Source organism: Myripristis murdjan, chromosome 14 (assembly GCF_902150065.1).
Source record: "Myripristis murdjan chromosome 14, fMyrMur1.1, whole genome shotgun sequence".
Taxonomy (NCBI): domain Eukaryota; kingdom Metazoa; phylum Chordata; class Actinopteri; order Holocentriformes; family Holocentridae; genus Myripristis; species Myripristis murdjan.
Window position 1 is genome coordinate 5,022,373 of NC_043993.1, and position 70,993 is coordinate 5,093,365.

Genomic DNA, 70,993 nt, shown 5'->3' on the forward strand with positions numbered 1-70,993 from the left:
TATATGATGATGACGATAAGAACGATGATGTATTTCTTACTGGCTTCATGTTATTCGTCATGAATTAGCTTAAGTGAGGTAGAGGCTTTAGATGAAACAAACTCCACAGTGAGTTCTGCCCCAAAATGCTTAAAAAAATTTCATTTTACTGCACACCCCCTTATATTGTACAGCAGCACAGCAAGCATGCAAACACTGTACCATGGTGTGTGTTTGTGTGTGTGTGTTACAATTTGTGTAATTAATGAGAAAACCTGAAGTTTTCTTTTAACTGGAAAGAAAATGGCTTCTGTCCCTGCAAAAACAGCAGCAGGGGGCAGCTGCTGTTTGGTCAGCAAGGAACCAAGAGACAGTCAGCTGTACACACACACACACACACACACACACACACACAACTGTTGATTTCTCCCAGCAAGAATGGTGAGCACATTCTTCAGTCCTGCACCTTAAAATTTGCCAATAATCAGTTCAGAATGAAACACAATCACAAATGAAAACCAGTTCTGTTCTGTGTTGAACAGAGGGTACATAGCTGAGGCCCTTGGCTGACAGAACAGCACTTGGACAGACTGATGTGATCTGTCAGTAATAGTGAAGAGTTATGACACCATGGTAACACATTAGAACTGGAGCAGCGATTCCCAACTGGTGGCTGGAAGTCCAGAAGTGGACTGCGGGTCGCTTTTGAATGGACCAAAGGCGTGAATGTCTGCTTTGTCAAAAGAAAAAAAATAATTAAAAAATTTAAAAAATTAGAAAAAGTATAAGTAATAAAATATTTTGAAAAAAAAAAACTATATTGAAAATATTTAATAGGTTTTAAAAAAAAAAAACGAAAAAGATAAATTGTAAAAATCTTTTTTTTAAATTAAACATCATCTACTTCAGTCTGTTTTGTTTTTTTTGTTTTTTTTGAGCAAGAGTCTGTGGTGGTTAAATAAATGGGGGAAAAATTTCATTTTCACCGGCCAAAGTAGCAATTTTTGAATTTTTTTTCAAAGGAACAAGTGGGATTTCATCCAGCCTGACGTTTAGCAGTGTGTGACAGCACTGTGTGTGACAGCACTTTGAAAACTGAGCTGTGTGCCCCCTGATGACAGAGCAGGACAGAGCCACTGCTCCACACACCTGACTCACTGAGTCCACAGGGAGGAGGCTGGACTCTGCTGCTGCTGTTCAGAAAAGACGATGCACACCAACTCATCGCCCTTCATCCCATCTCAAATACTGGGGACTATTCCAACAGGATCTGAGTTTTTGATTCAGTTTTATATGTCCAGCTCTTTTAATGTCACTTGTGATGATAGCTGAAATTCAACAGACAAAACCAAAGCAAGACTCTTCCACCAGCTATAGTCTGTAACGTGCAGTAGACATCAAAGTTACATTTTCACTGAAAAACAACTAAGACCAGGTAAAAATAAATACAGCATAACACGGTAAAAGTACCGGACATAATGGTGCAGGAAATGAGCAACAACTCAAATCATGCTGGAATTGTGCTATAAATCTTGAATCGAGTCTTGAAGTCCTGTTTTCCTTATAAAAATACTCACCTCCAATTACTCGTAGAGTTTTAAGCCCTAAAATCTTCACTTTTATCAAAATGTATGTCACCAAAAGCTTGTAATATAATTTCCTTGGTGTTAAATGTGGGTTCTCCTTCAAACTCTCTTCAGTCAGGTGTTGCTATCTTGACATGAAGCAGATTTCTCCTCTGAGTCACTTAATTGAAGAAATTCATGAATGAAATACACTAATTTGCAGGGAGATTATGTGAATATGCTGGCACTTTTGTCTCTTTTATTTGTAAGAAAAAAAATCTTTTAACGTAACTTTGCACCAAGGAGTAGACATGAACCCACCAGATATTGGCCCCATAGCCTGTTAATCAAAGAGGAAGCACCAGTGTTGAAAGAACAGCATCAAAAACCACAGCGCAACTTGAATTTCTGCACCTTCAACATGTAACATTGAATCTCTCCAACTAAAAAACAATATTTCATAATAATTTCACGTCTCTTACAAAAGTTCAAAGCAAGCCTGTCATTCGGAATAACGCGCCATTTGGAACTGGAGCTGCTTCAAGTTCTCATTTTCTCACTTTTAGCATGAGGCTAGTGGCACAACCCCCACCCTGCAAGCGGTGCAGAGGTTCAACTGAGTAATGTTGAAGTTGGTCTGAAGAGTGCAAACCAAAATCCTAGGCAGCATTTATCAACTCAACCTCAGTGCCGTTGCTTTTCCATGCTTATTCACCGGCACTGCTGTCAGAAAATTGAGTAAAAACGCAAAATGAAGTTCTTGAGGATCTTTCTCATTGGTCCAAGGTCCCACCACAAACATGAGCATCAAAGTGTTCACATCTACTCTGAAAAAAACAAAAAAAACCCCATAAATTTGCAGGTATGTGGTTTTGTTGCAGCAGCGATACTCTCAGTCTACTTTTTGTTTCCAAGCCACACATTATGATCGCTGTGTCCGCTGGAGTCCGGCAGCACGACTCTGCCCCCCCCCCCCCCCCCCCCCCCGCTGAAGGTAGCTGCCCAGATCTTCTGTCCTGTACATTTGTACATAAGAATATATGAACTGAAAATGTAAAATTGTTTATACGTGAGTCTTGAGTTATAAGATATAATACATCCTCTGCAGAGGCCTTTTTCTAATGGTCGCATCTCAGATGATCTGTTGTCAGGTTTCTGTTGCTGGTCACATCCATCATGTTTTTATCAGAGTCCTGCAAAACACCTCCATCTCCAGTTTTTCAAACTCTCCCACACTGCACTTTACCTGCCGCTGAAACATTTACAGGGCTGCCACAGGCCTCGATCATAACAAGTATAGTGGCGGAAAAAAATAGGCCTTGGCATTTTTTTGAAAAAGAATTGACAACATTGAAAGTACTTTATTATAATAATAATAAAAAAAAAAAAAAAAACTCAAATTCATCAGTATGCCTCAGCTGTCATATATGTACTGAAAGAAGAACATATATGAATTCTTAAAAGTGGGTGGCATGCCCCTTTAAACTCAGTGGTTACAGCAAGACATTCACTCTGCTCGGGATTTGACTCCACGAAATAAAACAGGTGAACTGCTGTTTCTCTTCCTGAAAAGCTGGCTAGTTGGTGGCGGGGAGTCTTTGCAGGACGCTGGTAAGACGTCTCATATCTGTAATATTTTTAGATGATAAAAAAATAGAAGTATATGAACTGGTTGAAGATCACTCTCATGCTAAGACTCATCAAAATGGATGTACATCACCGCAGTGACTGAGGCACTTTGATCAGATGTAAATTCTCTTCCCTTTCCCTTCAGTGTTGCCCATTATTATTTCCTTTGGTTCTTTTTTCAATTAAAAAAAAAAAAAAAAAAAAAAAACAGGTGCTGAATGAAAATAAACTTGAAAACATATATATCCACAACTGAAATTCAATGCCAATTGTGGCGTCCTGAATATTTATGATACTGGTAATAATTTCTCCCATTATTTACAGACTACATGGATTTACATGCACACTGGTATCTCATTAATGTTTTGGATAATGAAGTATTCCAGGTTTAATTTTGCCCTTATTGACTTGTATCCTGGCACACTGAGGCTGTTGGCTCATATTGTGTAACAGTGAGCCAGACAGGGTTCTATTCTCACAGTTAAGGGAAAGCCCACTGAGATACGAAAATGACATTGCGTGTCCTGTTGAAGTGTCGCCGAGCAAGACACTGAACACCTACCAGCCTCGCTGTCAGGTTCTCATCTTCACCCCGTTTTGCTTCCGTTGTGTGTCGCAAAGTGAATAAGGCCGAGTCTGTAGCGCTGTTTTTGCACTGTCTTGTGTATTTTCTGTTATGGAAGTTTCTCATCATTTCCTTACAGCCCCTTTTCTTCTGCCGTTTTCTTTGTAGCCAGGTGTCCCTCATCTGTCTAAATGTGTCTGTTGGAAGAAATCAAAGATCTTGTTGCCTTGTAAGGACATTGAAACGTGTTGTAGTCCTTTCTAGATAATAAAGGAAGCTGTAAGCTGTTTCACTAACTGGGCGTGTTGGAAGTGTGTGTGTTTGTGCTCTCGGAGTCGTTCCTTGGACGTTTCTGTGGGCTGAAATTACGTCACATCTCTTAAGAAGGGCTTGATACAGCAGCCAAAAGGCCATCTTTGTCTGTACTACTAAACAGTCAAGGCACCAAATCGACAGTCCTCTAGCAGCTGATCATCACCTGGTCCTTTTCTAAAGATTAGCAGCATCTTTATCTCTGAGCTGCTGCTGCACTTCACAGATCACCTGTCAATCAAACATTGTGGGCGGTACGTTGACATTTTTCTCCCTGGATTTTCTGTTGATGGAGTTTGAGTTTCCGTCGGTGGCGATTTTCTTTCCATTTTTCATCCTCTGTTTACTCCTACAAAAAAAGGAACCTTAAACACACCACTTCCTGTAGTCCAAAAAAAGCTGCCAGACACCAGTTTACAACAGCGAATGGTAAAGCCTCATGAAATGAATACAAGCTGATTTACTGTTGCTCATCTTTGTTTCAAAAATCTATTTTTTTTTTTTTTTTTGGTCTATTACAGGCCACCGTAGCTGAAGAGAAACTTGTATAGGAGACGTGTTGTTACAATTACTACTGCTTACCAGTAGAGGTCTGTAAAGGTCACAGCCTCTTTAAGCCCCTGAACCCCCCAACTTTCCCTTAAATCTCCCCTTAAGTAGCTTTATAGTACAACGAACCTTGTTTCAGCATCTACAGTACAGGCCAAAAGTTTGGACACACCTTCTCGTTCAATGCATTTTCTTTATTTTCATGACTATTTACATTGTAGATTCTCACTGAAGGCATCAAAACTATGAATGAACACGTGGAGTTATGTACTTAACAAAAAAAGGTGAAATAACTGAAAACATGTTTTATATTCTAAAATTACAAAATTATTTATTTAACATTTATTTATTATTTTAACAAGATCACAGGCCACTTTTCTATAACAAGGCCTAGCGCCACATGAACACATACCCAGAACAAAATAAAACTTCCAAAATGAGCACCTGCAAATCATCTTCACCTGAATCTGAATAGTTTTAGTGATCAAAGGTAAGAAAATAATGTACAATAACAATAAAATACAATAAAGTAATATATAGTATATAATCACAAGTTGTGCCACTGGCACAACTTACCCCAAGGCCCTTTGGCACAAATTACCCCAAGCCCACCATTTAGAAAAAAATGCATCCCCCAGCTGTTTTGAGCTAACATCATGCTAACTGTATAGACTCATGGTGTAGCTTACTAAAGTACTGAAACCTGTGTGAACTGTTTTTAACGTTTTCTATAATTGTTCAAACACAGCAATCAAAAAACCTTCATCATAGAAATTTTACTTTGGAGGGCAAAAAAAGGTTTTTTGAACTGAAATGTGCTTACCTCTCAAGCCATGTGTCTCCCTTCTTTGCAGGATGAGTGAAATGGATGCCTCTTCAAAAATATGTGATCACATGACCAACTTCTTCTATGGTTTTCTAGATAACAGAGGTGGCACTACTTGCCCCTTGGCACAAATTACCCCACTCTCCCCTACTGTACATGTCCTGTGCATCATTTTAGACACATTGCCCTGGAATTCCCCTGGAACATGTTTGGGATCTTTGGAAACCTCAGGATCTCTATTAGAATTTCAAATAAAGTTCCGCGGTTTTGAGCCAAACGCCGTCACACAGCACACACCTGTAATGAGGGCTGAAAAGGTTCAAACACCACTGTACATACCATAAACTTCAGTGTGAAATTCAGCTGGTGGGGCTCCAGTGCTGAAAGTTAGTTTCAAGTCCCCAGAGAAAAACAACAGCACAAAAACTTCACAGAAATCTAATCTTTATTATCACTCTTCTTAATCATTTACAGCATGCTACAAAACAGTCACTGGTGTCGCCACCATGAGAGTCTCTTTTTGTTTTATCAGCCAGCACTGTGGACCCACTGGTGTTATGTAGGAATTATGTAAGTTAATGTGCAGGACAGAGCAGAACAGTCTCTCTCTGTGCTCCTGCCCTTTGTCCCGTCAAACAAGCAACGTCCTGTAAACCAGTCCTGACAAGCAACCAGAGGAAGTCTTGGCTCTGTCAGGCAGGCAGGCGGCGCCTCACACGGTGCTTCATGTGAGTCTGTACATCTGTGCCTATGTGTGTTGACGAGCATATGTCCCATACACTTGAAAGAAGCAGTTTATCAACAGCGAATGATGAACATGATTGACATTCGGGCTCCCCCCTCTCTGTCATCTAGAGTCTCCAAGATGCAGGGAGGTGCTGACACAGGAGTACATCCTCACCATGAAAATCAGACACCGAGCCATGTGTTTAGTTGTTAAGTCTTGCATTCATCTCACACACACACACAGATTTCAAATAGCTTTAAGGAGGAAAAAAGCAGACTGCATCTCAATCGTTTTTGTTCAAAAAGCTGAAACTAGTGGTTCAAGTCCATGTTCAGAAAAGACTTAGAGTGAGTCAAGGTTGTCCGGTGGAGCGTCCAATATTTTGTGTGAATGTGAAACAGGGCACCACTAAAAAAAAAAAATCTTTCCCTGATATGAGTAAAAAAAAAAAAAAAAAAAAAAAAACAGCAGTGTAAAAGGAGCATGGGTACACCCCCGCTCTCAAAAACTCTGGTGACGTTTCAGTATTCCCTCCTGCGTCACTGTAGTCAAATATTGTCAAAGTTCTGCTTAAGCTAACACACACACACACACACAAAATAGGTCAAATCAAACAGAAAAAATAAAAAACATTCACAAGTTAACAAGTCAAAATGAGTGTAAACATGACAAGGTAATTGACATTCACAGACTAAGAGTTGGAGCTTCCTGCTGTACGTGGGAGAAGAGGCTGTCAGGATCAACACCGCACATAAAGCTTCAGTTTTCTCAGCGGGTCATTTCACCCAAAGCAACCAAACACTGAACATTCACCTTTCTTTTTTTTTTTTTTTTTTTTTTTATAAAACAATACTCCAATGTTTTGGGATAAATCTGCTTTTCCTGACTTCCCCAGACTGCGACCAGATGTTGGATACCATTTTCACCTCTGGACGTCCACTGGTTCAGTTCCTATGGGGAGCATTTTGTGTTTCTGTAAGGTTTGTTTTTTTCACCTTGATGTAGCCAGGCTAACGACTCCCATAGACTTCAGGTCTTTATGCTAAGCTAACAGGAGATGCTATCAAGCTGGTAACAGGAGATGGTATTTAACATCTGGTCTAAGTAACATGTAGTCTGGGTAATCTTGCATGCAGACCTACATAGTACTTTCCTGTTTAAAAAAAAAAAAAAAAAAAAAAAAAAAGGCTAATGTAAATAAGAGATGGATATCAACCTCCAGTGAAGGGCAGTGATCTAAATTATTCACAGTAAATTTACTTGATTGAAGAAAAAAAAAAAAAATCTTGAAACACTGAACCCAAGTCAGATTTCTTCAGGCCACTGGCAGATTTTTCCCTTGTGTTGTGACACCATTGAGATGAAAGACAGATTTTTGCAAATGTACATGAATGTGTTGGCAAATGTGGGCGGGGCTTGTATTCAGATGTTTGGAGCTGGCTTCAGGAGATCTGAGGTGAACTGACCTTGCTGCAGTTGGAGAAATTTCTTTTGGTTTACAATAACATAAGCAGTGCTCATGCACAAGATATCAAGAATTTCTTTTTCCTCACTTTTTTTTTGCATTTGGAAAAACAGGCTGAGACCAGCGACATTATCTGCATTATTATTAGCTGTCGGAATACAAACTCAACTCACTGAAGCTCATATTTTACAGTTTGCCATGTGAAATGATCATGTTCTGTGCACCACATTACATTGCTGTCAGGGTTTGCAATACTTTTACATATTTAACTTAATTACCCCGGTTTCCAATCAAATGCATTAAGTCTATGCCATTACAAGGGCAATAAAGAGGAATACATTATCAATCAATTCAAGGGCCTTCTGATTTCAGGTAAACATTAATCCAAGAAGCTTTTTAATTTTACAGAACACACTGTATTTTACACCAGTCTTCCACAAAAACTAAAAAAAAAAAAAAAAAAAAAAAAAAAACCATTGTGCATGGATATATGGACACATGGCACATTGACACTAACGCACTGAGGCAGCTTCATGGAGAGAATTCCTGCAATGTTGGATCAGTTTGTTTTTTTTTTTTCTCCTGGCAGCGCAACTCAAAAGGCAATAAATTAGTAGGTTGCACCTTGTTAGGTTGTACAGACAGGAAGCTTAAACGTAGCTGTGGACGCAGCTGTAAGAACATCGAAGGTCTTGTGCAGTTTGAGCGGTGACAACATCTTGTGCCAAGTTGCAAAACCCACCGCCAGTCTTTTCCTGTGTTGGTGAAATCTCGGATTTCACACCGCTTCCTTCTGCAAGAGTAGACGTTTTCCCAAATCTCCTCAGATTTTCTTGTCTGATGACACCGAGGACTTGCTTTGCTTGAAATGGGTCAGGGAAATTGTTAATCCCATACCTGTATTATGCTTCTAGAAATACAAAAAAACTGTTATAGGTGTAATACAGATATGTAGGTACCTTAAACATCCTGTCAGTCATCCAGGCCGTGCAGTTCAGTTAACAGAAATCCAGAAATTTAAGGAACTGTCCACTCCTGCAGTTTAACCACCGAGAAGTTGAATTTCTCCTGCAGACAGACTCATAGCTTATGGTCCAAAAAAAAAAAAAAAAAAACATACACACATACATCACAAGAGTGTGTTGTGCAGTAGCATGGCGACCGTGTCACTGTGCACGCTTAGGAGCAGAGGCTCAAGCAAGTAGAGTTCAGACACACAGCTCTGGGTGTAAGGCCTTTGAAATATCATTGGTATTATTTCTTTAACATATTACACCAAACTGATGGTATAATATGCAAAATAGTGTTGGACTTTTTTGGGGGGGAGGTGACAAAATAAAACCCACTTCCACTGCAGGGCAAAAGGGGACCGGCCAGGAGTTTTTCATCTAGTAACATGTTAAATTCACATTCATAATGTGAAAAAAGACAATCAAAGTAAACCAAAGATCCACATCATCACTGCAGGCAAACCATAGTTTTATTGAGGCGCAAAAAAAAAAAAAAAAAAAAAAGAATAAATAGCCTTAATAAATGTATGTTTTCTCTGCAGGTTGGTGTAACGCTGAGTCCCTCTTTTGAAAATCATTTGTTTTCTTTTATTTAATCTTCTCAGCAGCGGAGAGGATCTACCAGCTGCTTTGACGAGACTAAGACGACAGTTTTAGATGTTTGTTTAAATCTGTGATGATGAATGGAGTGAGGTGGTCCAAGCCCTGCAGTGGAAAAGTGGATAAATGAAAGATGTAGTGACAACAGCAGGACGAAAAGCGGGGGAAATGAGGGGGAAATGTGACACGTCACTATGAACGAATTAGCGGTCAAGGAGTTTTGTTAAGAAAAGGTGAAAAAGCACACTTGGTGGTGGCAAGATGCACCTCTCCACCCGGTGGTGAGAACTCTCATGTTACCCTTCAGTGACGTCTGCAGGTCTTTATGGCACAAAATCAAATCAACCCATCCAAAGAGGAAAACAAGAAAAAAAAAAAAACAGTTCAAGTTGATTTGGTTCTTCCCTCCGTCTGTGCTCCTGTGTGGTTTGGGTGTCGGATCAACACCTGTCCAGTGCATCCAGGCTTTACTCCGGCGGAGGCGAAGGGACCTCCGGTGCTTCCCTTCCCGTCCGTCAGCTTCAGTTGTTATGGCAACAGGAGTAGAAACACGAGTCCTTCTTCTGGCCCAAGTCGACGCCCGTCTCCTCTGCTCAGAGAGACGAGCCAAAGTCAAAACGTTCAAGGATTCAATCTGGCAGAACTGAGTACTACTGTCATATTGGTTTTCACTGTTACTGTTGTTGTAAAGACTTATGACGGCATATTAGGGCCATTGTAGGGAAAAAAAACTACAGAGCTGGTGAGGGGGGTCATGTTCTGAGGAAAAAAAAACTCACAATTTTTAAGATTAAACTCACTAATTTATGAGAAAAACGTCTGAGATTACAAAGTCACAAATTTGTCAGAAAAAAAATGAGATTGAGATTGAGGTCATAAATTTATGAGAAAAAAAAATCGCAGAAATTCTGAGATCACAAATTTCCCCCCAAAAAAATCAGGCTTTCTCAGTTTTTTAGTTTTTTCTAAGTTTGTGACTTGTAAGTTTTTTCCTCATAAATTTGTGTTTTTTTTCCTCGTAAAACTCTCACCTGTCATGTACTGGAAGGCAGTGTTGTTGTAATCCTCAGCAACTTTGTGGAACAGCTCATCTGGGCAAGCAGAGACACATTTGTAAAGACACAGTGTGATTTGTCAGTAACGGTTATATGACGGCTTGTTTCCACCGAGCAAACTGATTGGTCGAAGATGCTCGTCCCATCGGTTCTTCATTTTCTGATGTCAGTAATGTAGGAAGAAGTCATGCTCACAAGATACCCACAATTTATTATGACACTGTCTTGTCAAAGTACTGTGATATTTCACTTAACACATACCCCTTTTTTCAAATTTTATTCTAAATCTTTCTTCTGAAACCTCCTACTTTAAATGTTTTATGTGTGTGATTTGCATACTAATCAAAATGACCTTTGCACAGTATCCTTAGTGGTGACACCTGAACATTGCTAGGGACGGGGTCAGGCACGCCCAGCCCTTGTTGTTCTAGTTAAAACAAGACTATAACACAAGTTCGATAACAGCAGCCGTTTTTGTTTTTTTTTTTTAAATGCCGGGTTTGGTTTTCGTGCAGGAGTCGCTCTCATGTGTCATCGCTCCCCGTCCAATCAGTGGCCTGCACGGCGTTTACGTCACATTTCGGCTCGACTCAGCTCGCTTGGAACCCCGGCCAAGTAGGTCCCAAAATAGTACCTGCTACCAGGTACTACCACCTAATGGAAAAGCTCTCAAACCGAGTAGAGTCAAGCCGAGTAGGTACTAGTGGAAAAGCGCCAATACAGTGTGTTGTGGTGTTATGCACTTCAGGCAGAGACAATAAATGCAAACATCTCTAAATCCTTCACTTCCTCTAAATGCAATCCTGTATGGCTATGTGCCTCAAAACATAACTTAAATGTGTCAAACTTTTTCACTGTCAGTGCAATGTTGAAAAATGAGAGCTGACATCCTGAACTGATCGACCATGAACGGATGAATGAATGCATGAATGAACCGAGCCGCGATTTGGTGTGAGCTGAGAAAATGTTCACTCATGTAGGTGAGGGGCTGAACAGCAGAAGGTGTGACTCACCGACATTGTTTCCTGTTTTACTGGAGGTCTCAAAGTGCAGTGCTCCAATCTCTGCAGATGAAAAATAAAAAGCGTGAGAGGTTACACGATGGGTCGGTTGGGAGGAAGATCTGTCAGTGTTTGCTTGTTTCCCAAGCTGCTCAAACTCCTGTTCACACTGGCAGCTCAGTCTGTTGACTGAGACGTTACTAAATAAATGCAAAGACGCAAGAATACCAGCGTGTTCAGCATTTGGCTTTTAAGTTCTCACATCACCGGTAAGAAGTAGGGAAACACAATATCGAATTTTTTGCCAATATCCGATATACTGATATTTTCCAATTCTTTCGCCTGATTGCTGACTCTGATTCTGAGATGTTGTTTCCACTTAATTGCAGAGAACATCAAGTCCCTCCTGCAGCTGAATTAACATTTTATGCCTGCTCTTATTGTGAAGGCCTGGCAGATGCAGAAATAACATGATGTGTTTCAAACTGTACAAATTCACCGGGCAAAATAAGAAAACGACTTCAGCTTAGGTTATGTAAAACATAATCTAAGTTATGTTTTATTTTTTATATAATATTTTCTTTCTAACAAAACTGTCAGATTCCTGCCACTGAAACGGGCTTGGATGATGCTCTCTGAGATGATCCTGACATCAGCCACAACCAGGGCAAATCTGACCTCTTTCACATATTGACAGAAATTTTCATTTGGGGCCAGCACAGATATTTCATTTTAAAGCCCATATTGTCCAATACTGATGACATGCTGATATTATTGTGCATCCCTAAAGCAAAGGTGTGCCACCCAGTAGTGAAATTACCGTCTGCAAAGTCCTGAGCATCGTGATAGTCAATCTGGCGAAGACTCCGGTCTCCTTCAATCAGGTCGCTCTTAGTGCCACACAGGTAGATCTTACAGTGCTTTAACATGCAACACAGACAAAAAAAAATAAATAAATACCTGATGATTCATTCCCTGCAGTCAACAGATAACTTTGAATCAAGCATTTGTTTTTTTAAGACAGTCAGTGTTCATTGCAATGCCCACAATAAACAGGATTAAATATAATCCCATATCTACCGAGACATACCTTCATGAGCACATTGGCAAACTGCAACATGTGGTCACTGACAGTGAGAAATGTATTTCATTACGGCTCATTATAATTGCTTGGCGTATTATTAATATGGTCTATTAACACTCGAACTTGTGTCTATGCATTTTCTGACTGCCAACAAAAAAAATAAATAAAACAAATAAACAATGGTTGTATTGAACAGCTGACTCTGATTTGCCTGAGGAAAGTGAGTTGGGTGCAGCCCTGGTTTACAGCATGTTCCTGATGTTTGTATTTAAACAGTGTGTCATTTTCTTCCAAAAAACAAAAAGCAAACAAAGGTATATTATATGAGGTTTTCAGTCTGTGCTGCTACAAGTGAGCAAGACACTTTGTTTCCAAGCCAGGAGCAAAGGAACATGACAAAGCAAAGCATTATCATTATTGCTATTACTGGTATCACAGTAGTCTGCTTGCTTGTCTGCAACATTTATATGTAGTTATTATTTTTCTGCTAATAGATGTTTTCAATCTCAGTGGCATTTCATGGGTTAATATAGGCTAGATGCTGAATGAATAAATAAAAATATTACCTTTTTAACTAGACAATAAGTGACCTAATTTATGTCTGCAGGCCACCGTAAGCAAAAAATTAAACTTCGTGTTAAAACTTAACTTGTTAAAGGGGTACTATGTAACCTAAGTCTTATCTACCCATAAAAGGGTCACATGTCTAGTTTCTGTCAGTTGTGTCAACCTTCACATACTAATACTGACTGGACTGCCTGGTAAGCTCAATAATAATTTGTATGTTCATTAGCTCCTATGACTTCATAAATTCGGTGGCATTCCCCTTTAATTTCAGCAGGACAGGCCGTCTTACCTCCTCACAGTTCTGCAGCTCCTTCACCCAGAAGCGGGCTCGCTGGAAGCTGCTGCTGTCTGTCAGATCTGCACAGGACAAAAAGCACAAGCCAAGTCACACTCACTGACATGCTGGAAATTGGACACAGTGTATGGACACTTTAATATTACAAAGACTTTGCAATTTCTTGCGCTAAAACACATGCTGGAATGCAGGCGAGCAGAGAGCACAGTAGAGACTTGTGATCAGCTGAAGCACAGAGATAAATCAGACACAGAGGAGCATGAATAAACTGCCAGCAGAGACACAGCTGAAAATACACAAGCCTATTACGATGAAAACTCGCAGTTCTCACACTTTTCAGTTTATTTTTCACAGCGGTAAATCATAGTTACATTGGAAAAGGGTTCAGCTGCAAAGCAGAAAGGGGAAAAAGTGTTTTTAAGAAATGACTAATGTCATAATGTGTCAAACCAAACAAAAAAAAAATGGCAAGATAATATACAATCAATTGATGAGATTGAAATGACAACAAAAAAGATGGAAAACTGCAGAACAAAAACATCCATAGAAAGAGAAGATGTGTAAAACATGCAGCAGGACAGTGTGAGTAATGCACTGTGGGAAATGCCATCAGCTATTTTCTAAACAGATAAAATTCCCCCGAGTGGAACTAACAAGCAGACGACACATGAACACCAGTCAAGACACATGCGAGCAGGCCTCAACAGGCCTGATTTCCTAAAGCAGAAAATCAGGAAATATGATCAGGATATCAGGACCATCAAAAAATGCAAAATAAAATGGGAGCGAAGATGAAAAAAGAAAGGCCATAAAATAAACTTGAGTGTTGACTGTAAGCAAAATGTGTTATTACCAGTTTTTTGGTGAAATATAGAAGTTTTTAGATTTGTTGACTGCAGCCGTCAATGTGAATATTTTACTACACACGTTGGCATCATCATCAATCCTCTGTCTTTAATTTTATTATCTTATTTTCATGTCTTTCTTTTTACTTGTTATGTTCTGCTCTAATGACCCAATCTGCCCTAAGGAATCAATTCCAATTCAAGTTTGTTTCCTTGAATGAAAGTTCATCTTATCAGTCCTTGTAACAGACATGAAACACAGTGTTTCCATATTTAGTGTGTAAGAATGAAATTAAATCAAACCAAAAAAACCCAAAAATTGCAGTATGCACCGGTACCTAAAAACTGGAGCATAAGCAGACCCTTCCTGTGCAATACATGTAAACAATTGTATCAAATTTTATTGTCTTGTCAAAATAAGGGCGGGAAACAGCTCAGTTTGTGATGGATTGTCATGCGGCCTTTGTACTACAGAGGCTTTGCAGCGGTGAGCAGCATCTTGTTCTGACATCAAGGATCTCACAAATGCTGGCAAATTAAAATATTACCATATTAGCCTGAGCTTGTGTCAGATTGGAGAAACTGGATCCAACACCGCTGTCTGTAGCTTACTGAGACTGTAAAGCCTCAAAAATCAACAGTTTAGACTCAACTGGCAAATATGGGAAATATGGGAAATGTCGGTGAAAAATGATGTGCACAGTCCACATTTGGTCTGAATGGTCCTCCTTTTTGTGATTTCAATGAATGCAGTTGCAAACACTGAAGCTGTTTGGCTCATGTCTCTGACAGAAAAAAAAATTGTATTAGAGTGAATATGAGACTCACTGCCTCCCAGCCAAACCTGAAGCACTCTATTCTGCCTGACTGTGTTTTAAGCAAGACACAAGCAACTGGAAGTGAGAGCTGCCAGTAAGGTAACTGGCAGCTCTCACTCTCAGGTCTAGACTGCATTTTAGCTGTAACAGCAGTAACAATCTCACTCTGACAAATGTAGTGTAGATGTTGAAATGTGATAAAACATATTGGAGAAAATTGGGAGAAATGAGCCTCCAGGAGAACGGTGGGAGAGAGACAGGAAAATCAGGAGGATCCTGGGGAAAACTGGGAGGTTTGGCAAGTAGGAAAGCAACAGATATTTACCTTCTAGCAACTAATGCTACCTTCTGCTCACTATGTTAGCAGGTGTGCTAATCAGATGTATTAACATGCAAGACCATGACCATTAACTGAACGGACATTATAGTTAGCTTGCAGAAAAGCTGAGATCTTAAAAACAAGATCAATCATATTGATCAGTGGTGAAATGATCAAGTTCCCAGTCAAAAACACCACAGAAACTAACCACGTCTGCTCTGCTGTCTAGAGGGTAACCCTACATTTGTGAAACTTTTAGGATTAGGTTGAGGTTAGGGTTAGGCATACGGTGGTTATGGCTAACATCAGGGAAAACCTGTAGAGAATGAATGTGAGTCAATTAGAAATTCTGTCACCATGCTAGGAAAAAAAAACTCAACAGGCAAAAGATTTTTCACATTTTGGGTGGTTATTTTGGCTTACCAGGTAAGGTTATGGTTAAAACCATACAAAGTGAAAAACTAGGTGCACAACAAAGATAGAGCACGTTAAAAAAAAAAAAAAAAAAAAAAGAACAAACTGCAAGAGTTTCACAAATGTAGGGTTACCATCTGGATGTAACCATACCATCTACCTTCCACCAAAGAGCTGAATAGCTCCAACATGGCTGCCAGAGAGTGTGAGACATCACCTGGAAACAGTGGCACAATGAGGAAGAGGAGTGACATACCGTAGCAGACGATGGCTGCTCTGGCTCCTCTGTAGTAGATTCTGCTCATCGCCTCGTAGCGCTCAGATCCAGCCGTGTCCTGAGAGAGAGACAACAGGGAGAGAGAGAGAGAGAGAGAGAGAGAGAGAGAGAGAGAGAGAGAGAGAGAGAGAGAGAGAGATAACAGAAAGAGAGTGAGAACAGAAAGAGATAACAGAAAAAGAGAGTGAGAACAGAAAGAGAGGGAGGAAGAGAGAGGAGTTGAGACAGAGATGAAGAGATAACTCAAAACAAGCAGAGAAGAAACCGTTCTTGACATTAGCATGGTTCAACTCAGTAGTCAACATTCCTACAACACCCATGTAAATCTTTCAGTCTGGCACCGTCCCCAGCGTGAAAAGTTGTGCAATCAAATTGGGCAATTAAATCAAATTGGGAAGATGAACAGAAATGGAAAACGGAAAACTCTGTCATCTGGTGCTGCACTGCTTCTGATGGTAATCCACTCAGTACAGTATGCACTGGGGGTGGGGGGAAAAACCAACCGATTCACTTAAGTGTTGTGATTCTTTTTAATGATTTTTTTAGCGATTTTCTTAAATTACTGAATGGTGACGGTAATGGTAAAGATACTGGCATCATATGAAACTAAACGACATAAGGATAGGTCAGCAAGGGACCTAAATATCGCTCCAAATTAGGCTGAATTTTGGCAAGGGAAACACTGGCCTGGCTATTTTCTGCAGGGTCCCTTGACCTCTGACCTCCAGGTGTGTGAATGAAAATGGGTTCTCTGGGCAGCCACGGCTCTCCCCTTTGCAGACATGCCCACCTTCTGCTAATCCCATGCAGTTTGGGCCACAAACCATGCAGTCCACATGTGTTCTTGTGGCCTGTTGTAAAATGGTGTGTTTGTGCAGACTGGGGCCTAAACAGTCTTGGAGCTGCATCAGTTGACTTTGACTGGAAAGCTGAGACTCTTGTGGATTCAATGAGCCACATTTGATTCATGTGTGATGATGTTGGACCCCATAGCAGCCATTTCACTGTAGTGAGAGCATTTTTTGGGGACTTGACGTCACTGTGTAAAATGACCTAAAGTGACCTCTGGGATAATCACAGCCTCATGAAATTTTACAACCACAAACTAGAGGAGAATTTAAAAAAAAAAAAAAAAAAAAAAAAAAAAAAAAAAAAAACAGAAATCATAATAAATCATAATATTGAATCTGCACCCAAGTATTGTGATAGTATTTAATCTGGAGTGAAGCATATTGTCCCAGTCTTAGCACACACAGTTACACACACTGAAATAATGTTTTCTGAGCTCAGGACAGGCCAACTCACCCATATTCCCAAGGTGACCACTTTTTCTCCCACCTGGATTGGTTTGGCTACAAAAGCAGCTCCGATAGTCTGCAAGAGAGGAACACAGGCATCAGCCACTCATGGATGGAAATTTACATTCCAACGAGAGAGCAAGTAGTATCAGTCAGGCTTTTACTAGCCACGATCTAAATGTGTGCTAATGGAGATGGTATGAAGCAGCGCTAGACTGACGTAATGCTTTGCCATTTTGGTCTATTGATGTGCTGATGTGATGGATGTTCTTTCTAGATCACAACAACAAACAGCCAGCCTGTAATATCTGCAGCGACATTTTGGTTTCTTGTCATTGTTTTAAATTGTGCAGCTGTTTTTTTTTGTTTGTTTGTTTGTTTGTTTTTGGTTTTTGTGGTAAATTTTCCATGGCAGTGAGGCATTCCAGCGCTTTCCCAACCACTGAACACATGAGGATCACCCTGCCTTACAGGAAGGCAACACCACAAAACATATATCTCATTGCTTCTGACTAGAAATACCAGGTCCATTCTAATATTTCTAAAATCTGTTGTTTTTTTTAGGATTTGCTAACTCAAATTGCATCATGAATGAATCCTCAGCTCATGCTGACATAGTGTTGGTCTAAAGAGTATCATAATGGTCAGCGTGGAGCCAGCCAGGCATAATGGAAACCTGAGTATCTCAACTACTCTGCTTCTCCCAACACCATTCTTTGCAAACTTGGCAAAAAATACAGGTGGATAGGGAATGCATATGCAAAAACCACCTAAAAGAGTTTCATTAGTGTGTGAATTAATGGAGATTTTTGGTGTCAGAGGCTGCTGTCAGACACTTTTCCACTCAAGAGAGAACAAAACACTGGAGAAAACACTAACTACCCACATGTTTTTGTCATGAAGGTGGTCAAATTTAAGTTCAGTGAATAACAGAATAAAATATCAGCCTTCCAAAATCTGTACTGACTGAATCCTGGGAAAAGATGGATACAAAGCAGACAAAACTCACTCTATTAGATTCACTAAAATTGCTTGAAGATGCAAACCAGTGACTGTTGCCAGGCTGAAAGTTGAACCCCTCGGGTGTCCTGATTCACCAGCCAGCTCTCAGGTGTAAAACTAAACTCCTCTTTCCGTCATTACAGTTTAAACATGACTGGAATAAACTTTACCAGACAACCATGAGCATTCAAAAATGTCTTTGAAGTCATCGGCTGCAAGGTGTGCATGCTTACCAGTGCAGGGTGGTTAAATACAGCAACACCACATTTACCCACCTTTTTAAGATCATATAAACCCTTATCGGTGTACATCATGGTAACTTGTACCAAACTGATCAATTTCAGTAGGATGGTGCCTTTAAAAGGTGACAGGGTACATTAATGCTTTCCTGATGCATATGATGGTGGCCTGGCTCTGTTCACAACTGCCTCCCTGAGGCTCTAAATAAGAGCAATGTATTTCATTAAAATCCAAAGAGCAGGCAGGGAGAGGAGGAAAAACAAACACAAGCTGGCATGGAACCACAGTAAGTGATGTGGAACAGCTGACACTCACGTTCTGGTAAGGTCCCACCAGGAAGCGGTGGTGGACATATCTCTCCACCAGGCTGGTCTTGCCCACACTCTCCTTCCCCAACATCACCACCTTGGCATCCACACGTATGGCGCTCATGGCGGCTCAGTGAAAAAGGCCCGGGCCGGTGAGCAGGAGGAGGGGGGTGCAGGGACCGGGACCGGGACAGGGAGGGGCCACCAGGCAGCCTGCCAGCCAGCCGCCGGGTTGCTCAATGTGCTGTGTGGAGAACAGCATGTACGAGTTAACGTACTGATGACAGTCTGTTGACATCCTTAAGAACGCGATTTGCTGGAGGAAAATCACAATGCAGGCAGCTGATGTAGTCAAGACAGCAAACTCAGCTAGCCAAGTTCACCTCAAAATACCCTGGAAACTTACCTGGTAGCTAGCTTGACTCAGTTAAAATCTCCCAGCATCTGAGCCGAATCGAAGCAGCAGCAACAACAACAGCAGCAGCACCGGGTTGGGTGGTATCCGCACCTACCAAACCTGTTTTAAAGTGAAAGCGATAACAAATCCGCTTGTCATGTCCGCACCGCCTCGCTCGCCCCCCCGGCTGCTGGTGTGACAGGAGGCCGGCGGCAGCAGCTATGCTAGCAGGGGGCTGACGGGGTTGCGCAACGGATGAAATTTACAACCACGCCAGCGGAGGAGCTTCCTACACGACGACTGGCATCGCTTCAGGCGGATAGCTAGTAAAGAGAGTCCGTCTGTCTCTGTAAACCGAGGCCAGCTGACTGTCGGCGGGGATCAGCTGGTTGGCGTTACCGACGACTGTGCTTTTGTTTGGGTGGGAACCAACGGAGCGCTGCAGGCGGTTTCCAACGGCAGGGAGTACCCAATTGTATGAAACACCCACCGGATGTGATGATATGTTCGATGACGTAATTTTAAAGCAGCAATAAATTTTTGTAGTTAATTGTGGCTGATTCGAAAAACACTTGTATTAATATTATTGTAGGACTAATGCACATGTTTTACAGAATGCACACACACAAACACACACACACAGGAATTTATATTTCAATAAACGCACTGTTCGTTTTTTATTGCTGGTTTTGGGTCACGATTTTGATTTCGGTTCGGTGTGTTTTGTACATCAGATGGAGAAAAGAAAACACATACATTGCCAGGGTTCATTGTATTTTGTCTAATTATTTTGTCTAACCTCTCTCTCTCTCTCTCTCTCTCTCTCTCTCTCTCTCTCTCTATCTATATCTATATATAATATATATTATATCTATCTATATCTATCTATATCTATCTATCTATCTATCTATCTAGATAGATAGATATAGATAGATATAGATATATATTCATAGATATGGGATAACAATATGAAATCAAAAATGTTTTTCAAAGGCAAAAGTCTACTCAGACTATTCAAAACAAACACATATATATTCATTAATTAGTTCAGCAGCTAAGTGTGTGGTATGACTCTCATACACTGCACTTTGCAGGATGTATTGGGATGTATTGTGTAAGGAACGGTTTGATTTTTTTATGGTTTGGTTTTACACCGGTCTGATCATGGAGGGACAAGCCCCTGCATGGTGTGTACCTCCACCAGACAGCAGTAGTGTCTGATATGGAGAAAACAGCAGTGGCTGGAAAAGGCTGGACTGACAGACAGCACAGAGGCTCTGATCATGGCAGCACAGGAACAGGCCCTAAGGACCAGATCCATACCAGGTCCACCAGACCAGGCAGGAGCCCAGGTGCAGGCTGTGCAGAGGGGCCCCTGAGACAGTGCAGCACATCACAGCGGGGTGCACGGTGCTGGCAGGTACGGCAAACATGGAGCGCCATCACCAAGTGGCTGGCAGAGTGTACAGGAACATCTGCACCGAACTGGGGCTGGAAGTCCCTCCAATGGAAGACGCCTCCAAAAGTGGTTGAGAACAACAGAGCCAAGATCCTGTGGGACTTCCAGATCCAGACGGATCAGCTGGTGGTGGCTGAACCAGACATCATGCTGGTCGACAAACAGCAGAAGAAAAAAAAAAGTGTTATGTGTGAGTGTATGTGTGGGTATACACACACACACACACACACACACACACACGCACGCACGCAACAATATGCAAACAAATATACAACTTTCTAATGCACCAATTTTTACATTTCTTATTTTCATCTTACTATGCGTTATAAATCATTTCACTAATGCTGACATACTTTTTCTCTCAAGAATTTGAGCAACTTTAACTAATCATGAATAACAAAAACATTGTTTGTTTCTTCACTGTTGTTGCACCCTGTTTTTTTTCCTTTTCCATATTTACAATAATCCATGCCGTCTATGAATTATGTATATATGTATCTATCTATCTATCTATCTATCTGTCTGTCTAACTGTCTGTCTGTCTGTCTCTCTGAAGTGAATTGTACTTTATTGGTCCAAATACATGGAAATTTGTCTTGCGGCCAGTTCTCCAGTCATTTATGACAGGGCTACAAAGCTGATATATATCTATTTATCCCCCTCCTTAGATCTATCTCAATATTTACAACCACATTCACACAATTTATTTAACTAATTACTATAAAAATGTCATGTATTTCTAGATAAGCTGTAGTCTGCAAATTTATGGGCCATTATTGATTTCTGCTGTATTTCTTTCAGCATGTTTTGGTTCAGGACTCTCATGGAAAACACTATTACTATTGGACATTGCCCTTATGGTAATTTATTCTGATCTCCTATTGAATCCCTGTAACATTCATATAGTTTTCAAATGTATTCCCCCCCCCCCCCCCCCCCCCCCTGAAATAATGCTATGGGGCTTAACCTTAAAGTTCTGCTGCTGTATTTTCTCGCTAAGGACAGCTCATCGAAATTTCATAGAAGGAACACGATTGGTCGAAACCAGTAACCGGATGTCTCGCTGGCTGCGCTGATTGGTCCGTGGCTCACGGGCTGTAGTTTTTAGGGCCAACAGTCCCGCTCGCACGAAGGCTACCACAGAGAAACCAACATGGCGGAAGCAGAAGGAAGCGAGCAGACTCCATCTAGTGGGATTTTACAGGAGATTTTTACGTCTCCGTTGAATTTAAGCTTGCTCGGCCTGTGCATTTTCCTGCTGTACAAAATCCTCCGCGGAGACAAGCCCATGGAGTTCGGGGAGGTAGAGAAACCGTTGCCCAAGATGAAAAAGAGAGATTTGACGTTATCGGATCTCAAGCCATACGACGGGCTACAAAACCCAAGGATTCTCATGGCTGTGAACGGAAAGGTGTTTGATGTGACAAGGGGGAAGAAGTTTTACGGGCCAGGTAAGCCTTTCAATGTGGAAAAAGGGCTTCTTCAACGTGTTTTACCATGTTTTATCGCTCCTTGAATGTAATAAGCCAGGCCAAGTCTCTTGGCGTTTTCCACAGACCTTCACTGTTAAAACAACAGCAGCTGAGAAGCAATGGTTTCATCGTCTGATAGTAATTCATTAACATCTGCGTAACATTACATGAAACATTTTTGCGTGGGTTTGTTTTTGGCATAACTTTAACTGCAGTCGGTTACCCCCGACGCCACACCCCCTCTCCTTTTGTCAATCTGCCGTCCGAGATCCCGTTTCACAACATGGGTGAGCTAGCTTCGCAGCCACAGATCGTCTACGTTTCGAGGAGAGGAGTTACTCCACGTCTGACAGAGCATAAACGGCCCCACGGCGTTGCTATGGTAACAAGTCTAGCAGAAATCCGAATTAAAGCTTTTTTAAACAGCTAATCGTTTCCTAGGATAAATGTAACGTCGCAGTCCTTGGGGAAAAAATTGTTTGGGAGATACACGCGCACTGACATCCAGAACAATACCAAACTCAAGAAAACAAGAAAATCCAGGGAGAGAGAGAGAGAGCAAGGTCTCTGCAGATACACACACCAGCACACATTTACAGTGGGTCATAAATGATGATTGACAGGCATTATTTTTGTTTGTACCATAGAAATTGAATGGGTAGAACCAGCGTGGGCTTTGGTTCATGGCAAATCAGAGCAGCGCTAGGTGGTTCATCTTACTATGTCCCAAACTGTTCATGTTCAGCTGGTGTCACAGCGTCGGCAAAAGTTTGTTTATGACAGGAGCAGAGTGGCAGCTATACCATGTGTAATATTTCTGTAATATTCCTTTAGTTACTCGATTTTTTCTTTTTTATTATTATTTTTTTTTATTTATTGCAGAATGCCTATTAATTAAAATAATAATGTTAAGAATACTAACATTAATCAGTCCGGCCATGTCTCCATCAGTTTATCCTGTGCCTGTGCAGCTTCACATTCAACTATTAAAACAAACATTGGTTTTGGGAAGAGTTGAGCCTTACAGGAGCTTGTTTTCTCACCATGGAAGTGTCAATAAAGTTATTCAAACAAGCTCTTCAGCCAACATGGTGACATCAGTGAATGTTTACATCTGTTGCCACGGCCAGGTGAACCACTCGGAAAGTACTCTGGTTTGCTGTGGCCCAAAGGCCCACAAATATCCACGCTGGTTTTATCCATTCGATCTCTATGGTCTATAGGCTACATCATTTTTGTAGGAAAATTCTACTCATCGCTGCACCACCCTGTAAGTATATAAAGAATTATTACATCTACAAAAAAACTACAAGACTAAGGGTATGATTAGAGGCAAGGAAGATATATATTTGTATTACATTGTATTCTACCATTTTTGACTGGGGAGTGGAGTACCTTTAAACTTACAACACAATCAAACCTGCCATAATGTTTGTGCCTTCTGAAAAACAGGCTGAGTGAGACCTCTTTCCTTTTTCCTGATCTCAGACTGCAGCCTCTACTGCGTGTAACCTCTGACCAACTTGATATCTCACTGTCATGCAACCTTTCCGAGCACAGCCCAGCCCCAAAGCCACTGAAATTCATTTTCAACTCTTTGCTCTAGCAGATTCCAATGAGAGAACAGCAAGATATAGAACCTGTAACTGCTGTTATAAATGGCCACTCTAATCACTAGACTGTATGAACAGTAGCCTAACTGCCACCAAGCTGACTGCCACATAATTGCGTTCCATCTCTAGGCATAAAGGTCAGCCACAGCCTTGTTTTGGTAAAACACTGGATGTTGCAGTGAGAGAGTAAGAAGCAGGTTCAGTGTCTTGTTCAAGGATATGTTGACTTGTGAAAACTCAAGGTATTTCTGGCTTATCTATACAGAGTAACAGCGAGTGAACAGACTGTTAGTGCAGTGTCTCGCCCAAGGACACTTTGATCAGGACACACCGCTTTCAAGGGACACAAATTAAAGACACACACACTCTGTAGTCGTCCGCTCAAGCCTTGCACGAAACAGAACTGATATAAAAGATTTAGAGGCGTGAAATATGCAACTTGGATAAGAAGAAGAGTGTTCTTTCACAGTGGATTTCTTCATTTGCTGAAAATGTCAGAGAGAAAAGATAGCATAAGATGTAACTAAGACAAAAGTGTAACACCAATGGGATTAAAAAAAAAAAAAAGCAGTCATGTATACATGAACTGTATCAATAATTAAGAGAAGTGCAAGCAAATCAGCCACTATCTACTTAGAGAAGTTGGGGTTGCTACAAAACTAATGAAACCAATGCCTGGTTTATGCTTTCTGTGAATAACCTACCAGACACAATCGGTTACAAAGAATCCGAATCAGAAAAGCTTTATTGATCCCACAGGGGAAATTGGGTCAGTTGCTGTTGCTCATATTCTCAAGAGAACAGTTTAAGTAGGCATAAGTGAAATTAGAAGAAGAAATATAGAAATACATGCATTAGAAAAAAAGTGTACATGTATGAATAAGTGCATTAATCCTACAAAAATACAACAATAAATGCAGAAATAGACACTGAGCATAAGCAATATTTCCTCATGAGCTGAATGTAAAAACATGCAGTTACAGACTTGTTCTCTCCAAATGTTGCAATGAAGCTGCTTTTAACTTGGATTTTCCTTTTGTTTTTTTATTTTGATGTTGTCCCTCTCTTCTCCTTACTAACAATATTTACTCTTCTTTAACTGCTTTTCTTCTGCTCTTAGCCATTCAAAGCTTCCCAAGGCAAGTTTTTTATGTTAAATAAACACACACACAGCAAAGTTTACTGACGTCACATGACCAGGGGGTATTCCATGAAGCAGGACCGGCAGGTTAGCCAGATAACCGTAAAAAGTGTCAGTATCTTCTGAAATTTTGTCCATTATTAGCAGCCATCACCAGGGATGGCTGGGTCATTATCTAAAAATTAACATTCAACCTTCGGTTTTTGCAGATTCAAATCAGTATCACCAATATATAGCGTCATCTTTTACAGTTATCTGACTCACTTTCAAATCTTCCTTATGGAATACCCTCCAGCTTTCAAAGTTTAGATTAGTTATGTTGCTTAGTGCAGTTTCAGTATGCATTCATCACGTTGTAACCTTATTCTTTAAAAAAAAAAAAAGAAGCTGCTTAGAAAACACTGCTGTGGCTGCTCTTATGGCATTTTGGAGCCACCTGCTGACTGTTACTGGTCTGCTTCTTGTTGGTTTGCAGATGGGCCGTACGGGGTGTTTGCAGGCAGAGATGCATCCAGGGGCCTTGCCACGTTCTGCCTGGAGAAGGAGGCTCTGAAAGATGAACACGATGACCTGTCGGACCTTAACAGCATGCAGCAGGAGAGCCTCATTGAGTGGGAGACGCAGTTCACCCGTGAGTTCAGGCAACCATGCACACACCCCCAGCTGTTTTCTGTCCATTTACCCACAGCTCAATAGGGCTGCAACGGATGTGCTTACCTCCCAATTTGATATGATCATGATATTTGGGTGCCAATTCATATGTATTACAATTCTTAAGTATTGTGATTTGATATTTCGATTTTTGTTTTTTGAATCATCATCTAGTTTGTGGTTGTAAAGGGCTGAGAGGCTGTGATTATCCCAGAGGTCACAATTAGTCATTTTATACAGTGACGTCAAGTTTGAAAATATGGTCTCACTACAGTTAAATGGCTCCTGTGGAGGCTAACATCACACATGAATCAAATCAAAGAGTCTCAGCTTTCCAGTCAAAGCCGAATGATGCAACTCCAAGACTGTTTAGGCCCCAGTCTGCACAAACACACCATTTTACAACAGGCCACAAGAACACATGTGGACTGCAGGGTTTGTGGCCCAAACTGCATGGGATTAGCATGAAGTGGGCACGTCTGCAAAGGGGAGACCCGTGGGTGCCCAGAGAGCAAGCATTCAGATAGCTTGAACTCAGAGGTCAAGGGACCCCTTTGAAACAGGCCATGTCAGTTTTTCCCCATAACCCAGCGTGACATGTTTGACACAAACAGATTCCTTAGGTCATCTAGTTTCATGTGATACTAATATAATACCGCCCCCACTATAATTGACAGAGAGCTTTCTGATTGGCTGCTCAGCTTTAGAGAATCAGGGAATGAGAGGAGAAACAGAAACGAGTTGTGGTAAATAAAACTTCTTCCATAACAAAAGACCTTAAGGCTGACAACACCAGAGCAACTGTAGCGTCTGATCAAACATGTTTTTGGTTCATATAACCAAACCATCAGACTAGTGTGACAATGACTTGCTTTTTTGAGGCTATGCACTTAGGTTCAGTCGACATCAACTGGACTAATTGTAGATGGTAAATGGACTGCATTTCTATAGGGCTTTTCTAGTCTACTGACCACTCAAAGTGCTTCACAATGTTTTGCCTCATATTCACCCATTCACACACACATTCACACACTGATGGCAGAGGCTGCCATGCAAGGCGCCTAGCTTCAGTATCTAGATTCTTGAAGATGTTTCACTTCTCGTCCAAAAAGCTTCTTCAGTTTCAGAATGTCAGTTCTCAGATTCAGCCCTATGTGGATAAAAGTGACGTGGATGACTGAGAACTTACACAGACGTTTTTGAGGCTACTGCCCCCTCCTGGTATTGAGGGTTATCTCCTCTTAGTAGATACTGAACTTGCTGCATGTCGGCCGTCAGTTGTAGTCTGTGCAGCTCATTCATGGGCAAGTTTCAGAAGGAAACATGAGGGGGCATATAGTGATCTGACTGTCTTTGACATCAGTTCAGTGCATCCCAGATTTAAGATGTTGTAATTTCTCATTGTCCTTAAAGGATTAATAGCCAAAGGCGTGAGGGGTGAGAGGGGTAGGAGAGCCAGGCGGAAGGAGCAAGCAAGGCGACAGCAGCTACCAAGGTGTTTGGTTTAAAAATAAATTTAATGAAATGAAACCGAGGAAGGAAACTTCACAACATGTTTCATAGAGACTGCTGTTTCTCAGTTGCATCAAGGGCGTCTGGAATTGTCAGGATTTGAAGGAGGTTATATAGGGAACTATATGAAGATAATCATCTAAGATAGGGCCGTCAGACTCATAGTAGGTTGTGTTCACAATCTTTCAAATGAGACCTTACAGAGGCTGGATTATTATTTTTTTTTAAATATCAATATGACCTAAGTCAACTGGGGGCATAATCAGCAGCTGAAAAAAGGTAATAAACCACAATATGTTGCAAACTATGCTATCACAGTGCACTTGAACTCGCAGTACTATCGTATTGGGATTTGAGTATTGTGATATCGTATCGTGGGGCCTCTGGTGATTCCCACCCCTAGTTAGAGCCAATAAAGTTCCCACACAAGCTCAAAAATGAATGTAACAGAAAGCACACTGTAGCCATCAAAGCTTTTTGTTTGTTTGTTTGTTTTGCTCATAAACCAGCTGTTTTGCTTGTTTAATTTAGATTCTAACATGATGCCACCTTTCACAAGACTCGCATCACAACTGTCAAACCAAGCAACTGTAGTCAAAACGCAGTGTGTATTTCAAAGAGAACTTTTCAGAGAACTTTTTTTTACTTTCCCTCTGAATGAAGAGAGAGCTACAAAGCCTCATCAAGGCCAGCTGGGTCTCCACTGAGTGGAGGCACTCTGGAGTCCTTGACCTTCTCTGTGTGACATCCCTCTTGTTTGTCTGAGGTTTCAGCATCACTGTGGCTGTAATTTCTCTCTTTTTTTTTCTTGTCCTTGTAGAAAAGTACGACTACATTGGCAAGCTTCTGAAGCCTGGAGAGGAACCCACCGAGTACACGGACGATGAGGAAGTAAAGGACAAAAAGGCAGACTAGAAAATCCAACCAGTGCACAGAGGGGGGAAGATAATCCAGATGCCTTAATTCTCCTTGAATAATTTGTTCTCCCACTGCCTTGTGTTCAGGGCGTTCAGAGAAAACCCTTGTGTCTTTTATATGTATGTATGTATGTATTGTTTCAGTTTGGACCAGCAGATACCTGGGTTTATATGCTGCCCGGATTCTATCATTAACTAAAATCCATCAGGTTTTAGGTTCAGACTGCAGTAATGAGTTGATTATACTGTATTTTCATGTAAAGCTGTGGAGATGTACCTGGATTCAGGCCAGTGTTTGATGCCCCAAGTTGGCTTGGTAACTGAATATGGACCCTCAGATTGTTCTGGAGAAATCAGGAGCTTTGTCAGCTTTTTCTCAGACCAACTGTATTTTTTAACAAAACATGTCATGTAGGCTGGGACTTGTGGGTTGATGACCAAACAAGTTTAAAATTTGTTCAATTGAAAGATAAAAACCTGCCAAAACAATTTGACTGTAAAATGCTGAATTTCAGAGCTGGAAAACATCTGCCTTGCTGTGTTAATACCACTGATCTATAGTAAAAACACATTATATGTATATTAAATATTAAGTATATTACACACAGGTATATGATAGATCAGTGGCTAATTCTGCTGATGTACGCATTCCTCTCTTCCAAGGTTGGAGTCGACTGGAATCGAATTCAGTCATCTCAGGAAGTAGATTCATTCCAAATTCAGCTAAAAGCGAAAAGTTTTTTTTTTTTTTTTTTTTTTTTTTTTTGATCCAGTTTATAACAATATTAATGGTGAATTGGGGGATTTATCAAAGCAGGGGGGTGTAAGTTGGTTGTGGTAAACTTTTACAGAGAAGGCGACAGAATGGTGGACCTAACTTTGATCAGCTGTTGTAAATATCTTTTTGATAATGATAATGGCACAATAGTAATCACCTGAATATGCAAGTAGATATTTACACTACTAAATGGATCCTCGCCCGGAGGGTTTACTTGATAAATACTGTACATCTCATTGTCTCCTGCAATGTTTGTGAAGAAGTTCAACTCTACGCTTCCAGCTCTTTTTAAAGTCTTTGTAAACCTCAACAGTTGACTATAACCCATCAGAGTATATGGCTGTTTTTCTGAATTGTCCCTCATTTTCCTCGTAACATGAGTCTCTGTGTTGATTATGTTCAGTTTGTAATCCTATGCCGATGCTGGAATTTTCCTGAGGACTTCCCTCGACTTTGTCAGACATGCTAATACTCACATTGATGGTGGAGCGTGTGTTACATCCAGCTGTGGGTCTGCGTTGATTCATTCGTCAGAAGGCTTGTGGAGGCTTCAGCTCAGATGGACCTTGTCGTTTGATGCAGATGAACGGCTTCCTTAAAAAGACTTAAAAATGCAAAAATGAAAACAACATGAAGCGCTCGTTCACATGCATCAGGTTCGCAATGTTCATGACTTCTGGTTTTGAGGCTTGTCGCTGCAGAAGTTATTTAACTATTCATGCGTTTCCTTCCCACTGTGTCCACCAGTCAAGAAAAGGCGACTAAGATAGAAAGTCAATTTGCACTTTTGAAAAGGAGAAGCAGCAGCCGTCTCTTGATTTCTGCTTTGAATTTCACAAGTGACTTTTCCCAGATGCCTTCTGTGCAAGTTAGTTCTGATATTTTCAACACCACCCAAGGAAGTCAGTTATATTTTATTTCCATTTAGTGCATGTTTGCCTTCTCATGGATTCAAAATCCACTGTCATATTAAAGAAGAATACATTTAGTGTAAATTATTTGTCCCTGCCCACACTATGAATTATATTTTTCTCAAGCTTGGTGAAAGCCGAGGAGTGGTGATAATTTCTTCACGATAAATTGAGAACAAAGCCCTTTTTTTCAGTAGTGCTTTTAGTGTGAAGTGTGGCCCCAACATGAATGGGTTGAGAGATGCAGTCAGGTCCAAACAAGAGAGGGTCTGAATGAAAAGTCCAGATGTCAGCGAATGAATGGACTGGATGACAAGGAAGGGGGGTCAGGTGGGTTGTGGGAACCTTGCAGTGGCTCCACAAAGTTTTCTGCTCAAATCATCAAGTGAGTGGCGGTGTTGTCTTAAGGAAAGAACGATTTTAACGAAGAAAGAAAGATTTATAATATTTGACTTTCCAGATTTGACTTTGAAAAAAGAGAGATCTGTGAGGGGACTTGGTGTGTGTGTTGGTACAATTTATGACACACACCTTGAGGTTAAAACACTGATCATGCCACCATCCCCTTTTTTAAAACAGGACAAATCAGCCACTGGCCATGTGCACGAGAGCAGAGTCACTGAGGAGACATTCCACTTTGACACACTTACATAATATTGACTAGAAACGTCATGATGCTGTGAGTTATAATCCTGAGAATATTTTGATTTAATAAATAAACCTACCAAATAAAGACTTGAGTTCAGTCTGCCTCTGGTGTTTTTATTTTTTATTCTAATCTGCACATACATGGTGTGAAAGGGAGAGGAGATTAAAGTGGAAGGAAGCCTGTCTTTATGTTGCATGGAAAGTTAAAGAAATGAAAGGATCCTTGTGACTTCTTGTTTCTCAGGTTGAGAGAGGGCTACAAATCCAAATGTTCCTATACAATGTGTTTTTGGGTCAGACATGCTGACATCACAACGTATTTGTTCCTTTGCAAAAAATTTTATTCTGGTGACTGGGATGCTGAAAAAACAGGCCGCCAGCCAGTCAGATTTAAATATACTTGTCAAAAATGAGAATTATACATGCCCTGTTTTTTTCTTTTCTTTTTTTTTTTCCTCATGACAGCATGTGCATGTTGGTTAATCTTGATTTAACTTTGTTATGAGCTGCGAAAATTATAATATATTCCTTTTCATCACAGCCACCTGGCAACCTCATTGCCACATATCAGCTACCTAGCTTCCTCATCAGGAATCATCTTGCTAGCATTTTGATGTAATCTCTGATGTAATCTGCTCTGTTCCCTTTAGATTAATTGTTCAAACTTCCATCCACTCCACCTGTACAGGTGTTCAGTTTTAGCCAGATCCCATTTCCAGTGTTCAGGTGTCAGAGGGGCTCCCACAGTCTGAGCTGTAAGCCTGCATCCTGCTGCAGTGTGGGAACACAGCACACTAGTAATTGGTAATTATTAAAAGTTTACAGCCTGAGGACAAAGACAAATATATGTACTCTGCAGCTGATTTTATTCATAGCGCTATCCTCATTTTTAGCCTAGATGCTTAGCTAAGGAGCTAGCTAACTCAACAGGTACCTTGGTTAGCTGAATTTTGACATCAAGCAGAAATGTAAAACCCTTGCCTAAGGGAATTATTTTAGTATTGAGTAGTGAGTTAGTGGGCTATTGTCTTTAGTATTGAGCTCCCCTGTGATTACAGAATGTCGAGGAGAGAGAGAGAGAGAAAACTAAAGCAGATTGAAAAGGAGCTGAAAAGGCAGCCAGAGGCAGCTTGTGTTTGACAGGATGATGGTTCCAAAGCTGCAGCAGGAAGGCTGGACACAAAGATAAAGGACTGTGATGCTGCAAGTCCACTCACTGCGAGCTGTGTACTGGCTTATGTTACAGAGCCGAGTTCAGATTATCACTGGGAGTCTGGTGCATATGTATCAGTAACATAGTCAGAACATAATCAAGAAGCACTATTAAAAAGTGCCTTAAACATTTAAGGGCATTGCCTAGTTTTTATATTTGGATTTTACAAGAGGAATTTAAAAAAAAAAAAAAAAATAGGATTAAATCCATTCAAGGCAGGATGCCTGCTGGTAGTACCGTGTTCTTTTGTAATACAGTTATAACACAACATTATATACAGAACGATTATATTCAGTTATTATAATACTAATATAGTTATTTGTTCGAGACAAAGACTATTTCATCATACATGATGCATCATAGCTTTTTGCGTGCTGGTAGGACTGCCTGTCCTGCAGGAGGTGCCCTTTTTTTTTTTTTTTTTTTTTTTTTTTTTCCACTACTGCTCTTCAAACAGCCTGAGTCTGCCACCGACCTTAACTGTCTATATTATAACTTCTTTTTTTTTGTCATTTATTTTATAATTGTAATTACCATGAACTGTAAATTGCCATGCCAAATTGACATGTCTCTATGTCTCTATTAATCCACAACTGGTTGTAATTTTGTTCAAATTACTATTTATTATCATGTTATTATAGATAGGTGGCATTTACAGAAAACGGGACAGAAAACGAGATTTTTTTTTTTTTTTATCTTTACTGAATATACCTTCAAATAAACACATTTCAGACGTGCTCAACATAATGTTGTACAAAGAAACAGGGGTATGATTTAAAGAAAAAATCAAATAAAAACATAATTTGGGAAAAATAACACTCCATTAATATAAAATCATTACAGAATAAACCTACAACATATTTAGTCCTCTTTAAAGAGTTCCCAGTACAGACTGATACTTTTAGTACTTTATTAGTGTCAGCAGTCTTTATATATGCTTTAAATTTGCTTAAACTGAAGATTAAATTGGGCGAGTAAGCTGTGTAATTCTACATTTATGTAATATGAATAAATAGGTTTACCATGAAATCCATGTTATATTATCACATTCAAAGGAAATGATAATAGTTTCAGATTTTAACATTATGACACATTTTACACAATATATATGTATGTATATACGTGTGTGTGTGTATATATATGTGTGTGTGTATATATATATATATAACTAAAAACTAATTGAATCCTATACACAAATTACATGAGTAATCCCTCTTCGTTCTGCACGGTATTGTGACAAATTATAGTTCATGCACCGGTTTTTGTCTGAAGTTCGTCTTCGGCTAATTACAACGAGTAGCCTTAATAAACACAGAATTTCTTTTTTACAATAAAACAAGAAAAAAGCATGTGTCAGAAGTGGGATTCGAACCCACGCCTCCATTCGGAGACCAGAAGTCCCGACTCTGCGGAAGGATTCGCTCCTTGAGTCTGGCGCCTTAGACCACTCGGCCATCCTGACACGGTGCTACAGTCGCAGCGCTGCGAGCGTTTTAAAGACGACAGCGCCAACATGCTCTATCTATAGACAATCAGTTTTTTGATTATTTCTTTCGTACATATAATAAGGCGACGGTTTTAATCTACCGTTTACGTTTGCAACTGGTTGTGACCACTTATCTTTATTTTACATGCAAGAAATTTCATCCCCTCTGCACCGCTAGCTTTATCTATCCGTAGTTTCCGGTGTGTGTACGTGCGGCGGCCATATTGTACTTCCGTGCTTCAAGGGTAACCGAAGTGAGTCCACAGCCCAGAGACAACATGTATCGGTTTGCCAAAACTGCAGTTAACATCACCGGTAAGAGCCAATATAGCAGACGGGTTTGTTTGTTTTTTGGAGGTGGTCAGGCCGTGTGACATTTTGATCTCAGTCGGGTAAAACATTGAACGGGAACGCTTTTCTCCGTCACTTCTTGGTGCATGACCGCGCGACGCTGTCAATGTGAAAACCTGCTGGTTAGCTGGTTAGCATTAGCTGAGCGTCTGGGACTCCCATTAAAGAAAGAAAAAAACATCTCGAATTGGGTTACTAAAGACGTCAGATGTATTTAATATAGTCTTAAATGTGCTTCATAAGACGATTAAGTGTCCTTTCAGACGTTTTAAAACGTGGTTAAGTTCTATTTTACTCCGCTGTAGCTCAGGCGCGTTAATGATTTATATTTTCGTGTTGCTTCACGTAAAAGGTCTCAGATTTAGCTGATGTCACTTCACATAAACCTAATATATATTGTAAGGAGTACTTTGGTAAGTAGCTACGGTTATATGTATCATGGTAGTAAATAGTTCATGTGAACGAGCATGGTAATAAATTTAAACTTAGTTAAATTTAGACTGAGTTAGTCTGTCTTGAAGAAATTTCTCGTGCCAATCTGGTGTTCTTTTAACTAGAAAAATTATTTGTCGCCACATAGTACTGATAATAACCATAACAATGACAACAATAATTACAATAATACACGTCGATACACGTTGTATCATCATAATGTGCTGATTAACTTGATGCATCTGCTGTGCCACTCCATCGGTGTTTAAATTAATTGACCTGACACGTCCTAGGCGACAGTAAAGTCAAGGGCAGTTAGATTTGGTTCAGTGCAGTGATTTGGCAAAACACATCTACACTTAACAATGGGGAAACTGGAAATTTGGTGGGGAGAACTCTACCTGATTGTCTCCAAATGGCCTGATTAGCATGTAATGTGTCTTTGAGAGGGGACAGAGAGATGTGGTTAGAGAGCTGAATGAGTGTATCTGGTAAAGAAAAACTGGTAAAATATTTTGGTTTTACTTTGTTTACATGGAGGTTTAGGTGAAGTCCAGGTCCAGATGTTCATTGCCCCGAGGAGCTGCTGTCCCTACCTGCATCCAAAGTTACACACATTTTCAGAAAGGAAAATTACTATTATAGCAATGGCAATAGTTCACTCCTTTCATGCCCCATGATATGTGCTTTCACTCTCTTGTATTGTGATATATGAATTACATTGTCCCATTCCTAATAGTAGATTAAGGGTGCTACAAAAAGTTTTAATAATTTAAAAAGCACCAATAAATAAATGTCAGCAAAGGCATTTTCATGTGTCTGGTCCTCAAAGATTTATATATTGTATTGATGAAGGATCATTTCACATCTTCTGGTGTTTACATTCTGACCAGCAGGGGACAGCAGTGCGTAGGCACAGCATCTAGAATCCTGATTATAGCCCATGGTGTAGAGAAGTTTGACATTTCCACTGGTATTTAAGGTTCTTCTGTTTGTATTTTGATGTGTCAAAATGGATAAATGGGCTCTGTTGGCACTGAATGTTCTCTTTGATTCATCGTATTTTTATGCCAGCTCTGAGTCGACTGTGGAAATTGTGAGTCGGGTGCAGCCTTGTCTGTGAAATTAATGGTGAACACTGCTACGTGCCGCTAAAAGCAAACATCCGGCTTCAAATCCCAAAGTGCACTGTCACTGGCATCATTTTCTCTCTTGGGTTCGAGCCTTATGAAATTCTCTCCCACCACAGCTGGTTGGCACCATGTTCAGTTAAAAACAAGACACGACCCCAGATTTTTGTGGAACCTTTTTGAAGTTTGCTGCAGCAGAATCCACTTACGGTTTAGTTTTAACTATACAGCAACTTCAGAGGGTGTAGACCACAGACTGTAGGTGTGAAAACTACGTGTGGCAGCGGCATATAAAATGTCTGACATGTTTTTCCACCCTGCAGGTCAGGCTGTGCGTCAGGTCAGACATGGATCCTCGGCTCCACAGGACTTCCACTCAAAGTACGGCACCGGTGTGCTGCTCAGTGGAGCAGTCTTCTGCACCGCTGTGTGGGGATTTGTAAGTAATGCTGTCTCATACATTTTTATAACATGACTTGAACAGACAGGCTCCGTACAAAGTGTTTTACAGAGCAACAAAAGATAGACAGAATGCAGACTAAGACACAGGGGAAACGAAGGGCAGGTTAATTCATAACCTACCTAACTCTAACCCAGTGCATCCCATAAATACCCATCTATTACACACGTACAATGAATTAAGTCATAGTCATGAGACACTCACAAATACATGCACACGGACACACACAAGAACACACACTCATAACTCATGAAGGTATACCCAGACAAAGAGTTTACACACATGTGATATGGCTTATGTGTGGAGTGATGTGGATGGAAGTGTTGTGGCTTCTAAAACCAAATAGTCGGTCCAAAAAAAATCCCTTTGCTGTGTTTTCCCAGGTGCTGACTCAGACTGGCATCGCCTGGAATCTGTCGCCGGTGGGAAAAGTCATGCCCAAAGAGTGGAGGGGGGCCGAGGAGTGACGAGCCAGGACCAGGACACACAAGACATCCCCACTATTAAACATTCTGGTTGTACAGATGAATCTCTATGTGTTGAGACACTGAATCTTTGTGTTGTTCCAGCACACAGCTGTGTAATAATAAATTAAGTTCAATTCTAATGACTTTGTGATTTTTGTTTTTCTTTTTTTACTTTTGGGAATGTTCTGGAGTTGTAATGTTTCAAGTATAGGACAAAGAGAGACAACTTGTTGCAAAAAAAACCCCCAAAAAACAAACAAACCGTGTAAGATTTAAAACATACACATACTTTAATACAATTCATCTCAAAGATTGAATGATGAGCGCAATTAGCTGTTATGCATACATTTTATCCTACATATCAACATTCATAATTCCATAGTCACTACCATTATTGGTACCTTTTTTCCAGTCGTATAAAAATATATAAAAACTATTGGATTCCAACCCTTGAAAGACTAAACATTAGTAGCAAGATTACCTCATCCTGCACCATTTGTTTCTCTTTTTGTATCGAAAGACATAAATCCTCTATATGTGCTCACCATTCTTTTAAAATGTAAGAAAAAGCTAGGAGTTGGAATAAATGCTTTCATTTAATTATCCACAAAACACTTACATCATTTAGGAATATCTGGCTCTTAATTTTATCAGCTGTGATCCCTTTTATACACTTTGTTTCTCTTCATTCTGCCTTACCTATGATAGAACATATTAAAACTTAGGCATCATGACCAAGCATTTTTACAGGAACAGGAGATTATCACCTATTGGTAATTATGTGGTGTTGCAGGTCTTCTCGTATAACTATTTTATTTATTTTTTTTCAAACAATTTGAATCTGCACAATGTCCCAGTATTGATATGCAAAGTGGTTAATTAGGTGTTATCACAAATATTCTACATTTATGAAATATTTCAAATACCTTACACTCAGGGTTTCAGAGTCCATTTGAAAAACAAACAAACAAACAAACAAAAAAAAACAACATACAACACAAGAAAAATACAAAATACAATACATACAGTTAAAAAAAAAAAAAAAAAAAAAAAATTGGCAACTTTCTAAAAGGCAGCCATACCAATGTCTCTGCAGATACCAGAGACTGGTATCACACAGCACTAAAACTAGGATTTGACAGCAGGATGATAGTGGCACGCTGAAAATCATTCAGGCTACAAATAAATGTGTACCTCAGATTTCTCAGATTTTCTTTTTAAACGTGGCCCACAAGGGGGCAGTATATAGAAGAGTGGAGTATGCCCTTCAGAGACATTCTTACTGTATCTGAACATTATCTGAGCACATGAGGAATTTTCTTGCCAACATGTTTGCTTGAGCCTACAACATTCGGCGCTGCCTATAAATATTGTTATATAAATTAGTTATATATTTATTACCCTATATGATTGCAATCGCTCGCTGGCTGGTGAATCTATCTATCTATCTATCTATCTATCTATCTATCTATCTATCTATCTATCTATCTATCTATCTATCTCTTACATTTTGTAAAATTACGAGTTTCAACGAATGCAGCATGAGCGCTGGGGGCAGGATGTCGACGTCATTAACAGACAGCGACCTGGACCAAACCAAACCGCAGTGCGCACAGCGTCCTTGTCGTGGCTCAACCAATCAGCTTCGGAGGGGTGTGTTCTGCCCCGCCCCCTCGCACTGCCTCCCGGTCTCGCTGAGGTCACGGACATTCGGGAGCTTCCCAGCAGGCGAGCAGAGGTGTAAGGCACAGGAAGTACAGACACAGCCACGAAAATTAAAACTCAAACAAAACCGTCAAAATGTCTCTGTCTAACAAACTCACCCTGGACAAGTTGGACGTCAAGGGGAAGCGGGTCATCATGAGGTGAGTGTGCGCCGCCTTGTAATTACAGACCAACCGGCCCGGGCTGCCATCAACACATATTTGGTTAGCTAACTTGACATTTGGAGTGGCGACATAAACCGACCTGCCACCGAAAAAAGAGGTCTGTTTGTGCTTTAAAACGTTATTCAAAAAAACATGTGATGGCTGTATGTCTTGGTTAACAGCGTACTGATGTAATTCAGACAGGAACTGAACTTGTTTCCGTGTCACGTTTTCATCCACGATACGTGCCGGTGAGAAGATGCTGCATGGATGCACCCGACATCCAAGAAGAACTGTAATTTCATCAAGATTCTGATTTCAAAAGCATAATAAACTCAGTCTAGTCAGTCCATCCCCAAATATATGGATCGCAATTTTAATCCCGATAATGTGACGCTACGCTGAGGATCAGCAGGCAAATGCTTATAGGGTTCAACGCCTTGCTCAAAGGCACTTCAGCAGGTTAGGCCTTGGTCCCAGCTTGTCTCTAAGCACAAGGCCACCCTGCAGCGTGTTATAATCGACTTTTATTGTATATTACTCTCATTACAGTTAATGAGAAAAGTGATTATGACTTTAAAATGTGAGATGCCATGCAGACTCGGATGATATGCTTCTCTTCTGATTCGATACTATCAGGATACTCGGGTGCCAATTCGATAATTATTGCGATTCTTAGGTATTGTTATTCCTCAAGTATTGTAATTCGAATTCTCCTCTAGTTTGTGGATGTAAAGTTTCATGGGGCTGTGATTATCCTAGAGGACACAATAGGTAATTTTATACAGTGACATCAAGTTGCAAAAAAATTATCTTATAATGAAATGGCTACCATGTGGACAAGCTGCATCACACATGAATAAAATTGGCCTCACTGAATCCACAACAGTCTCAGCTCTCCAGTCAAACCCAATTTCTGAAACTCCAAGACCGTTTGTGTGAAGTATGCACATATACACTATTTCACAATAGGCCAGAGCACATTTTTGCTGCATGGTTTGCAGTCCAAACTGCATGGAATTGGCATAAGGTGGGCCTGTCTGCAAAGAGGAGAGCCGTGGGTGTCCACAAAACTAATTTTCATTCAGATATCTGGAGGTCAGAGGTCAAGAGACTTAAAATGGCCATGCCAGTTTTTCTGATGCTTTAAAGCAGGGTGCAGATCTGGGCAGACTCTAGTGGCTGGTGGAGTCTGAAGTGCACATGAAGTGAACCTGACACCCTCTTTGCAAAATGTCAGAGGGCTCTGTGTGCTCCCACCCCAGTGATGCAACACCACATGGTATAGGACAAGGTTCAGGCCCCTTATCGTTAAAGGTCAGGTCCACTTCATCTTGATTTTGCTAAAGAGCAGTGGAGGTAATGCGCTTCAGACTGTTTCTAACACCACATCTCACACTCCCCGGGCCTGCCACAGCACGCCAGCTCTATGTTTTCATTCACCTCCCAACTTTAGATTGAGAGAGAGAGAGAGAGGAGGAGGAGAGGTGGTGTGATTAGGATATTAAGAGGCATGACGTTGCTGTAGAAACAGAGCAGAGCTGAACACAATCTATACAGCAGCCAGAGGACAAAATAGCACCGACCTGAACTTCATTGCATTACTTAAAGCAATGTTCCTTCAGTGCATTGAGGTTTTAGCAATAAAAACACTTGTCAGAGGCTGACCTTCCCAGTTCAAACTAGCCATATTAGTCATAGCTACCTGCAGGAGGTAAGCTAGGTAAGATGCTGAGTGTCCACCAGTGATTTACTGATTCATTGAGTGATTGATTGATTTACACTTGATTGTCAGTCAGCGCTGAAATTTTCCATGCAGCAGCATCAGCTCCATTTATAACAGCACATAACAAAAAAGAAATTGGGACAAGAAACGAAAAATGCATACATTTACATAACATTACAACCACTGAGGACAATCTAGGATTGACTGATACACAAAAGAGTGTTTCAGACAGAGCCTAATGAAACGTAGAACCTTGCATCTCTGATTTGATGGTAGTTGTACATGTTCACTGTTCAGAATATGGTTGGGTTTCAGAGACATAGTTATTGTCCAGCTTTGCTATGTTGTCATGGTAGGCAGATTCATTAAGAGGTTGCCCTACAATCTTTGAACAGATTTTGATTTGGTGAAGCAATTTAGATTTTAAAGTATTGGTCCAACTCTTGTACCATCTGGCGCTACAGTACTTTAGACCACACCGCACTTAAGAGCATACATGATCAAAGTCATGGTCCTGAATGAATTATAAAGTTACTGAGGAAGTCTTCTCCATGTATGTTTTATATTGCGTTCCTTCTTTGCCCTTCAAGTCTGCCATCTAGTGCCTCTTTCTTTGGCCCCGCCCACTAATGTTCAACTCCATTAATGAGATTGTTGTTGATCTAAAGCTACAGTCAATGGGTCAAACCCCCAAACAGACTGCAGGGCTACCCATGACAAGAGTAAAAGTAAGAGCAGGTGATTTTTGCAAATGTAGACCAGTGGTTTGACTGTGTTTTGACACCATTACTGCCGTCCTGCTCTGCTGCAGCACGGCTGTTATGCAACCTCTCCCTCTCCTCTGCCCAGCGCCGTTCTGGCATTAGCCACTGAACTGCTGACTGTCAGGTTTTAGACTTAGACAATAGATGGGTGTCATTATGGCACCGGGTGGTGTGCATGCATGTGTGCGTGGGTATGTGTGTGTATGTGTGTGTGAGTGAGTGCGTGAGCAGTTGAGGCTCGTGCCGGCTGGTCTTGTGCCTCAGAGCATCAAGTCCCTTGCAGGAGAAAAAAGCAGGAGGGGGAGGGGCGGGCAGTATTACGTAATGGACTGGCGTACAAGGGATGCAACATGTTCTCATGCAGCTGACGTGCATCGCTGCATGGCTGTGTGAGTGTGTGTGTGTGTTGGTGGGATGAGCAGGAGTGTAGAGCAAAACAGTTGCTAAAAGGTCCTGTGAATCAAAGTATTTACCTCATGGCAAACCTCTCTGAATCTTTGTTTTTGTCTCAGCTGCCCCAGGATAAAAAAAATTAAAGGAAATAAAATTATCTGCCAGGCTTAATCTTCACAGGCAAGGAATAATTTATGTCCTTAAAAAAATAGAAATATGTTACCATGCCCGTTTTCATGCCTATAATTAGTTGATAGAATCACTAAAGAAAACAGTGGATTTAGAGTTACAGTTTAAATTTTGATCACTTATCAGTACACATACATAGTACACATGGGACTTTAACACAGAATTGTAATTGATGTGTAGTGGCCCATAGAGACAAAGCTTCAGAACAAGAAAAGACTTAAGATGATATATGCCCAAGATGTTTCTGATGTGACTGTCTTGGAGTTACCAGCCAGTGTGGCAGGGACCTTTACTGAGTAATCTGCCAAAGACAAATTTTCCTGTCATCCGACTCCAGTTAGGTTTTAATTTCAGACTCTGCCCAGTGGCGCATGTTATGTTACATGTGCTGTAGGTAATTTGTCTCATTTTGTCCTGTCTGCTGTGTTTTCCTCCTCAGGGTCTCTCTCTGTAGTCAGTCAGCTGAGATTTAGATGACTCAAAAGAGGGTCAGGGTGAAAACTAAGAGCCATACACAGTGCATATGGAGAATTCATCTCTCTAATGCCAATGCTGCATGTTTTAGTTAACGTTTTGAAGAGAAAAGCCATTACCAAGTTAATCAATTAATATTTCTGTGATGAAGATGATGTTATCATTTTGTCTGCCAAGGTTTACATTCCCTGATATCTTTGCAAGAGTAACGGGTTGGTGGGTAGGTAGATAAACTGATAAACAGATACCTAGGTAGGTAGGTAGGTAGGTAGATAGATAGATAGATAGATAGATAGATATGCACATACAGGCCTTGTGAGGATTAGTAGTGAAATCTGCTCAATGTGCAGCAGTCAATCACATCTGTCAGTAACAGAAACTGACAGAGGGACAGACCACCAGAGGGAATGTCATCCATTTGTTTGTTTGTGTGTGTGTGTGTGTGTGTGTGTGTATGTGTGTGTGTGTCTCTCTCTCTCTCCCCTCGAGGTGAATGGTTCAGTCCCATTCTCTTAGGGTTGTTGAAAGGCACACTGGGAAATGTAGGAAATCAGTGGTCAAGACAGATTGAGGGCTGATAATCTGATCTGCTCAGTTTGGCCTTTTTAAATACTGGGAAAAAACAGTGAACATGCCCAATTCAAAAATCAGTATAATGGAGTTGCTTGTGGTTCATCTATGAAAACACATCTGACATCTCGATCAGTTTTATTTGTTGAAACTTCCCTTTCCATGTTGCCATGTAACTCTATGTCATGTTTAATCTTAGGCAAATTGCTTTTATTTGTCTGTTGTTGCTTCTCTGCTAAATGTTTGTTTGTTTGTTTGTGTCTTGCAGGGTCGACTTCAACGTGCCAATGAAGGACAAGCACATCACGAACAACCAGAGGTAAAGCTTGTGCTCTTGTGCTTATTTGAAAGAGAAGAAGGGTTGGTGTATGAATGGAAAGCATATCGAAACTGTTGTGTTGGTTGTTTGTCAGGATCAAGGCAGCCGTCCCCAGCATCAAACACTGCCTGGACCACGGGGCCAAGGCTGTTGTGCTCATGAGCCACCTGGGACGTCCTGATGGAACCCCCATGCCTGACAAATACTCCCTGGAGCCTGTCGCCGCTGAGCTCAAAACCCTGCTGGGCAAGTGAGTCGATGAAATGGCCATTTCTTCCTTTTCTCCGGAATCTAGTTCAGCTCATTCTGCACCAGCCACAACATACAGAAGGGAAGTGATGAAATGCAGTGATTAAGAAAACAAAGAGAAGTGGAAAAGTTACATTTTTGAGCAAAAGAGACTACACCTGGGTGATTATAAATATTTTAAAAATCAGGGATGAAACATTTTAAGATTATTATTTGAAATTTTAATTGTTTTGTTTGTTTTTGTTATGACGTTTAATTTGATTGTTTGACATTTTTTGCATACAGATCATATCATGATATATATCAACAGTAGGGAAACAAGGGTTAAGGTTAGAAATGCCCTTGAAAGTTTATAAAATGCCTATGAAATATGACATGCATGGGCACAAAATGCCTGTGATTATTTGCAGAACCCTATTCAGGCATTTCATCCTCCTCACATTTTAATTATTGGGTTGGCGTACGGTTAAACTGTAAACCCTTCCCAGGGATGTGACCTTCCTGAAGGACTGTGTGGGTCCCGAGGTGGAGGCGGCCTGTGCCAACCCCGCTGCTGGATCTGTCATCCTGCTGGAGAACCTTCGCTTCCATGTCGCCGAGGAGGGAAAAGGCAAAGACGCCGCTGGAAACAAGGTGGGTGGAAACTTCCACTGGGGAAAAACACTGTCAAACATGTGTCGTGACGGAGGACACAGTAGAAAGATTTCTGTGGGGTTAGCAGTCAGAGAGGACTTGTTTGATTTCTATTAATATTCCAAAAAAAAAACTCCACAGCCAGACAGAAATGACTTTAAAAAGTTGCTGACGTGTAGCTTGAAAAACAAATTTGAAATCTTGAAATAGAAACTAAGTAGGGCTCCTTAAGTCAATGTAAAAAAAAGCTGGTTTTAGAAATACTTTTGGGAAAGTTAAACCTAAACTGGTGACAGTGGTGTCTGTGTGACTGTATTAGCATCTTAACAAGAGCATCACATTAGTGTCATTTTTTTACATGGAGACTCAGTTGGGAGACAAGCTCATGCATGTCTTGCTCTGACTAAATGGGTCAGCTGCAGAGAAACTCACAGTTGGCTCAGCTGCAGCTGCAGTGTCCCTGCAGAGTCCGGCTGAAGCTGCTGCGTCACCTTCTGATGATGTCAGCATCAGCTGAGCTGCAGAGTCACTGCAGACGGCCGGTCTGATCTCCAAAGCCTCTCCATCCAAAGTAGCACCTACCAGCTGAAACAATTAGTTGAAATGATTATAAAATACAGTATATAGTATATAAATCAGATGAAATGATTATGATTATGATTATAATTTTCAGTTCTGAGTTATTAATCAAGTAAAAATCCAACACATTTTGCTAATTCCAGCCTCACTAAGACAGTTTTCCTTTTCTCCAATCATATTTTTATAAAATGAATACTCTTTAAATACAAAAATTCTCCTGCTCCTCCCTCTTTAACATATTTCTTCTGTGCACCATCTGCCTTCAAGAGATGCTGAAGTTAAGACTCCAGACCACATTTTGTGAAAATACTCCAGGTTTATAAAACTCAGCATTGAATTCAAGTTTTCAAAGGCCCACATTTATCAGATATCTTTTTTTTGTTTGTTTCTTTTCAATAAGCATGCTGATGGAAGGTCAGTACCTCAGGGAAAAATCGCTGACCAGAGAGCAGATTCTCTCTGAAAGAAATGAGGTATACGTAGCTCTTGTGGTCTGACAGCAGATCCTGGGTCAGTGTTGTTCACGTAAACTACATGAAGTGAAGCTCTGACCTGCTGACATTTTGTCTGAAGGCTGCTGGGTCGTGTTGCTTTTCCTGTCCCGAGAGGCCTTGCTGGTATGCAGCCTGTGTGTGTGTGTGTGTGTGTGTGTGTGTGTGTGGGCTCTACAGTAGTGCAGTACTGTACTGGGTAGTGACCTTTATCAGACTGGAGTCTCAGCTCTACAAACATTTCTCAGAGGTAGATGTAATTGGTTGATTTAAATGTCAGTGGGTGGAGCCAGAACACCACCATTTTTAGACAAATGGTATCCTAATAACAGCAAGAATAGCTCTAGTCGATTATTGAAATTATTGATAACAGGCAGCAAGATGGCACAGTGGTTGGTGCTGTCACCTCACAGCAAGAAGGTTGATTTCCAGCCACCCTTTCTGTGTGGAGTTTGTATGTTCTGTCCAGGCTGTTTCCCTGCCCTCTGCCCCGTGAGCACTGAGCTCCAGCGCCCCCCGTGACCCTTACCAATAAGTGCTTTGGAAAATGGATGAATGAGGATGACCTTTTTATAATGTCATAAATAAAGTCTGGTTACCTAGATGGCTACAGGCTTTTCTTCTTTTTTGTTTTATTCATCGATTGTCCGTACCTGATGCTTCGTCTTATGGTAAGGTTATTTCAAAGTTCAGACTCTTAATGATAGGATTTTTGGAATGGACTTTGGTGTCAATAAAGGAAAATTTGCTTTGTGGAGCAGAGAGATTTGTCTGCAGCAAGCGGTGCAAAATCCAGCAGCGTCACACACCTGAATATATATATATATTGATAAATTACATCCAACAGTTGACCCAAACTGCTGCCAGAGGCCAAACCAGGACAAAACGTTCTGACTCTGTGAAACAGACTGAGCAGGTGAATCCAGGTGGAAGCTGTGATTTCTTACTGCGAACGCTTCACAATGCTCTGCTCGTACATTTTGGGCACTTGACGGGCGTAGAAAAGGTGTACTGGAACTCCTAAAATAACCTTTGGATTGAAAACTACTAAGATTATATTTACATAATACTGGGGATTTGGAGTATTTCCCTGATTCTCCATACAGTAACATGTAAACAGGGGACATTTAATACAACATCATATATCGTCTATATAGATAGACAGGGGGCATTTAGATTCTGCTAATGATAATGCTAGCACTCATGCTTGACATTTGGGCAGGACACTAAAGATCTGTCTTGACCTTTCTCTGCCCTCCAGTCAAACAGTCACAACCTTTGCCTGCTTAAGTGCAACAGGAACCTGATCACTAGCACACTCACCCACACACACACACACACACACACTCTGACTTACTGCAGTTTAGTAATGAACCCACTGTAAAGGCCAGACACACACATCTCTGAACATTTTGGCTCATCACACCCACAGTAAAGTCTACATTATGCTTCCTCAGCAGCATGAACATGAACAGTGGAATCTTTTTTGTTACCTTTTTATTTATTCTTGCATATTTCCTGCCTCATATCACCAGCTATGAAGACAATAGGCAGCACGTTGCTGCGAACAGGACACGTACTGAATTTGTGTTTGACCCTGCAAGCCAAGATAATACAATCACACTATTATTCTTTGTGTCAATAAGAGTTCCTCTCTGAAGCACGATGAGGGGCTATGGTAGGGTTCAGGTCAGCCAGAGGTGAAACACAGACTTATGGAGTGATCATGTCTTCTTCTCTGCTTCCTTCCTGTCCTCTTTCACCCTCCTCTTCCTCAGACCAAGGCCTCCCAGGAGCAGATCGATGCCTTCAGGGCGTCTCTGTCCAAACTCGGCGACATTTATGTCAACGACGCCTTCGGCACTGCACACAGGGCCCACAGGTGAGAACGAAGCAGGGGGTTCTGGGTAGGATGTTGATTGCCTTGGGTTCATGATACCTGATAGAAATATTGGACCTGCATCTCGTACGTAGCTCTGTCATCATCGGGACCGTAGATGCATTAAGAACAGTCACAGATGATTTTGTATCGTTTGTTTTTTGAGACCAATAACTGAAATCTCCACAGGCATAACAACCATTACTGATACCAGTGTGCATTTATTTAAGAATTGCAATACGGTACAAATACAAAGCAACTTAATTCATTCCTGCATAAGGCAATTAACAGGCTGAGCTTTTCAGACAGAGCTGTCCTGAGGTGATCATCTTTTCAAAACAAACATCATGTTAGTCCAGATTTCTTTGTTGAAACATCCTGCTGGAAAATTAACACTAATCAAAAACCTTAGCTCACTACTTAACCTTCCTCTCCTGCTTTTCTGCTCCTTGTCCTCGTATTCCTGCTCCCCTCTCTTATCTCATTGTTCCTGACACATATCTTCTTCCTTTTTCCTCCTCCTCCTCCTCCTCTTCCTCTGCCTCAGCTCCATGGTCGGAGTGAATCTGCCCCAGAAGGCCGCTGGTTTCCTGATGAAGAAGGAGCTGGATTACTTTGCCATGGCTCTGGAGAAACCACAGAGGCCGTTCCTGGCCATCCTCGGAGGGTGAGAACCACCTGTTCCTCCTGTAACCTTTTGAGAGAGCTAAAGGAGCGACATGTGGCATTTTATCATTAATACATTGTTGCCACATTAGGTTTGAGTGATAAAATTACAATAAACAAATGTGATGTGGGATGTGATTTGTCGGAAAATCTGCTGAATTACTTTATGGCACAAAACAGGAAGAAGTTGCTGTTCTTCCACAGCAAACGGAGATAAACTGTTTTCTGGTAACGTGTGAGGCTGATTTAACCTCTTCAGTAAAACAAAAGGAAAACTTTTAACCTAAAAAGTTAAGTTCTACGAAGCACTGTTTTTTCTTTTTTCTTTTTCTATGCGAAATTCAGAATTAATTTAGAGAAGCCGAGCACTAACAATACCAAGGCTGCCAGCCGTCTCACAGATACTGCACAGAGGGATCACAATTTCGGTAAAATTACTAATTTGACATGGATAGAATAATTACGGCCCGTTGATGCAAGCAGACGGTTTCCTGCAGCGTCCAGGCCTGACTCGTGTGCATGCTGTGATCCGGTCTCGCTCTCCTGCTGGTCAGGTGTCGTGTTCGTGGCCCGGTGCTCTGAGGCCTCAGCTGTAAAATACCCAGGTGACCATCCAGGAATAGAGACCATAAGCTCATTATGTAATCTGTGGTGTGACAGGACATTCTTCACTGTCCCGCTCTAAAACCAACAGAGGGATGAGACACTGGGCCAGGGCTCAGGTTTATGCAGCGATGACTAACATGTTCAGCCACTGTAACACAGATGTGGAGCAGGGGTCCAATTAATATATATTAATTATATATTAATGAGCTGTCTCTCACATACAACATGCACAGGCACACATGGCCAAAATTAGACAGGAAACACTTTAAGCAGTATTATTTGAAAGTTTTTGAGTTTGGTTAGACATCACAACTAACAATACCATCCAGTTCAATGCGAAGAATATTATTATTATTAGACATGATTTTGCATGACTCATATCGTGATACATGGCAATATTGAAAAAAAAAGTCCTTATGAATATTATCTTGTACACAAGAATTGTTCCTCTTGTGTTGTGTGCCCACTTGTGTGTCTGCTTTTTCTTGACTCGGGCTCATAAGTTGCTCTGCATCAGAGCATCTTTTTTTGTGTTCATATCATTGTAAATTTAATATTTTGGATTTTTTTGGGCAGCTGGACAGACTAGGGAAGCAATTTGCAGACTTCACTTTAGGATCTGCTAACTCCCCATGAGGTTGTCGCTGTATTTTTAACTCTCTCTACACTAAATGAATAATGGACCGATTGAAAAAAATAATAGATAAATTTACAATAAAATAAAGATGAGCCGCAGCTCTGAAACACAGAGGAAACACTTAACACACACTCAACTTCACCAGGCTGTTGGCTGCATGTGGACGTCGGCCCCCAGTCAGAGTCCACTGGAGCCACTGTGTTGTGCAACTGTCTCACACACACACACACACAGACACAGGTGTTGAGCAGCGCAGCCAATCACAACGTTTTGGCCAGCCGGTACTCCCCACTGCCTGAAACCAAGGACATCGACCGTCAGCGTCTAATGATAAACTAACCTGTAGTGGATGAAAAGCTGCAGCGTGTTCATTAGACAGCAATAAAATACATTGAGGTGTGTGTGTGTGTGTGTGTGTGTGAAGCATGCAGGATGACCGTGTATATTTATTATGCTCTGACTGAATGTCTTTATCATCTATGTATCACGGTTAACCACGGGTCTCGAAAATCCTTAAAAATTTGTGGATTTGTGGAATAAATAATGCAGTAATATTTTTGAAAACTAACTTCAAATGCACTGGTTTCCTTTTTAAAACCTGTCGCCCAAATTCTTTTTTTTTTTTTGTTATTTCAGTGCGAAGGTGAAAGATAAGATCCAGCTGATCAACAACATGCTGGATAAAGTCAACGAGATGATCATCGGAGGCGGCATGGCCTTCACCTTCCTCAAGGTCCTCAACAACATGGAGGTGAGGAGGAGGAGGAGGAAGGAGATGACACAGAGGAGTTGATGTGAAAGTGACGTCATCATTCTAAAATGCTGTACAGTCTAAGGCCAGAAATTTTAAAGTTCATCCATCATTAGCTCTAAAACAAAAAGTGCTGTCGTTTTGTTAAAAATGAATATCTCACGATCAAAAATGACATGATTTGATTTAAATTTTCTGCCATCAAGCATTTTTTAAGAGTAAGCCTGAATCTTCACATCATTCCCCGTCATGCATTAGTCATGTCGGTCAAAATACATGTTCTCTAATATACTTACAGACATCAGCAGCCCCAGTTCTCACCCCAAATCTCCCAGGAACCTTTTTTCATGTTGGAGTGAAAAAAAGGCTGTTAGAAATACACCGATATCAGAGAAAACCATTTCATTTCTGCTGTTTGAGAATTTCTTTGTCTTCACCTCTTACGCTAACATGCTTTTGTAATCTGGCTGTCAGACGTGCTGTTGAACGCTGGCTTGTGAAACTGCATTGTGTTTGTGTTGGGGTGGAGAAAGGGAAGCACACTGATAACCTGACTTTGCCCCCCGGCCAAAAAACAATTTCAAAAGAGTGGATTTTAAAGAATACTCAGTATATTCAGTTTATATTTTCATATTACATCTTTTTTTCCTCTCTGGTCTGTCTGGTTTCACAGGCCGGCCGGCTTGGTAAACATTACAGGATTTCTGTGTTTTATAGGCTTAAAAAGTTACCTTTTGCTGCCATTTGAGGCTGTGGAAATTACATAAACTGCCGAGTCGAGTTGTACGAAAACTACTATTTCAGTACGAAAACTACTATTTCATGTACGAAAACTACTATTTCAGGAGTAGCATTCAGTGAAATGACAGAGAGATTACACTATCATCATTTCAAAGCCCTTATTAAATGATTTCAGATGTTTAACCTTTAATGATGTAAAATGAATGGAGGTGAATGGTGGCTCTGCTGATTGACTTCCATTCATTCTAAAGCAATAAAACAACAGCAGGAAAACAGCCGCTGCACTGATTTCCCGCTGTGACTGTGAATAATCCCGTTCTTGAAACAGTGGTTTGACAGTGGAGTTTTAACAATGGGGGCACTTCAGCATCTAATCCTCCCCATCGATGTCAGTGAACCAAACGCGGTGCCGAGGTGGAAAAGGCGACCTGCGAGACAAACAAAAGAAACAATTTGACATTAGGAGACCTGATGATGTGCTGCATTCAGGGACCCACGGTCGTTGTTTGGGAAATGCGCAGATTCTGCAGCACCTGCACACGCTTACAATACAATTTCTTGTGATATTGTGGCCCGGTGGGGGGCCAGCGGGGCCCGGTAGCCCAGCAGGCTTGTAATCCGCTGGAGGAACCCCCGGCATTGTTTTCACTGGTGGCTGATGACAGAGAGCTGAGCTGAGAGTTATTTAAGGTAGATGCCGTCAAAAATGCTTCTGTTTGTGTATGAATTGTGAATTTAAAGGATAAATCTCCATTATTTTGAAAGAAAAAAAAACAAAACTGCTGAGTCACCTTAAATAAACTGCTGAAATTACGGTTTACTTCTCAGATATGTGAAGTGAGTCGTTCAGTTGTAGTTTCGATGTTTCTCTTGTAGCATTCTCTTTTTGCAGTGCAGTTTTGCTCCAGGTTTGATTAGTTTGTAAAATCCTGCCATCCTGACACCGTCCTCTGTCTCCTCTCCTCAGATCGGCACCTCACTGTACGATGAGGAGGGTGCTGGCATCGTCAAGGACCTGATGGCCAAGGCCGAGAAGAACGGCGTCAAGATCACCCTGCCCGTCGACTTCGTCACTGCTGACAAGTTCGATGAGAAAGCCACCACCGGCACGGCCACCGTGGCCGCTGGCATCCCCGCCGGCTGGATGGTGAGTGCAGAAACCCTGCAGGCTGTGAGGGCGATGGGACAGAAGCTTGTCTCCTCACAAGGATCCAACTCCCTGACCGCTTTTATTTTTAAAATCACACTTCTGATGATGCATCTACAAACCAGAAAAATTACATCAATATGGCTGAATTCTGTGTCCTGGATTAACTCTATCAAAACATGCAAGAAATGTTTTGAGTTTTTTAGGAATCTCTTGATGTTTTGCATGGATTCTACAGATACTCAAAAAGTCTTAGAAGGCATTCAATTTATTAATCTAAAAATAAGGCCTTAATTGGTGTTGCTTTAATCCACTTAGATGAACACTGAGTCCCCTAATGTAATTTCCTGCTGTCCTGTAGTTTTCCAAACTGAGCTCATTTGTAGTTTCAGAACATTTATTAGTGACATTATGATTGGTTTGAAATGATCTGTACTCACGCAGCTTTTTCCTCCGTATTTTGAATGTTGATTTAGCTGTAAGTCCAGCTCCAGGGAGAATTTAAAATTCTTCTCCAATCATTAATAAGCTCCTAAAAAGACCCTAAAGATAAAATCTGTTCATCAGTATTACATATCTAGAAGTTTTTTACAATTGTTAAAACACTTCTCTTGTGACAAACGTTACGGTGATACAAGTCAGTGTAGTCAAGGTGAGACATAACATCAGAAACATAAGAAAAACATATTTCTGAGTGGAGAGAGACTTTAGGTTAGATTTTCCAGAGCCTGCAGATGCCCTGAACATGCGCTCTCTCTGTGGTTCTCTGTCCCGCTCAGGGTTTGGACTGTGGACCAGAGAGCTCGAAGGCCTACGCCGCGGCCGTGGAGCGGGCCAAGCAGATCGTGTGGAACGGCCCCGTCGGCGTGTTCGAGTGGGACAACTTCTCCCGCGGCACCAAGAACCTGATGGACAAGGTGGTGGAGGTGACCAAGAAGGGCTGCATCACAATCATTGGTGAGAAATCAGAGATGGAGGCTGTTCCCCTTTTTTTCTCCCTCTCTTTCTTCTTTACTCTTGCTGTCTGTCAGTCTGTCTTTGGCTGTATCTGTCCTAGAGAACTTGTACTTCTTCCCCTGCACCGTGTGAGAGCCACCGTCCATTCATTGGCAGTTCAATTTAAGAACAATATTTCCTTTTTGTAACAACTGCTGAGTCAGCAGACTTGATAACTGATGCATCAGTACAGTCAATCATTACAACTTGTACACCTTTAGTCATGTATCTCTGTGTGTGTGTGTGTGTGTGTGTGTGTGTGTGTGTGTGTGTGTGTGCGCACCCGTGTTGTCCAGGTGGGGGCGACACTGCCACCTGCTGTGCCAAGTGGAACACAGAAGACAAGGTGAGCCACGTGAGCACAGGAGGCGGAGCCAGCCTGGAGCTGCTGGAGGGTGAGTAATGCATTTTATCTAAAACTTGATTTTATTGTCTAAGGCTCTGCAGCGCTGTGGCTGATGGGAGCAGAGCGGAGAGCAGCTGCATGAAGTTTGTTTTCACAGCTGCAGCTGTACACCTGATTTCCCACCGCAAAAAAATTCAAACAAAACAAAATGTATCAGCGGAAGCCGTGAGGGAGCTGTCAGCTCACTGGTCGGATGAAAATCAGCAGGTTGACGGAAATTTGGCCAAGTCAGTATCCCACATGGTCATGGAGCACCAGCAGCACCTTCACCATTTCTTCATGGGGCAAATTTCTCTTGTTCATCCCAAATGCAGATGAAAGATGAAAAATAACAATGCTTTTTTTAGTAAAATATTTCATATTATCACTTCAAGGATCTGTGACTTAGCCAGGTGGGGTTTGAAAAAGCCACACTTCACCACACCAACGTTTTCAAAGCATTTTCCAAAACAGTGAAACGCCCCCAAACGCTCTCAGGCCCCTCTTGAACGTTAGCTGGCCCATGTGCCTGGCCCTCACTTTTTTCAAAAAGCTCCTTTTCCCCGTCCACACCACAACAACAGACCAGTGTTTTCAAATTTAAACTGATCAGAGAGTGTTTCAAAAAGAGAAATGCCAGCTTAGTGTGGACAGAACAACAAAAAACGAAAATGGAAAAAAAAAAAAAGAAGAAGAAAAGATGCATATATGATGCTTAATGATGTTTGTGTCTTCTCTCTCTGCAGGTAAAGTCCTGCCTGGTGTCGATGCCCTGAGCAGTGTTTAAACTTCCCTTCAGCCCAGAGAGGAGGGTGTGTGTGTGTGTGTGTGTGTGTGTAACTGTAGTTTGTGTGAGTGTGAGCGTGTGTGTGTGTGTGTGTGTTTTCTTTGGACACACCTTCTGCCCTGCTGGAACCTCCTCCCACCTCCTCACTTCACACTTGGCTCTTATATACTGCCAAAAAAAGTCTGCCCCTCTTGTATTCAGTACTTGAGTTTGTGCTCGTTTTAAGAAGCGAGACGTTTTAAGACTAAATACAAGATCGGTCGGCCCTTTAAGACTTTTTTTGGTTTTGCAGAGCTGCCACACAGCAGCTAGATGTCACATCTCCTGCTGATCAGCTGTATTAACGACTGAAACAGTGAAATCCTGTCGACACGTGGTTTCTCTCTCTCTCTGTCCTGCACTCTTCCATCACAGGTCACCCAGCTTGGGATTTGGAAGGCTGATACTGATATTTTTAGATTGTAATGTCTCACAGAGATTTATTTTACAGTGGCACTCAGCATCTTCAAATGAAAACATGCTCATTCCAGTTAGTTTCCTCCTGAATTCCCTATCTCATCAGGGTGGAAAGGCTTGTGCTAGAAAAAAACACCTTAACATGAAGAGATAATGTACAAAATACGCTGACCAAGTTTGAAGGTGTTTTGTTGAGACGAGAGAAACCAAAATGTCACTAAACAGCCGTTCACCTTTAAAAGGGAATTTGGCATCTGCGCCACCTGCGCTACAACGCTTGCACTTATGTGTGTGTGGGTGTGTGGGGTGTGTGTGTGTGTGTGTACATGTGTCACTACTGTATAGCCAGCCTGGCAATGTTGCTGCACCATCCCCCTCATCAGCGTATATTACAATATACTGTATATGAGCAGTGTTGTGTGTGTCGTCCCTCTGCCTAGACGTTATATTTTCTATCGGTTGTGTCTCGGTGTCTTCACACTCAGTTTCGGCTCGGTGTCACTCTCCGTGTCACAGAAATCTCCTGCGGCTCGTTTCCTCGGCGAGTCTCAGGAGAGACAAGTGACTCTGATCTGAGCAGATCTGGTCAGATTTGCCTCAATAAAACGGTCTGTGTGAACCTGAACGCCTCGTAGTCGTTTCTCTCCTGACTGACTGTTTCCAAAAGGTTTGCAGGGATGTGATGAATCGTTTCAGCAGCAAAGTTGAAACTAACAAAGTGCATGTACTCAAGCACTGCACCGAAGAACAGGTTTGAGGTTGTGGCACCATTTGTGACACTTAATACTTTTTCCTGCACTGCATTTATCTGACGGCTGGAGTTACTTGTTACTTTGCAGAAGAAATTTTTCCAAACCAAACATCAGCTGCATAGTGAGAGTGTACAGTAGCCAGCAGGTTACACAAACACCAAGGCCAAACTAAAAGCATCTCTCTGCCCCTTCATATTTCATTAACTACATTGTTGTCAGTAAATACTCTCACAGTTCACTGTACTTCAGTGGAAATCTTTACTCTGCGTCACAGCTGCACTGAAGTTGAACTGTTTCTCAGTTGCCAGGTCATCATGGTTTAGAAAACACATAAAACAGCCAGCGCAGGTTGCAGTTCATCAGTGCTGCACAGTCATTAGTCACTGCACCGTGTTTGGTTCAGTCTAAAATAAATGTGTGTTTATTAGTTTTCATTAGCGAAGGGGTTTTTGAACAGCCACACTGCCTCCTGCTTCACTCACACTCATGAAGTGTCATTTTATTTGATTTCTGTTCATTATAGCCATTTTTATACCTTATTTAATTTGTTCAATTAGCCAGTCTGCTTTTTTTTTTTTTATTACATTTATTTGTTACAGATTGCAGATCCACAGAGAGACAGTGAATAGGGGGAAGAAAGAAGATGACGGTTTCCAGACTTGGATAAAACTGGACATTGCACAGAACTATGGAATAAGCTTGAAAATGTGTACCAAGTTATTTTTCCAGTCTTGATAAATAACTTCACTGACTGTAGGCTGGCTGTAGGTCCACTGTCCTGTCACATGGTGTGGTGTTTGGGGTGAATCATTTTCAGGATGAGTCTGATTCTTCAGAGGAACCGATACATTCAGTTATGGGAGTAAAACAACAAAATGCTGCATTTGCTGTGAAACTGGAAGTTGTAGTGACGTGAAAGTCAGTGTTGCTGCGGAGCTATGAACTCCACTACCCATAATCCCTCAGTCTGTTGCTGTTCATCTGCTGCCTTTAGGGACAGTTAGAAACATGTAATAAAAGAACATTAACCATGAACAACACGAATGGAGGACTATTGTAATATATTACAAATTCATTATAGGTCGCATTATTGAAGACTTGTTACAACTTGTTTCACAGGAATAAAATTAATTTTAAATGTTTAAATTAACAAGACAGAATGTAGACAAATCCATAGAGCGGCTCCAAGATTAACAAAAAGACTTTTCGCAACCAGTGGGTTTTAGGAAGATGACACTGACGACAGGGAAAGGCACTGTGCTATTGTTTGGTATTGTGAGTGAGCAAAACTTTATTTACAGAACACTTTTAAAAACAAAGTTTAAAAGTGTTTCACACACGTGGAATATCAAAGCAGATACGTAAAAAACAAAAATGGTTCAAATTTGATGTTTTTCTACACCTCCATGAATTCCTTCTAGTGCAGAATCCATTTTGTTATTACTTGCAAATCGAGACAAAAACAGAAAAAAAAAAAAAAAACATACTGGATGCTCACATTTCTGAGCTGCTCTTGAAGGCAGCACGGGCCGCGCTCCGCCCTCACCTGCAGAGGTGCAGTATGTCGCGCTCACCTCTCTGAGTGTTTACGCGTGGCGAAGTGGGGCTTCATCACTCAACAAGAGGAGGTGAGTGTTAGACAGGTGTGTGTGTGTTGTAGCGTCGGAGTTACAGACAAACTTTCCCGAGTGGAGCCGCGGCAGCAGCAGCGTGTTAACACGTGTTGAAGGCTGTGTTTTCTCCTCCTGGAGGACGCGCTGCTCCCCAAAATAAAACACAAGGTGTTACAAAGACCAAAAGCTGGACTTTTCCAGAGAGACTTGCTTTGTCTGGGCGGGCTGTAGGATGCTTTGTGTCTCACTCTCTCACGGATTGTGACTTTTCTTCAGTCAAACTCACACAATAAAACACAACATGTGACCGCCTGCCGCCATCCGCTCAGACTAATTAAAAACTGAGAGCGGCAGCGGCAGTTTGCGCACTTTTGCACCCTGAAAAAGCGTGCTGCCACTCCGGCCTGCTGTGCTCAGAGTGTTCCGCTGTTTTCTGCTGTGGATGCAGGCTGAGATGATCTGAGGAAACAGCAGCCATGATCTCCGTGGAGCTGTGGACTGCTGAGGAAGTTGCGGGATGGATGCGGCACATCGGGCTCCCGGACTGCGCCAAAACCTTCCTGGGTGAGTCCGCAGGTAGCCGGCCGGCGGCGCGACGGCGCTCAGCTGTCCGCGTTTTCCCGCACACCGGCAATAAAACTCCGCAAACTTTGAGGGAAGGACGCTGCTTTATAGCCGCAGGCCTCCGTGCAGTTCCCGGTACCCGCCGCATGGTGGCGCCTGGTGCGCTGCTCAATTATAAGCGCCGCATCGGTGCTGCCTTGATGCACTGTCGGAAATAACACCGCTAATCTAAATTGCTTCTCAGTTTACTTCAATTTAGTGTTTCTAATTAAGTGACGAGTTATTGGCGAGACAGTACACAGATACAGTATCACCAGAATATACAACAACAGAGTAAAAACTACAAATACGAATGGTTAGACCCTCAAAGTAACAAAGTAATATCAATATCATTAAAAAGCTCAGAAATTTAGTGTCAGCACAGTCACTGAACTCATTCATCTCATCAGTCGGCGTGTGTGTGCATGCGTGTGTGCATAACTTGAGGAAATAACAGCTAAGGAAAAAGAATAAGTAATAAAAATGTTTATAAATCTTTATATATATATATGTATGTGTGTGTATATATGTACATGTGTATATATATGTACACATATATATATATATATATATATATATATATATATATATATATGTGTACACACACACACACATATATATATATATACATATATATATATATATATATATGTGTGTGTGTACATATGTACATATATATATTTATTTGTGCACTGACTGACCTTCATTTCTTAAAGTAATGATGGCCACTCGTTTTTCTTTAGTTAGCTGATTGGTTCTTGCCATAATATGAATTTTAACAGTTGTCCAATAGGGCTGTCGGCTGTGTAGTAACCTGACTTCTGCACAACACAACTGATGGTCCCAACCCCATTGATAAAGCAAGAAATTCCACTAATTAACCCTGATAAGGCACACCTGTGAAGTGAAAACCATTTCAGGTGACTACCTCTTGAAGCTCATGGAGAGAATGCCAAGAGTGTGCAAAGCAGTAATCAGAGCAAAGGGTGGCTATTTTGAAGAAACTAGAATATAAAACATGTTTTCAGTTGTTTCACCTTTTTTTGTTAAGTACATAACTCCACATGTGTTCATTCACAGTTTTGATTCCTTCAGTGAGAATCTACAATGTAAATAGTCATGAAAATAAAGAAAACGCATTGAATGTGAAGGTGTGTCCAAACTTTTGGCCTGCACTGTGTATATATATACACACACACACTTTTACATAGTTGTTTTTTATAAGTTAAATGTATACATGGATACATTTGTATGTTGTTTTTATGTTGTTTTCAGGCCAATACAAATTCAGGTGTTGTATTTTAGAAAACGCACTATGCAAATAAAATTCCCTCTTCTTCTTCAGCTTCTTGTTATTATTATATCCATAATTCAGACATGAGGGTGCATGAATTTGTGCCTTCAGGTGCTCCTGGGAAGCTGCTGCTATCCAGGTCAAAGGTCAACGATAATTTGTTGTTCAGGTGCTTTTTGTTGGAAATATAAAATAAAACAAACTTCATAAGAAGTTGAAATGACATCACTAGACATTCCTGCCGTGTTTCAGCCTCCTGCTGTCAGGTAACATGCAGGCTGCTGTGCCTGGTGCAGTTTTGGACTGAAACTCTTTGTGTCTGTTTTTTTTTTTTATTTCAGAGAACGCAGTGACGGGCCTAGATCTGCTGGAAGTCAGTGACTCCATGTTGGGTGAGTGTCTCTGATTTATAATGGGAACTCTGGTATGTAATAGATTGTCCCCAGTTTCACCACTGCAGCCTTTTTTAGATTGCCAGTCTAAAGAGCATTTGGCATTATTTTATAACACTTGGCAGATTATCTGATTAACGTATTAATCAAACAGCAGTTGTCCGTTCACATTTGCGTTTTGTCAGATTTTTGAAAAGTTGTCCATTGACACCCAACATCTCAACATTTCCCCCGTTTCCACTGTTGTACTACAACACAGACCCGGTGTTTTCAAATGTATCCACTTTGGAGAGTGTTTTTGAAGCCAAAACTCCATCTGAGGCCCCTTTTCCATCACGTGGTATCTGCTCGGCTCGCCTCGGCTCTACCTGTGCTCTAACATTGTTGTCCTAAGGAAAAAAAAACCCAACAGCATCTACGTGGCTAGGACAATACACAAAACTGAAGTGAGGACCCTGTAGACTCAACGGACCATGTGAAATAAGATGATATTTTTCAAATTTTTTGCACATGTATTCCACATTTTTGGCCAGTTGAATCTAAATGGTTCTCACTTCCATCGGCCATCTGCCGTTTTTCATGGTGCAGCTTTTATTGTGAAATGTGGAAATGACATGAAAGTCGAACCAACAGAGTAGAAACAGGTTCGTCTGCTCATGTTTGCTGGCTGAGCTTTTATTGTGAAAGGTTCCACAATCTGTCATTGATCGTTTGTCCTCTGTAATGGATCTGATTAATAACGTAGTGAAGACAAACTCAAGCAAAAATGTACTCAGGGAAATGTAAAATTACTGACTTTTAAAAAAAAGACACTCGAGTCCACAAAAAAGTTACTATAATTAATACTAATTATAGTATCGCAAGTAAATTTAATTAGTTACTTTCTTAACCAACAGCTGAAATTAGAAATACGCCATCTATTAACCCAGATATAACAATAATAAACCACTTTTCACCTCTTTCACTATCAGTCTGATTTTTCCACTTTGTCAGCCCTCCAAGCTGAGAATACGCATTTCCGACGGCACCTGAAGGCAGCAGAGGTTCCTACAGCCTCTCCAAACTCACAAAAGCCCTTTTGTCATTTTCTTTCTTTTTTCTCCCCCCCTCCTCCTCCTCCTCCTTTTTCTTCTTTTTCTTCATCTTTTTTTTTTTTTTTTTTTAAGTTCATTTACTGAGCGACGGTCCCAGAAGCCAACAGAATCGCCCGCTAACTTGGCTCACTTCCTATGTGGGAGTGGAGGGGGAGGGCTTTCCCTGCGACGCACACACACACACACACACACACACACACACACACACACACACACACACACACACACACACACACACACACACACACTTTTCCCTACAGTTTCCAATAACTGGGGGGTTTCAGGCGCAGGGGCCGGACTTTTTACGCATTCCTCTCATAGCGCAGACAACAGGGAGCTTCCTGCGCTTCTTATTAAATATGAAATCTGTGGATAAATCTGCAAACTTTCCGCCGGAGGACAAACCGCTTTCCCTGCTGGACGGAGTAAAAGAGGCATCGGCATCCACGAAGGACCCGTAACTTTTTATTTCCTTTTTGCTTTCTTATCGTCATTATTTTTTTCTTATTTGAAGAAGGAACCGCTCCGCAGCCGATGTCCGCTCCGGTGCCGCAGAAAGAGCACCGTGATCATTCCCGTTTTGGAGATGTTTTACCGGCGGGGACTTGAGTAAGACCGGAGAGTAACGGGAGGAAGCGGCAGAAAAAAGGTAAAACTGAGGAATTAAAAGTGGAAATTTGATGTGACCCTGTGAGTTAACCGGCGGTCATCCCTTGACGAAAAAAGTAAACCAGACGCTACGGGGATCCTATAGTAAAACTGAGGTGATCATAGAAAACATCACAGGAAAACTGCGAGCCTGTAAGTGAGAAATAATAGGGATAATAGAGATGCCACTGTAGGTGACCATAACCTCACTGTGGAGTACTACATGCAGCTTACACGATCATACAGGCAGTAATATAGACGTTTTTTTTCCCCCGTTTGGGATCATAAATTGGGGAAAAAACACCAGGATAATTAATAATCACTTTCATTTTCACAAAAGCACAGTGTTTTTTTTTTTTTTCAACTTAAGCCTGTCCTGGTATAGTGTACTTTGGTTTAATTGATGCAATGAATTAAAAATTAAATATATGAAGGTTTATATCAGTTAAAAAAAAAAAAAAAAAAAGTGGATAATCATTTATGCAAAAAGAAAAAAAAAAGAGTGTACTCAGAGTTGAAGTGGGTGCAGCCTCCAGTGCTCGGTGGTCAGATGTTTGTCTAACATCAGACATGAGAGGCTGTTTTTTTCGTACTTTGTGTTTATATTGCTAAAGCGGAGGGTCCCAAAGTGGGGTCCGGGGCCACCTGAAGGGTCCCTGAGGTGGTCCCAGCGGTCCTGAGCTTAGTTTGATCATCAGTGTGAGACAGGCAGTGTTTCAGTCACAGTGTTTACGCGATGCTGAGTGACAATCACCAAGTTTGCGTGGCTTCGTTTAATAATTGAAACGGGCCTGTGTTGAGTTTTTCTTTTTTACTGCATCCGTTGACCTTTGACCTGCACGGTTTGAACAAAGGAAATCTGTCTGAGGTGCTTACACCCTGATGAACGGAGAGCTGGAGAAGAAGTGATTATCTTCTTACTCTGCTTGTGACCTCTTTAAGATAATCAGTTTCAGCAGTTTGAGTGTTTGCCTCAGTCGGGCTGAAGTCTTTTTATTAGTTTGCCTGTAAACACTCCCACCACTGTCATCTGAGCAAATACAATAAAAAAACGCATTGGAATTCTTCCCTTAAAGGTCCTAACTGCTAAAATCAGGGACTGAATTTGACATCCTGATGCACGTTTGGGTTTCTTGACATGAAAGAGTCTGGCAGCCCAAGAATCTGCAGGCTTTTCCATCCAGTCAAACACAGCAGCAGCTGATTTCAGTGATTTAAACCAGCCTGCGGCGTCTCGAGCCTCGATGGGCTGGGACTCAGAGTGTGTTTAAGCGTTAGCTGCTGCCCGAAGAAACAGCGACCAGGTGAGGCTGGAAACCTTCAGTAAAACTTGGCGCTGGTCCTCTCTGCTGCTCGATGTGTGTAAATCTTTTATTGGGCTGCTGTTGGCAGCTGGCTCGGCCCATTTCCTGTGTGCGGCTTTCTGCCTCGCTATCGAACGAGCAGAGAGCGAGGCCAGATCACACACATCCTACACAGAAAGTCTGGAAAGGTGTGGTTGAGGAGGGAAAGAGAGTTTGGTAACTTACAGGTTTTGGTAAATTTGGAAAGTGCCAGGAAAAGTTTGGTAACAGTGTGGAGGAAAGTTCTTGTTCTGTCCTGTGTGTGTGTGTATGTGTGTGTGTGTGACAGAACACATACACACACACCCCTGAAGCGGCTTAATTTGACCCATGTCATCTCACATCTTCTGATATGAAGAACAGTATGTAATGTTGCAGATTTGATGAAAACATGCTGAATGTAAACATGTTATATTGTCAGAAAAATTATGTTTCTTTTGGATCGCCCAGCCATAAAGAGCAGAGGAAGAACACCATCAGAGTGATGGCAAAGCTGCTAATTGAGTGGCATGTCCCTTTTCCCCCCCCCCCATTTGGACCCAGCAGCAGCAGCAGCCGGTGATGTGATCTGTGTTTTGTGGAATGTTAAGGAGGTAAAACCCGAGGCATGTGACCCCGTTCCTGCACCTCCGTCCTCCACGCGCGTCCACAGGAAACCAGTGGGGCCCAAAAAAAAAAAAAAAAAAAAACCCGCTAAGAGCACTACAAAACCAGATTGTTTGTGTTTGGGCTGGAAACGCAGACAGGCACGCTGAAGCTCATTACAGTCACTGTTTGAACCTGATGACGTTACTGATAAATTGTGCCTTTGTGTTTGGGGCAGAGTGCGGGGTCGCCTTCGAGGGCCAGTGTTGCTGATGGGCCCGTCACCTCGCTGCCTGAGCTCTGAGTCAGCTGATGGGAGCACCGGCTGCCACGCTGGGAAAAGTTTGGCTCCTTGTTCATCTTACCCAAACAGATGACCTGCGCTTTTAGACACCACACGGTTAATAAACATAGTATTTTTTTTTTTTTAAGTGAACAAAATCATCGTTTTTGATTGGCTGTAATGAACATCATACTGCGTTGGTGTGACTGAGCAGCTGGTCCCTGGCCTGCCGCCGTCCTGCTGAGACTGACTCACAGAGGTGTGTGTGGGACGGGGGAAAGAGACTCATGGTGGCCCCCCCCTTCAGAGGACTGGACGCTTGTTTAGCATGCCAGGGGAATGAAGTGTGGAACTGTCTGTAATGTGTTAATTATCACGTGGTGAACACAGATATTCCCCCAAATAGCAGAAAAAGCTGCTAGTTTTGTCGCTCGTCACTTCAGAGGGATGACCTCGCCACAGCGACCAAGTCACCAGGCTGGCAGCACTTCAGCAGAGGCCTGCGCTGCGTTGAGTGACAGTAGGAATTGATTTCTGGGACACAACTGGACTGATTTGGGACCATTTTTTTTTCTTTACTTGCAGAAAAAGATAACATTACACTGCAAAAACGCAAAATCTTACCAAGATTATTTGTCTTATTTCAAGTCAAAAATGTCTTATTTCAAGTCAAAATATCTCATTACACTTAAAATAAGACATGATCACCTCAGAAGTAAATTGTTTTTAGACAATTTTCACTTGTTTCAAGTGAAAATGTACTTGAAACAAGTGAAAATTTGCTTGAAACAAGTGAAAATTTGCTTGTTTCATTGGCAAAATTTTCAAGAGACAATTGTGTAAAAACAAGTTACTTCTGAGGTGATCATGTCTTATTTTAAGTGTAATGAGATATTTTGACTAGTAATAAGACATTTTTGACTTGAAATAAGACAAATCATTTTGGTAAGGTTTTGAGTTTTTGCAGTGTAATTTGACAGGTCAAGACTCAGAGCCATGTAATCTGCAGTACAAAGTGCAATCAGAGTAAATGAATCTTGGTGTCTTGTATAGGCTAAGTGATTGTGTTGTCAACCTGCAGTTTATGTTGCAGTTGAGAGCTGGTGTTCTTCCTCTGCTCACTGAGGCTGGCCGATTCAAATACATTCAGGTAGAAGACAGACTGTGAGCTGTGTGATCTGGCTGAAGTGGGGAGCGAGTCCCATTTGCTTTTGTGCTGTCCACATCGCGATGACCTACGAGAGTTATTATACCATGAAATCGTTCAACAAATCCCTGAAATATTCTGGCGGTCAGGTGAGCAAAAACCGGAATGGTTGTTTAACTTTGGCGTGCTTATGTCTGCTAGCTTTATTTCAAAATCCTGGAAAAGAAGGCCAGATAGTTTGTTTAATTAGTATTTACTTAGATCTGCTATTCATGTATGGTAAGTTTTTATCATCTACATGGTTTCTGTTGTCTCTTTGTTCCTTGATTCGTGCTGTGTGATGATGGACACGCTGCACTCTGGTCCTGGCTCGGTCGTTTTAAATGCACGGTGTCTCGTAAGCGCATGCTGCATACAACCTCTATGCGCGACACAAGAATAAAATATCCGCATTCGTTCATTCTATACAAAGGAATTGGTTCTTGCTGAGTGGACTCACTCCAGCCATGACGCTTGAACCAAACGTATACCGTGTGTTTTCCCATCGTGGCCTTAAAGAACAAACGTGAGAAAGGTTTTCCATGTAGGAAATCTGAGTGTGATTGAAAGAACCCCCCCCCCACCCCCACCCTCCAGTTTACAGCTGTAGTGGAGGTGAATGAAGAAGTTGGACGAGAGAGCGAGAGAGAGAGAGAGAGAGGCCTACTTCTTTTGACTCAGAGCTGAGGAATTCCTCTCTCCTCTCTCTCCTCTCTCTCTCTCTGTTTCTCTCATATAAACACTCTCCTTTCTCTACTTTTGCCACTTTATTGCAGTGCCCCCACCCCCCCACCCCATCCCTCTACTCTGGCTTCCTGTTCTCTGCTCTCTCCATCGTTGTTTTTGTCCTCCGTGGTCACCGTACTTAACTAGCTGACGGACTAATCTGCTGGACAGAAATCCACTGCAGATCATCTCCCAGCTTCACTGGGACTTTGGTGGGATTTGGAATGCAGTTTGAAGAGGTGTATCGCAGACATGGAAAGTCCCTGAAATTGATCAGGTTTCTGATCAAGTTGGGGAATATTGCATTTTTACAAATGGAAAACTACAAATTGTAAACTAGACTAAAGCTAAACTTGATTTTTTTTTTTTTTTTTTTTTTTTTGAGAAACTACATGAAGAAGCATGTTCTCTCCTTTTCTAACTGCTAACACAGTTATTTTTTTGGAAAAAGGAGTTTAGTCACTTTCACTGCCAGGACATTTGAAATGAGACACTTTGGACTTTTACTGCAGGAGATTTTCACTGCACTACTTCTACTTATGCTGCAGATGGTCGATGGAAGTGAGGACCATGTAGAGTCAACAGGCAAAAAATGTGGGATAAGTGTGGGGAAAAAAAAGAATAATATCAGTGAGCTGGCTCAATAGTGAGAACCATGTAGACTCAACCGTCATATTCTGTGCTTATTCCACATGTGTCACTTGAGTCTACAGAGTCGTCGCTTCAGTTTAGCGTAATGCCCCTTTAACAGAATGTAGTGTGCAGCGTGTTCTCTCCTCATTTTCTAACTGCATGGAAAAGATCCCAGCTAACACAGTTACTGTTTGGAAAAAGGAGCTCAAAATGAGACACTTTTGATTTTTACTGCAGTAGATTTTTACTGCACTACTTCTACAGTACTTAACAGTACTTCTACTTCTACTGCAGTCAAACACCATCAGCGGAACAGTACTTGTACAAGAGTAGTTATTTGTAGTACTCTCTCCACCACAGTCTTATTGAGAAGTTCCTCCTTGCTGCACACACACTCACAGCCAAGCATGCGCACACACAGCCATGCACACACGTACACTCACATGCTCAGCTGAAACGCCGTGCTGGAAGCCAGGGTCACTGCTTTCTACTCTTGCAGAGAACCCCGTCTTTCCTCTCTCGTTTTGTTTTCCTCTTTCCCTGCCACAGTTGCCCCAGTAACGAAACGCTGCAGCACGTTCCTGCACAGTGAAAGCAACACTGTTGAAACCAACTTGCTGACCTCCTTTGCTGACCCCTCCCCTCCGCCCCTCCACCCCCCCCTTCAAGCAGCAGCCACAGGAATGCGATTCATCCCTGCTGCTTTTGTCCAGATCTGTGCTGTGATATTGTAGAAGAAAATATTAGTGAGGCTGTTTCTGAGTCTCTGCAGCCATAAAGCTGCGCCAGGCAAGACGTTTTATGTAAAACCAAAAAAAAAAAAAACCAAAAAAAAACACCAGTCTTACCAGGGCTAAATCACAGAGTGTGGCTGAGTGTAGATTGGCCACATTTGCCCAGAGAGTGAGTTCTGGTGTCAGATATGGTGGGAAATCTCTGCCCAGATGAAGTGACCACTGGAAACAAAGTGAAATCCAAACAGCGTTTCAACCAGGCCAGGCGGGCCTCCTCCAGCAGGCGCTGGAAATAAGAAAAAGGAAACTCAGAAAGTCCCAGGAGTGCACATTTACTCTCAGGCGGCGTGATTCAGACTTAAAAAATTCACTGTTACCTGTTGCTGCCACTTGGGGCAGTGTGCAGTTTTCTGGACCAGTGATTCTCAAACTTGGTTGTTAATAATTTACCCCCTTTTGAAATATTTTTTAAGTACCCTTGTATTAGTGCAAAAAAATGTAGAAGAAAGCCTGCATAGAGGTCCAGCCCGGCTCCATCAGTGTGTGAAACAACCTGATACTGAGGAGATTTTGTTGGTTCTGTTTCTGCTTCTTTTTCTCTTCTTTCTCCTTGTTTTCAGCTGCATCGCTGCTACGTTTCTACCACAAACCCATTTTCTGGAGTTTTGTCTTTTGTCTTCGCGGTCATAGTGAACAAACAAACTTGCTCGACGACCACGGCAGCAGAATTAAACCACAAACACACACACATCTGACACTTTCAGGAAACCTGGAGGGTACACTGAAGATAAAATGTGCTTTATCAAACTTAATTGACATTTTTTTAAACTTACTATAGCATGGACTCATTTTTTTTTTTTTTTATCCATGACAAATATTTTTTAAATTAACATTTTTAGAAATATCTCAGGTACCCTGTGCAGTTCTCCAACGTCCCCCTAGAGGTGGGTGTACCTCCACTGAGAACCACTGTCCTAGAGAATTTTCAAAACCCATAGTTTTTACTGTTTTGTTTGATATCCTGGCAAGAATTCATTTTATTCCAACTGATTTGTGATATGATTTATGAGACTAACTACTGACTGAAACCTTAAACATCTTATTTACTTTTGGTAACTGTTAATGTTGGATATCCGCACAGGGGCTGATATGGGCCATCCTGAGGGACACTGGTTCCTTACGCCACAAGTTTGACAAACTAAGCCGGAGTACTTCCATGACCGAAACATTTGATCCTTTATGGGATGTTCAACGATAGCCCCTTTCGGATTTTTCTGTGGTGAAAAAACAATATGGAGTTTACAGTCCAGCTGGACCGCTGAGGAATCAGAAAAGCCCAGCGCAGTGATGTGAGAGGCCAGTGGGAGGAGGGAAACGCACTGTGGCATATTCCTGTAAAGTGACCTGTGTCGTGATATTCCAGGAATTTGGGGAGCGGTGGGAAAACTGATAAGATGGGAAAACTCAGTGGGGGGCGGGGGGGGCAGCCAGGTCCACTGTCTCTCCCTGAGACTCAGGAACAGGAGAGGGACACGGCACTCGTTAGGAATGTGTCACAGTGTGTGTGAGACGAACCAGTAACAGGACAGAGAGGAATGTCACGTGCACGCACACACACACGCACACACGCACACACACACACACACACACACACACACACACACACACACACACACAATTAGGACAGACAATATCACATACACACTGTAGCATTCACATACTGTTCCACTTATCTATATATATCTAGATATAGCCTATATGTCTAGATCTATACAGATATATAGATATATGTAGATAAATATAGATATACACTCACAAAACCTGATGGCAGTGGCCCTGTGTGAAGCTCCACCCTAAAAGGAATGCTCACATGGACAAAATACTCTTTTCCCGACTTCACCAGACAGAGACAAGATGTTGGACACCTTTTCCACCTCAGGACGTCCCATGGTTCAGTTCCTGTGGGTAGCATTTCCTGTTAGCTTAACATCGAGACTTGAAGTCTATGGGAGTTATTAGCCTGGCTTCATCAAAGTGAATAAATAAACCTTACAGCAACTCTGAAGCTGTCTTATTTACACAGTGGATCATATAGATTTGAAATACACATTTTGGATTTTTTTTTAAAGAGTCATTTCAGGAGACGTTAGATGGGTTAGGGTTAGAGCTGTAACACTGAACACATTTATCCTTCTGTGATCTGCACACCGCTGAAGGTGGAGGAAGAGCCACCGCTAATTAACTTCTACTGAGACCTCTCTCGATTGGTATGTTTTGTTTTTTTTCTAAATTCCAAGATGTGTATTTCAAATACATATCATGCGCTGTGTAAATAAGACAGCTTTGGAGTTGTTGTAAGGTTTATTTATTCACACAGACCCAGGCTAATGACTCCTATTGACAGATATAAACATCGCACAAGAAGTAAGGACATTTGTGCTTCCTTGTTGTAACAATGCTTTGTGGGATGAGCAGCAGAGCTGAGTATGCGGGTTGCGGCCATGAAAAATGTGCCAAATCTGCCAAATCTTTTCTGCCAGTGTCAAACAGCTTATTCTGCTGTTGCTATTGACTCTTGTTTTGAGCTTCTGGTGCCCCCAGATGCCTGATTGGCAGCACCTGTGAGCATGGGCCCTGCTACAGTGGTCAGTAGGTGTCTACTCCAAGAATCAGCATGCCACGTTTGACTGATCTGGATAGGGCCTGTATGATAGGGCAACTTCAAGCTGGCGTTCCGCAAAACCAAGTAGTGGCATTATTTGGAGTGAGCCCTGGTACCATCTCCAAAGTGAAGGCCAAGTTCCACATAACGGGGGATGTCAGAGACAGGCTGCGAAGAGGGCGTCCCAAGAAGACGACACCCCAAGAAGACCGTTTCCTCACCCTGTCAGCACTTAGGTACCATGGGCTGTCTTCTACAGATTTGCAGTCAAGGTTTGCAGGACAATATGGCCGACGGCTCTCTGCCCAGACAATCCAGAACAGACTGCACGCAGCAAATCTCCAGTCTCACAGGGCTGCCAGGAGGCCTGCCATGACTGCCCTTCACCGTCAGGCCCGTTTGCAACACGTGCACTGGAACCTGAACATGTGGAGGAACGTTATGTTCAGTGATGAGTCCAGATTCTGCCTACGGCATTTGGATGATAGGGTCAAAGTGTGGAGAAGACACGGTGAACACACACACTGCTGCACCGATAGAGTAACATCTTTCGGTGGAGGCAGTGTGATGGTGTGGGGCGACATCTCCCTCACTGGAAAAATGAGGCTTGTCATCATTGGAGGCAATCTCAATGCAGAGAGATATTGAGATGAGATTCTGCAACCAGCGGCATTCCCATATCTCCACAGTCTGGGACTGAACTCTGTCCTCCAAGATGACAACACTCGCCCCCACAGAGCGGGTTTATCAGAGACGACCTCGAGAATTTGGGAGTGGAGAGGATGGAACGGCCTGCCAGCAGTCCTGACCTTAACCCCCCTGAACACTTGTGGGATCAGCTTGGGCGTGCTGTTGGTGCCAGAGTGACCAACACAACCACGTTGGCTGACTTGAGACAAACACAGCAGTGTGTGAGCAGACTGGTGACCAGCATGAGGAGGAGGTGCCAGGCTGTTGTGGCTGTGTATGGTTCTTCCACACGCTACTGAGGCTCCTCTTTGGTAAATGAATCAATTGTTATGGCAGAATAAGCTGTTTGACATTGGCAGAGAAGATTTGGCAAAATTTTCATGAGCGCAACCCACATCCTCTGCTCTGCTGCTCATCCCACAAATGCATGTTCCTTACAAATGTGGCTCCATTTAAAAGGGAAATAAACAGGCTTTCCAACGGTATAAGATTTATTGCCAAGAAGCATTGTTACAACAAAGAAATAATCTACCAAACACAAAAGTCCTTACTTTTTGTGCTAAGTTTATATATAAAACACAAAATGCTGCCCATAGGAACTGAACCACAGGACGTCCAGAGGTGGAAATGGCATCACTGCAAAAACGCAAAATCTTACCAAGATTATTTGTCTTATTTCAAGTCACAAATGTCTTATTTCTAGTCAAAATATCTCATTACACTTAAAATAAGACATGATCACCTCAGAAGTAAATTGTTTTTAGACAATTTTCACTTGTTTCAAGTGAAAATTCACTTGAAACAAGTGAAAATTTGCTTGTTTCATTGGCAAAATTTGCCAGTGGAAAAAGTGAAAATTCACTTGAAATAAGTGAAAATTAGCTAGAAACAAGAAACAAATTTTGCCAAATTTTCACTTGATTTAAGATGGAGCTGCACAGCCTCCAGGACGCAGAGGCTTGCTGCTTAATGACATTCATGTGGCGTCCCAGGTGTAAATCACTTCCTGATTAGCTGGCAGGAGTGAAAATCAGCAGGACTCCTGATCTTGAGCTCCGTGACACAGCACTGACGCTCTGCCGTTTCCTGTCCCGGCGTGGATGCGTCCCGAGGAGAAGCAGACATGTGTTGGACACGGTAGCGTTTCCTGCCTTGTCACGTTGCCACCCCCCACCCTCCCCTCCAGCCCGATTTCCACCCTCTATCATTCGCCAGATCCCTGATGAATTTATAATCAAATGCATACCTCTGTGTGTGTGTGTGTGTGTGTGTGTGTGTTTGTGGTATCCAGCCAGCGCTGCAGTCATAAACATGTGGTCCTCAGCAAATCAGCGCTAACCAGCAGACTTCGATCGATTTTGTCGCGAAGGCCGATACTGGTGCTGATGTTTTGGGATCAAAGCTACAATATGTCAAGTCTTTCAGAGCAGAAAACTCTACAAACAACAACCAAAGAAGGAAATTTGCCCCAGAATTTTCTTCTTTCCAACATCAGAAAAGCATTTCAATCTTCATAGGACAGCGAAGCTCTCCATTAAAATGACCAGAGCAATTCTTATTTGCATTAGTGGCTCTGGTTGAGTTCCCCAAATTGACAGCTTTCATGCTCTAGGCAATATGAATGTTTTCACCAAATTCCATAGGCAAAGAGGGAGCAAACTCCATCATATCAGAAATGGATGACAAAGATCCGCTGTTATCTGAATGTTAAATAACGTGCGAGCTGATATATCGGTCCAGTGTCAGTAGCGAGCCAGTGCACGAGGAGCCGCTCTGAGTCAGGCCGCTCGGTAAATCAAACCTCGCCGAAGAAAAAAAAAGGAAGCCAGTTGGAAGGCTAACGCACTGACAACAGCAGCACTGGCGAGAGAGAGTGAGGACAGAGGGGTGGAGGGAAATCAGCAGTGAGAGAAGAAGGAAAACTTAATGAAATTAAATTTTCTTTTTTTGTTCGAGTTCAAACGTATCATAGATACTTTGCATTTAATACAAGACGGAACGGGCGATTTATGTGAAATATAAAGAGGAACGGGGACAGATTAGACAGGAGAACAGGAAAGTAGAGAGGAGCGTGTGTGTGTGCGTGTGTGTGTGCGTGTGTGTGCGTGCTTCCGCAGTTGTAAGTGTGTGGATTGAGGCCAGAGATGGAGAGATGAAGGACCATCACAGCTCTGCAGCACATGCTTCCTATTAACTCACTTTGTGTGTGGGTGTGCATGTGTGTGTGCATGTGTGTGTATGCACATGTGTGACTATGGGTGTGTGTGTGTGCGCGTGTGTGTGTGAGAAAGTGTGTGAGAAAGAATATGACGGTGCGGTGAGAGTTTTATAGAGTTGTATATAAGCTGGTGGGGGAAATTTCTGTGCTTCTGAAGGATCTGGGCTTGTGTCTGGAACATTGGTGTGTGTGTATATGTGTGTGTGTGAGTGTGTTATGGAAGACAGGCAACCCACATCACAGTGCCGGTGATTTAGTTGGAAAAAGAGAGGGGGAACAGATAGAGGAAAAAGGAGCAAAGGCTATAGAGGAAAGCAGAGAGGAAAAACAAAAGAGAGGAAGACAAGAGTTTACAAATGGCTCCTCCAGTAGAAGTTGTGTTACTGCAGGAAAAGTAAAAAGTGTCTCATTTCAAATGTCCTGGCAGTAAAAGTGACTGAGCT

At 41.7% G+C, this 70,993-nt stretch overlaps 4 protein-coding genes, 1 long non-coding RNA gene and 1 other non-coding gene across 7 annotated transcripts; 3 read left to right on the forward strand and 3 right to left on the reverse strand.

The window, feature by feature from the left end:
- Positions 1–7,313: 7,313 nt before the first annotated feature.
- Positions 7,314–19,625, reverse strand: rab24 (RAB24, member RAS oncogene family). 2 transcript variants are annotated; one of them, XR_003929361.1, is made up of 10 exons: positions 19,157–19,625; positions 18,758–18,994; positions 17,208–17,276; positions 15,882–15,960; positions 13,224–13,291; positions 12,104–12,203; positions 11,296–11,346; positions 10,259–10,318; positions 8,577–9,816; positions 7,314–8,479 (listed from the first exon to the last, which is right to left on the reverse strand). XR_003929361.1 is itself a non-coding variant. In XM_030068629.1 (9 exons), exons 2-9 carry the CDS (start codon positions 18,872–18,874, stop codon positions 9,749–9,751), a joined length of 612 nt encoding a protein of 203 aa, XP_029924489.1. In that variant the 5' UTR covers positions 18,875–18,994; positions 19,157–19,625; the 3' UTR covers positions 7,314–9,748. The 2 variants fall into 2 exon arrangements, 1 of the variants encoding a protein (XP_029924489.1); XM_030068629.1 differs by having other exon boundaries at positions 7,314–9,816.
- A 2,101-nt stretch (positions 19,626–21,726) lies between these two features.
- Positions 21,727–30,346, forward strand: pgrmc1 (progesterone receptor membrane component 1). The gene is made up of 3 exons (XM_030068630.1): positions 21,727–22,057; positions 25,308–25,463; positions 27,816–30,346. The coding sequence occupies exons 1-3, from the start codon at positions 21,760–21,762 to the stop codon at positions 27,908–27,910; spliced, it is 549 nt and encodes a 182-aa protein (XP_029924490.1). The 5' UTR covers positions 21,727–21,759; the 3' UTR covers positions 27,911–30,346.
- A 2,467-nt stretch (positions 30,347–32,813) lies between these two features.
- On the reverse strand, positions 32,814–32,924 carry trnal-caa (transfer RNA leucine (anticodon CAA)). The gene is made up of 2 exons: positions 32,887–32,924; positions 32,814–32,859 (listed from the first exon to the last, which is right to left on the reverse strand). It is a non-coding gene; the product is annotated as a tRNA-Leu (tRNA).
- A 187-nt stretch (positions 32,925–33,111) lies between these two features.
- Positions 33,112–35,929, forward strand: cox7b (cytochrome c oxidase subunit 7B). Its single transcript, XM_030068672.1, has 3 exons — positions 33,112–33,263; positions 35,185–35,300; positions 35,705–35,929. Exons 1-3 carry the CDS (start codon positions 33,227–33,229, stop codon positions 35,786–35,788), a joined length of 237 nt encoding a protein of 78 aa, XP_029924532.1. The 5' UTR covers positions 33,112–33,226; the 3' UTR covers positions 35,789–35,929.
- A 1,549-nt stretch (positions 35,930–37,478) lies between these two features.
- On the forward strand, positions 37,479–53,719 carry pgk1 (phosphoglycerate kinase 1). The gene is made up of 11 exons (XM_030068671.1): positions 37,479–37,653; positions 42,041–42,091; positions 42,186–42,341; positions 42,829–42,973; positions 45,822–45,925; positions 46,470–46,589; positions 48,468–48,582; positions 50,291–50,470; positions 51,250–51,427; positions 51,763–51,861; positions 52,598–53,719. Exons 1-11 carry the CDS (start codon positions 37,589–37,591, stop codon positions 52,636–52,638), a joined length of 1,254 nt encoding a protein of 417 aa, XP_029924531.1. The 5' UTR covers positions 37,479–37,588; the 3' UTR covers positions 52,639–53,719.
- Positions 53,720–54,572: 853 nt separating this feature from the next.
- On the reverse strand, positions 54,573–56,186 carry LOC115371579 (uncharacterized). Its single transcript, XR_003929378.1, has 2 exons — positions 55,345–56,186; positions 54,573–54,834 (listed from the first exon to the last, which is right to left on the reverse strand). It is a non-coding gene; the product is annotated as an uncharacterized LOC115371579 (long non-coding RNA).
- Between the last annotated feature and the right edge of the window lie 14,807 nt (positions 56,187–70,993).

Coding starts and splice junctions, on each gene's coding strand:
- rab24 (XM_030068629.1), bottom strand. CDS start 18,874: ATGAGCGCCATACGTGTGGATGCCAAGGTGGTGATGTTGGGGAAGGAG. Junction 11,347..12,103: donor TGCTCAGGACTTTGCAGACG/GTAATTTCACTA, acceptor TTTCATCTGCAG/AGATTGGAGCACTGCACTTT. Junction 9,817..10,258: donor TGCCTTCCAGTACATGACAG/GTGAGAGTTTTA, acceptor CTCTCTGAGCAG/AGGAGACGGGCGTCGACTTG.
- pgk1 (XM_030068671.1), top strand. CDS start 37,589: ATGTCTCTGTCTAACAAACTCACCCTGGACAAGTTGGACGTCAAGGGG. Junction 42,092..42,185: donor CACATCACGAACAACCAGAG/GTAAAGCTTGTG, acceptor GTTGTTTGTCAG/GATCAAGGCAGCCGTCCCCA. Junction 51,428..51,762: donor GGGCTGCATCACAATCATTG/GTGAGAAATCAG, acceptor CGTGTTGTCCAG/GTGGGGGCGACACTGCCACC.
- pgrmc1 (XM_030068630.1), top strand. CDS start 21,760: ATGGCGGAAGCAGAAGGAAGCGAGCAGACTCCATCTAGTGGGATTTTA. Junction 22,058..25,307: donor GAAGAAGTTTTACGGGCCAG/GTAAGCCTTTCA, acceptor GTTGGTTTGCAG/ATGGGCCGTACGGGGTGTTT. Junction 25,464..27,815: donor GTGGGAGACGCAGTTCACCC/GTGAGTTCAGGC, acceptor TTGTCCTTGTAG/AAAAGTACGACTACATTGGC.
- cox7b (XM_030068672.1), top strand. CDS start 33,227: ATGTATCGGTTTGCCAAAACTGCAGTTAACATCACCG. Junction 33,264..35,184: donor AACTGCAGTTAACATCACCG/GTAAGAGCCAAT, acceptor TCCACCCTGCAG/GTCAGGCTGTGCGTCAGGTC. Junction 35,301..35,704: donor GCACCGCTGTGTGGGGATTT/GTAAGTAATGCT, acceptor GTGTTTTCCCAG/GTGCTGACTCAGACTGGCAT.